Here is a 72,089-nt window from a genome sequence, read left to right as displayed (position 1 = left end):
CTGGAAGGCTTCACAGATGTAGCCCTATAGCACTCAGGACTTGAAACCCATCCTCCAAGCTTTACAAAGCCAGACATTACAGTAAATCTCGCTAGCTGTGTGGCCTCATCTTTGGCCAAGAGACTGGAGAAGATCTAGGTGGTGAATGTGTTGCCAGTGAGATAGTTGTGTTGTTTTGGTAGAAAACTCTAGAAGAGGATCTGCAGCCAGAAAACCCTACTGCTGAGACTTCAGCCTCCAAAGATCCCCCAAGCTCTTTGAAAATCAGGCCAGTCTCACAGCCTTTCCTGAACCCAGTGATGAAGAACAAGTCTGAAGAATCGGAGACATGGATCAAAAGGTTCAGGAAGCTAGAAGATGCCCTATACTTGTGTGATCTGAATAATGCAGGTGAAGTGCAAAGCTTAAAGCTAATATACTTCTGTTTGTGTTTTAGTCTGAAAGTGGAGATCTCATTTTCTTTCACTTGTTAACAAATACAATTTGTATATAACCCACGTGCCTGGCACTGTGCTGGGCACAGTCAGGGAATACAAAGATGGATCAGATGTGTAACCTCCACCAGGTTGCTTAAAGTTTCTCTGTGTCTCTGGAGGAATCCACTTCACCACCTGGGTCTAACCCACAGTCCAATCTTGCAATTCCCTTGATTGACATTTTCAGCATGCTTGTTAACAGACTGAACTCCAACCTTCTTAGCAAAGCAAAACCTGATCCTTGTCTACCTGACCAGTGTCTTCTCCTTCAGTTGCTATTCTCTCAGCATACCCTATCCTGTCAGAGTCAACAACGTGCCTTCCTCAAATGTGATTTCTCCTGTGGCCATGCCCTCCATCTGAGCTGTCTGCCTCCTTTACCTACCTCACCCCCTCCCAACTCCCCGTCTTGTCCAACTGGCTAATTAATGCCTAAACATATTTTACGTTGGAACTCCACTCCACTCCTCTGAGACTCCACAGACAGATCTAGGCCAACCTTTATCTGATCACTTAGAGTTCATTAACATCCAGTATCATATTTAATATATTGTATTTTTTCAATCGAGGGCTTGTTACTATCTCACCAGTAGCCTATATTCCCTTTTTATCCCCAGCATCTTGTGCAATTCTGTTCAACACTTTTTTTGAGGCAATAAGTAAATAAATAAATGTACATAATGACAAATAAAAATGGCAAGCATTAGGATATATTGGAGTATATGAGGAAGCCATTTGGTATAAACCTAATTCGGCCTGACTTTTTTTTCTTTCAAAAGGGCCTGACTGTGGCTATTGAGCACGCATTGCATATCTACTTAGACATTTCCTATGGCCAGAACAAAGGCCCTTGAGATAAAGGTGCAACTTTCCCCCACATTAGCATTTCCTTAGGGATAAGCATTTTTCCTTAGGCTGGGAACTGATTGCTGCACTCACCTTTGACCACCCAGCTCACCTGTGACCACCCAGCTGGAGACAACAGACTGCCACCCTGCTGTGTTCACCAAGACAGCAGACCTACCTGCTATTTCCATCAATCGCTGTGCCGACAGAGCAGTCTCGCGACTATTGTAAAAGGGACAATTCAATCCTATGTGAAACATCCTCTTTGAGGGTATATAACCACACTTATACCCCGACTTCTTTGGAGTGCTCTGTTCCTTTGTGGAAAGACTCTCCCGGGTTATAATCCTCAGCTTTAAGCTCAGAATAAACTCACCCAAATTTTCATTTATAGATTGGTTATGGATTATTTTCGTCGACAATAAATAACTAAATCCAAGATGGGAGGTGATAAATGCCATTAGGGTGTGCTACGTGAGCATTCAGAGGAAGGAGGTTCCTTCCCATAAGGTGATCAGGAAGTCTCTGGTAATATGGGACTGATCATTAGAGATCAAGCGCAGTTTGTATACCAAGGGATGAAATAGAGCGCCCTCTCTGGCAAAGGTGCAGGTTAGCCAAGCAAAGTGTTATGTATGAAGCTCAAGGCAAGGAGTTTGCTTTGTATAAAATGTAAGGACTATTAAGAAGAATATCAAACGATAGAAGATGGGACCAGATCCAGGAGGATCTTAGATGCCAGACCTGGAGATGAAGATTTCATTCAAAGATAGTGAGTAGTAGTGAGGGTTTCTAAGCAGGGGAGTGGTATGATCAAGTTGTACTCCAGAAAGTTGGTGTTTCTGTGCAGAATGAAGGAGAAATTGAAAGCAGGAAAAGGAGGAAGGAGGCTATCGGAGTGTCCAACTGAGAAAGAATGTAATCCAGAACCAGGTCAGAGGCCTGCAGAAGGGAAGAGCACATACAAAAGCACATGGGCTGAAATTGTTGTACTTAATCACACGCTGTGGTTCGTGAAGACTTAGTGTCCCCTATGTGGCTCTGGAAACACGAAACTTGTAGAAACAGAGATAAGAGTGGTGGTTTTCAGGGGACAGGGGGAGATGTTTAAAGGGTACAAACTTTCAGTTTTCAGATGAATAAGTTCTGACGATCTAGTGTACAGCATGGTGAGGCTAGTTAATATAGGGGAGGAAGACATTTCCTCTTCCCAAATGCGGGTTCGTCTGGCCGGAGAACGAATTAAATTCACCTGAGACAGAATAGCAAGAGAAAATTAAACAAAGCTTTATGAGGAGCCATGGCCCGGGGCCTTTCTTCCCGAAGGAAGAAAGGGCACCGAAGAAGTGGGGTGCACAGAGTGGTTATATATCCCCAAACAGGGTGTTTCACGTATGATTGAAATGTCCCTTTTACAACAGTCACGAGCCTACTCTGTCAGCACAGCCCTTGATGGAGGCAGATATTTCTGCTGTCTCAGTGAACGCCGCGGCGTGGCAGGTGTGTTGCCTCAGGCTGGGGGATCACAGATGAGCGCAGTAATCAGTTCCTTGCCTACAGAGAGGGAGGCACCTTTACAGCTAGAGATTTACCTTACAGATATAAATGTGTCCTAACAAAGGTCAAATTCCATTCCTCAGAGCCTCCTTCCTTGTCCCACTTTATCAAAAGCAATCAGCCTCAAATAATCCTGATGCCAAAGAGATATATCTGGGGGTGATGCGGGGTCGGTGAGCCGAGGAGTCGAAAGAAAGATTTCTTAGACTCTCAAGATCTGGCAGTAGTGCTCTTTTATTTAGAGAATAGTGTGGAATAGCATGGGGACAGGACCCATGGGCAGTCGGAGCTTCTGCTGCTGCCGCTGCTTCTGCTCCCGCTGGCATGGGGACAGAGCCCATGGGCAGGCAGAGCCGCTGCTGCTGCCCCCGCTGGCATGGGGACAGGACCCATGGGCAGGCAGAGCTGGTGCGTGGGGACAGGACCCACGGGCAGTCAGAGCTCCTGCTGCTGCTGCCCCGAACTGAGGGTTAGGGCCAAATTTAAGTCATAGGTATGTGAGTTATCTCTTTATTAGTGCCCGTTTGGTCTGGCCATTTGGCGGTCCCACAACTTTTAGATAAGAATCAAACCGGATTGAGCAAATGGCAGAAGTCACCGCTCAAATATTATCCTCGGCTAAAGACAAAGGAGGATTTTGGGGTGGGGGGTCAGTTACATGAGGTTTCCAAACAGTCTTCAAAGATAAGGCCATCCCCCCTTCCTCCTGGCTCAGAGAGGGAGGCATCTTCACAGATAGAGGTTTCCCTGAGAAATGTAAATGTTTTCCCAACAAGGGGCAAACAAATTCCAGAGAGGGAGGCATGAAGATTTCCTTTACAAATGCAATTGTCTCTGATCAAAGGGCAAACAAATTCCACTCCTTGGAGCCTGCTTCTTATCTGTAGTTTGAAAAGTAACCAGCCTAAAAATCCTCATCATAAACTGTTTTAAAATTAAGCAGCCTAAAAATCCCCATCAGGGGTGGCCAATTTCAGGTCCCTACAGTCCCGCCTTTGAAACTAAAAGTTTCACAATCCAGAAGCTGAGTGGTAGATTGTTTCATCTCACTGAACACATTTCTTAGTCCTGGTAATAGATCAGTCCAGTTAAATTCATTTTAGAAGGTGGCAACGCAGGTGGGCTCCCAAAGTTAGGCCTTTATTTTGGAAGCAAGCAATCAGGTGTTTAAGAAGTATTTCTATGGAAATAAAAAGAAAAACAAGGTTAATGGTTGGAGCAAATTATAAACTAGTTCCTGAGTCCAGGAAGCAGCCACTCAAGAAGACTTCTAGATGTCAGAGTGAAGCATCTTTAGCAGCTTGAAATGTCTCTGATGATGTCATCAGGCATTCAGATATCTTTCTGCGTGGCTTACAGCTTACACAGCAGCAGACAGGAATCTCTCAAGTTTTTATCAAGTCGTTCAGCTTTAGTTTGCAAGGCTTCAGGAAAAAGAGTAGGTTCAATTCTCAATGATTCCAAATGAAAATGAGGAAAAGATTGGAAACATTAGTTTGGAGATTTGTAACCAGATATTTCAGCAGAAGAATTCAGGATCCAGTCCAGTTCACAGGTGGAAAAAAACCCTCAAAGACAGTTAACAAAACTAGGATCTAACATCCACAAATGAGTCTTAAATTTTTTCACTGAAACGTAGTTCTTCTCTGTAAAATCACCCTCATTTTACCAAAGATATCCAAATTAAGACTAATTGGTTTGCAAAATAAGTTTAGTTTAAAGAAACTTGGCCCAATTATTTACATAAGTGCAGCAAGAATAGCAGTTGATCACATAGGCTCTTAAATCTGGTTTGCTGAAATTTTTTCTGAGGAATCTCAGATTGAACTTTAAAGACCTCTCAAGGCCAGGAAAGCCACGCCAAGGATTTGTGCCATCAGGCCTTGCTTGTGTGGGGACCTGGGATTGGCCACCCCAAGATATGTCTCTTTGGCATCAGGATTATTTGAGGCTGATTGCTTTTGATAAACTGGGACAGGGAAGGAGGCTCTGAGGAATGGAACTTGCCCTTCCTTAGGACACATTTACATTTGTAAGGTAAATCTCTATCTGTAAAAGCTGCCTCCCTCTCTGTACCAGGAAGAAGAAAGGAGATGACCTTCTCTCTAAAAACTCTTAATCAATACCAAAGGCAATGACTTAAAATCTGCATTTTATTGTGCTAGTCTGGTAACCTCCTGTAACTGACTTCCCTCCCCCTCCCAACTTTGGCATTCCTTAAGGATTAAGCATCTTTCCTTAGGCTAGGAACCAATTGCTGCTGCACTCACCTGTGACCGCCCAGCTCCAGACATAGACTTGCCTCCTGCTACGCCCACCGAGATAGCAGACCATTACCTGCTATGTCCATCAAGCACTGTGCCAACAGGGCAATCTTGTGACTATTGTGGGAGGGACATTTCAATCACATGTGAAACACCCTGTTTGGGGCTATATAACCACTCTGTGCACCCCACTTCTTCGGTGCCCTTTCTTCCTTCGGGAAGAAAGGCCCCGGGCCATGGTTCCTCATAAAGCTTTGTTTAATTTTCTCTTGCTATTCTGTCTCATGTGAATTTAATTCGTTCTCCAGCTAGACGAACCCCCATTTGGGGAGAGGAAATGTCCTCCTCCCCTACACTTGCAAAACCTTAGATTTGGGTGGATTTCTCTCCTTTCTTGAGTTCCCCCCAAAAGATTCTGAGGTTCCTTGCACCTGCCAGATAAGCAAGCTTCCTTACTTACCAGGTAAGATTGCCAGAATCTCTGTAAACAAGGTACCAGGCCCATATTTCCAGGTGGCTTTATTTCCAGAAAGTCAACCCTCTTCCTCAAAGGCAGTATTGTCATATCTGAGTCTGTATGTTTCTCTCAAATATGACATTCCAGTCAAAGCTTTGGTAAGAGAACAAACGTGTCCTGTTATAAGGAGAACAGATTCTTATTGAACTTATGCAAATAACAATATTGCCATGAAACAACCATACTCACTCACTTACTAGGTTTCCAAATTCTGGAGGGATCAGGAAGGGAGAAAAAGATAAATGTTTCAGTTTTGCTCATAAAGGTCTACTATCACTAAATTGCTGTAAGTCATAGTCAGCATAAGAGAAAAGATTTCCTTAAATCTGAGGAAACAAAACAAAACAAAACATCAAAAGAATCAACAATATTTCAAATAAAAGTCATAAAGAGTCATAATCATCCTCATCAGTTCACACAGTCCTGTATAATTGATTACTGAGCTTAAGCTCCTGTTAGCAGACCTATGTGGTTATCCGTTTCTCCATTAGATTTCTGTAATTTCTTACCCAGTCCACTTCTGTGATCCGAAAGTTTATCAGAAAACTGTAATCCAGAGTAAGTCTCAGAGTCTTTTCCATGAATGTCTCTGAAGATGAGAAGTGATGAGGATTTTTAGGCTGCTTAATTTTAAAATGGCTTATGATGAGGATTTTTAGGCTGGTTAGTTTTAAAACTACAGATGAGATTCAGGCTCCAAGGAGTGGAATTTGTTTGCCCCTTTGTTGGGATATTTACATTTCTAAGGGAAACCTCTATCTGTGAAGATGCCTCCCTCTCTGTGCCAGGAAGAAGGGGGGATGGTCTTATCTCTAGAGGCTCTTAATCAATGCCAGAGGCAAGAACTTAAGTTGGTTACTGTCTGGAAACCTCATGTAACTGATCCCCCCCCCCCCCACAAATCCTCCTTTGTCTTTAGCCGAGGATAAAATTCAAGCGGTGACTTCTGCCATTTACTCAATCCGGTTTGATTCTTATCTAAAGTTGTGGGACCGCCAAATGGCCAGACCATGCGGCCACTGATACCATTTTAACTTTTTTACATATTCTTTGTCTTGTAAAGAGATAACTCACATACCTATGCCTTAAGTTTAGCCCTAACCCTCAACTCGGGGCAGCAGCAGGAGCTCTGACCGCCCGTGGGTCCTGTCCCCACACACCAGCTCTGCCTGCCCATGGGTCCTGTCCCCATGCCAGCGGGGGCAGCAGCAGCGGCTCTGCCTGCCCATGGGCTCTGTCCCCGTGCTGGGGGGGGTAGCAGAAGCGGCAGCAGCAGGAGCTCTGACTGCCCATGGGTCCTGTCCCCATGCTATTCCACACTATTCTCTAAATAAAAGAGCACTACTGCCAGATCTTGAGAGTCTAAGAAATCTTTCTTTCGACTCCTCGGCTCACCGACCCCGCATCAAGATGTATTTGCAAAAGCAAAAAGCATCAGAGTAAAACAACCGACTGTAGACAACAAAAGACTTAAAAATGACAATTGACAGAGAAACGTATTATTTCTGATATACAACACCTTAAAATAATAGTTAGAATTATGGCTGATAGCCAGGACAGATCAGAATTTTAGGAATGTCATCTAATTTTCAAAACACTTATATCAGTAATATTTACCCACATAATACCACTTAGGAAAGATTATCATCGCTTATCTGATAATGCTTCCAATGTAAATTAACCTACCAAGGAAGCCTAATTAGTTTAGAATCTTCCACCTTACAGGAAGGGCGAGCAAATGTCTCTCTGAAGTCCCAGGGGCCGTCTGAAAATCCCCAGAGAAATCCTCCCCCTTCTACCAGGTTAAAAGACAGCCTTCATTCGGGACTTGAATATTCTTGAGGGAGAAGCTTGTCAAAAATATCAAAAGATTTGAAAACACTTGTTCAAACAACGCTCGCTGTCAGACAATGCTCAGGTATCCATTTAAAGTGACAACAGGAACAATCAAAAGTCTTAAGAGTGACCTCAGTCATTATACTAACAAAACGGATTTGTCTTTTAGGTAGACTTACTCAAAGGAACACCTTTTATAACCTCTTTATCAAGAGCAGACCAAAAGTTCAAGACAATTGTCCTTTGAGAGAAAACCAAATTTTAATTTCTGTACCACTTTACTTTTTCATATTAAAACCCATTTACTTAATTAGATTCATTTCAATCTTAGCCAACTTCACCAGGCATAAAACTCCTTTCAGAATTTCTCCTTCACAAACCTTCTACAACTTTCTATTTGCCTTCAGAATTTGTCCCAAAGTCTTTCTTTTTTTTTCCACCTAGTACTTTAGCACAAGTTTATCTTTTCTTAACCCATCAAACAAAAATATTCCATTCTTTATACCCTCTTGACTAAAAATTTACACCTTACTTTCCTCAACTACAGAGCTGTTTTTCTTATTAATTTCCAGCAGCTTTAATCACATATATTAGAACTCTTTCACCTTTAACAAACCGTAGGAAACACGAAAATGGTAAGCAATTATGAATTGTCTTTTATATCAGCATTCTAAACACTTTTCATAATTTCTAGCAACACGCCACACTTTCCATTTGATGCCTGCTACAATAGGCCACTTAAGACTCGAATCTCAGCACAGCTGTTCTCTCCATGCTTCATAGTGCTTTATTTTTTCCCCTAGATATCTGCGTATCTAGCAGGTGGGACAGTCGCCAGGGCAGGCGGCTCATGGTCAGGGGCAGGCCTGCACTCAGGGTCGGATCGAGTTAGGGTCAGAGTCAGGATCGAGTTGGGGTCAGGGTCAGGCTCGAGTTAGGGCTGGGGTAGTGAGGACGGCTGGGTCTAGGGCGCGCATCTGCAGAGCTGGCGCGAGGGCTGGAGGGGAGGGCCTGAGGGAGGCCGCCGCCGGGAGGGAGCGGGGACGGAGCGGGGACAGTCGGGCCCGGGCGGGGCCTACCGCGCCCCGAGGGACACAGGGAGGGGACGGCGCGGCTGCCCTCACGCGCCCCATCTCACGGCCCACCCGCTCAGGCTTTCCCCGTGGGCCTCCGCCTGCCCTGGCGACGGGCACTCAGGACCCGGGCCGCCCTCCCCCCCAGCGAGGGACTGTGGGGCCAGGGGCCTAGCCAGGGCCGGAAGTGCTTGGGCTCCGTCCCCACGCCCTGCGCGTCAGCGCGTGCTCCTGAGGGAAGCCGGTGGCGCCCTGGGGACAACCCGCGCCCACCATCCCCCTGATGAGGATTTTTAGGCTGCTTAATTTTAAAATGGCTTATGATGAGGATTTTTAGGCTGGTTAGTTTTAAAACTACAGATGAGATTCAGGCTCCAAGGAATGGAATTTGTTTGCACCTTTGTTGGGAAACATTTACATTTCTAAGGGAAACCTCTATCTGTGAAGATGCCTCCCTCTCTGTGCCAGGAAGAAGGGGGGATGGTCTTATCTCTAGAGGCTCTTAATCAATGCCAGAGGCAAGAACTTAAGTTGGTTACTGCCTGGCAACGTGGTGTAACTGACCCCCACCCCACCCCCCCCACCCCCCCACAAATCCTCCTTTGTCGTTAGCCGAGGATAAAATTCAAGCGGTGACTTCTGCCATTTACTCAATCCGGTTTGATTCTTATCTAAAAGTTGTGGGATCGCCAAGTGGCCAGACCATAAGGGCACTGATACCATTTTAACTTTTTTACATATTCTTTGTCTTGTAAAGAGATAACTCACATACCTATGCCTTAAATTTAGCCTTACTCTCCACCCAACTTTGCAGCAGCAGCAGCAGCAGAAGCTCTGACTGCCCATGGGTCCTGTCCCCACGCACCAGCTCTGCCTGCCCATGGGTCCTGTCCCCATGCCAGCGGGGGCAGCAGCAGCGGCTCTGCCTGCCCATGGGCTCTGTCCCCATGCCAGCGGGGGCAGCAGAAGCGGCAGCAGCAGAAGCTCTGACTGCCCATGGGTCCTGTCCCCATGCTACACTATTCTCTAAATAAAAGAGCACTACTGCCAGATCTTGAGAGTCTAAGAAATCTTTCTTTCGACTCCTCGGCTCACCCACCCCGCATCACCCCCACCCTGGGTGACAGCAGCGCCCCCTCGGGGGCCCACGACCCGCAGGAAGCATCGGCGTTTCCGGCGTTTCTGGAAGGAAAACCTTCTCCCCCTAAACTCAGCACTGAGTGCCGACCTGGCCGCCTGAGACCTCTGACCCGCTGTGTTCACTGACCTGCGATGTCAGCAAAGCCTCTGGTGACAAGTGAAGGGACATCCCTGTCATATGTGGCGGATGCCATTTGTTCCAAGACCCTATGTAGCCGCTCTGTGACCCCCTTCTTTTGTGCCCTTTCTACCTTGGGAAGAAAGGCCCCGGGCTGGTCCCCACAGCTGCCTTGTAGTAACTCACCCAGTTTTCAGTGGCAGATTAATTATGGAGTATGTGCAGCTAAAGGGTTAGGGTTAGGGCTGGCGTCAGGGATGTGGTTAGGGAAGGGGTTGAGGTCGGGGTCAGGGTCAGGGTTTAGGGTTTAGGCAAAGGTTTAGGGTTTAAGATGGGCTCTGGAATTAGAGGCAAGGGGTGAGAAGAGCGGGGTGAGGGTGAGAGTAAGGGTGAAGGCTGACAAATAAAAATGGCAAGCAATAGGATATATTGGAGTATATGAGGAAGCCATTTGGTAGAAACCTAATGAGGCCTGACTTTTTTTTTCAAACGGGCCTGACTGTGGCTATTGAGCATGCATTGCATATCTGCTTAGACACTTCCTAGGGCCAGAACAAAGGCCCTTGAGATAAAGGTGTAACTTCCCCCCACATTAGCATTTCCTTAGGGATAAGCATTTTTCCTTAGGCTAGGAACTGATTGCTGCACTCACCTTTGACCACCCAGCTCACCTGTCACCACTCAGCTGGAGACAACAGACTGCCACCCTGCTGCTTTCACTGAGACATAAGGCCTACCTGCTGTTTCCATCAATCGCTGTGCCCACAGAGCAGTCTTGTGACTATTGTGGGAGGGACAATTCAATCATATGTGAAACACCCTCTTTGAGGGTGTAGAACCACCCTTATACCCCCACTTCTTGGGACAGGCCCCAAAGCGTCTGGCTTCCAGCTCTCTGGGAAGCTAAGAAACAACTCGCTCTACACAGTGCTCTTACAGCCTACCGGGAACATGTCTTACAAAGGCCTGTGAAACGCAGTTTCTTCCCAGCCCTTATCTCGCTGAAGTAGAACTTCTGCTCTGCCGTGTCCTACATTGCCATAGAGCTGCAAGGCACAAAGTCCTGCCTTGTCTCCTCAAGGGCAGACAGGCCCCAAAGCGTCTGGCTTCCAGCTCTCTGGGAAGCTAAGAGACAACTTGCTCTCCACAGTGCTCTTCCACCCTACCGGGAACATGTCTTACAAAGGCCTGTGAAATGCAGTTTCACCCAGCCCCGATCTCGCAGAAATAGAACTTCAGCTCTTCCGTTTCCTACATTGCCCTAAAGCAGCTAAACACAAAGTCCTGCCTTGTCTCCTCACGGGCAGACAGGCCCCAAAGCTGTGTTGGTATGGTAGGTGCTCCTGCAGGCTAGGAAAGCATTTGTGCATGCATGCAGGACTACTGTCACCTTTTCTTATAGTTGTGCTAAGGTGTGTTTCCACTGGCAGGGCCACAGCATCATTGTGTGTGCTCCCATGGGCCAGGATAGCATTAGCCCACATTCTGGGCTCACCCTGCCTACTCTTAGAGTAGTATCAGTCACTGTGAGAGGACCCATGACCTGGATCACTGTTGCTGGGGAAGGATAGGGGAGCAGTCACATATCTCTACTCCTTCCTCGGGACCCAGTCCATCCATCGTTAGATGTATAACTGTGTGGGTCTCTCAGGTGTCCTGTTGTGCTGTGTGGGTATCCTGCTTTAATCAATGAATGTCTGTTTAATTCCACTTTGGAGGAGAAGGGACAAAGAGAATAGTTCACTCCGCCATGTTGCTGATGTTACTAGACCAAGCGTAGTGGGGTTTTTGTTTGTTTGTTTGTTTTAGATTCCACATATAAATGACATGACAGAGTATTTGCTGTTCTCTGTCTGGCTTATTTCACTTAGCATAATGTTCTCACAGTCCATCCCTGTTTTCACAAATGGGAAGATTTCATTCTTTTTTATGGCTGAATAATATTCCATTGTATATATATATATATATATATATATATATATATATATATATATATATATATATATACTTTCTCTATCCATTCATCCATTGATTGACACTTAGGTTGTCTCCGTATCTTGGTTATTGTAAATAATGCTATAAAGAACACCAGAGTGCATATATATTTTTGTTAGTGTTTTTGTTTTCTTTGGATAAATACCCAGAAGTGGAATTGCTGGACCATATGGTAGTTCTATTTTTAAATTTTTGAGGAAACTGTATACTGTTTTCCATAGTGATTATATTATTTTAACATTCACTCCAACAATTTAGAAGAGTTCCAATTTCTCCACATCCTTACTGATACCTGGTATGTATTTTTTTCTTTTTTGATAATAGCCACTCTAACTAGTATGAGATGATATATTGCTCTGGTTTTTATTTGCATTTCCCTGATGATTAGTGATGTTGAGCACCTTTTCATATACCTGTTGGCCAATTGCATGTCTTCTTTGAAGAAATGCCTATTCAAGTCATTTGCCCATTTTTAATTTAAGTTATTTGGTTTCTTGCTATTGAGTTGTAGGTAGGCCTTATATATTTTGGATATTAACTGTTTATGAGATATATGATTTGTAAATATTTTCTCTCATCTCTTTTTGTTCTATTAATTGTTTTCTTTGCTATTCAGAAGGCTTTTAATTTGATTTAGTTTCACTTGTTTATCTTTGCTTTTGTTCCTTGTGCTTTTCGTGTCAAGCACCATAATTTGGTGTCATATCCAATAAGCCATTACCAAGAGCAATATCAAGTTTTTCCATTATGTTTCTTTCAGGAGTTTTATAGTTTCAGGTCTTACGTTTAAGTCTTTAATCCATTTTGAGTTTATTTTTATGTATGGTGTAAGATAGGGGCCCAGTTTTATTCTTTTGCCTGTGGATATCGAGTTATCCTAGCACCATTTGTTGGAAAGACTATCCTTTCCACACTGTGTATTTTTGGCATCCTTGTCAAAGATCAATTGACTGTATATGTGTGGGTAATTTTGGGATCTCTTTTCTTTTCCATTGGTCTATACATCTGTCTTTATGTGGGTATTATATTGTTTTAATTACTGTAGCTTTGTTATATATTTTGAAATCAGGAAGTATTATGTCTTCAGTTTGGTTCTTCTTTCTGAAGATTGCCTTGGCTATTTGAGGTCTTTTGTGGTTCCTTATAAGTTTAGGATTTTTTTTTTCTATTTAGGTGAAAAATGTCATTGAGGTTTTGATGGAGATAGAACCAAGTCTGTAGATCGCTTTGAGTAAAATAAACATTTTAACAGTACTTAGTCTTCCAATCCATGAACATGTACGTTTTTCCACTTATTTGTGTTCTTAATTAATCTCATCACTGTTTTGTAGCTATGCCTCCTTTTATGTTGTTATTGTCACATATTTCATCTTTATACATTGTGTATCCATTAAAATATGCTTATAATTATTGTTTTATGCATTTGTTTTTTAAATCATAAAAGAAAAAAAGAGGTGTTACAATCCAAAAATAGAACAATTCTGGCTTTTATATTTATCCACTTGATTCCCTTTACTTGTCATTTATTCCTTCACATGGCTTCAAGTACTGTCTGTTGTTCTTTCATTTTAGCCTGAAAGACTCTCTTTAGCATTTGTTGTCGGGCAGCTCTACTTGAGACAAACTCCTTCAGCTTATGTTTATCGGAAAATATTTTTCATTTCTGAAAAATAGTGTTGCTGAGTATAAACTATTTCTGTCAGAAGTTTTCTCCATCAACACTCCTATGGCCTCCACGCTTTCTGAAGAGAAATTGGTTATTAATCTTATTGAGAATCCCTTTTATGTGATGAGTCAGTTCTCTCTTGCTGCTTTCAAGATTCTCTCTTTGTCTTTGAATTTTGACTCATTATATATTGTCTAGGTGTGTATCTCTTTGCTCTTATTCTACATGGACTCGTTTGAATTTTTGGCTGTGTAGATAAATGGAAATTTTTATTAGATTTGGGAAGTTTTCAGCCAATATATTTTAAAATATTTTCTCTCTCTTCTCTCCTTCTGGGAATTCATATACTTGTATGTTTCTATCGTTGATGGTGTTCTTCCAGTATCTCAAGGTCTGTTTTTCTTCATCCTTTTCTCTCTCTATTCTTCAGCCTGGATAATCTCAATTAACATATGTTCAATGTAACTGACTCTTCTGCCTGCTCAAATCTGCTGGTGAGCCTTTTTAGTGAGTTTTTCATTTCAGTTATTTTACTTTTTAACTTTAGAATTTCTATTTTTTAAAAAATAATTTCTCTCATTTTGTTGGTATTCTCTTTTTGGTGAAACAGCATTCTCATGTTTTCCTTTAATTCTTTAAAAATGGCTTTCTTTAGTTCTTTGAACATATTAAAAATAGCCAAGTTAAAGTCTTTGTGTAGTGAGTCTAAATTATGAGCTTTCTCAGAGAAAGTTTCTATTGATTGAATTTTTTGTGTGTGTGTGAGGAAGATTGGCCCATCTGTTTCCAATCTTCCTCTTTTTGCTTGAGGGAGATTGTTGCTGAGTTAACATCTGTGCCAATCTTCTTCTATTTTGTATGTGGGACACCACCACAGCATGGCTTGATGAGTGGTGTGTAGGTCTATGCCTGGGATCTGAAATCGAGAACCATGATTCACGGCTGCTGAAGTAGAGCATGTGAACTTAACCACTATGCCACTGGACTGGCCCTTGATTGGATTTTTATCCTGTGTATGAGCCATGTTTTCTTCTTTCATTGCAAGTTTCACAATTTTTTTTGAAAACTGAACCTTTTAAAAAAATATAATTTGGCAACTCTGAAGATCAGATTTTCCGTCTCCCCTGCATTTGATATTGTTGCTGTTTGCTGTTCTTGATAATATTATTTTGTTTAGTGACTTTTCTAAATGAATCCTTAAAGGAGTGTATCCGTTTTCATGTGTCATCACTGAAGTCTCTGCTCAGTTAGTTCAGTGGTTAGCTAATAACTAGAGTAAAATTATTTAAATGTCTGGAATGAATAAGTTTCCCAGTCTTTGCCAAGAAACATTGGATTCATATTGGAGTATGCCTTCAATTCTCAATAAAGGTAGTTTATAACTCCAGCTCAGTCTTCAGATTTATTTTCCCAATGTGTAGTATATTTTTCATTTTCTTAATGGTGTGTTTAGAACTGGAAGTTTTAAATTTTGGTAAAGTAAATATATGTTTTTTTCCTTTTATGGTTTGTGTTTTTGGTTTCTTCTCTAAGACATTTTTGAAATGCTAAGGTGATGGAAATTTTCTTCTATCTTTTCCCTTAGAATTTTTAGTTTTAGCATTTACATTTTTATGTAATATACATAAAGTATGTCATTCTTTTCAAGTTAATTATTGTGTATGGTGTGAGATAAAGATTACAATTTATTCATTTTTTTCTCTATGGCTATACAGTTGTACAACACCATTTTTTTGAAAATGCAATAATTTCTTCATGGAGTTGGCTTATTCCTTTTGTTGAAAATCAACTTGCCACATATTTGTTGATCTATTTCTTAATTCTAAGGTCAATATATCTATCCTTATGTTATTAAAAGACTGGTTTCTTTAGTATATCTTTAAGTTAATCTTGAAAACAGGTAGTATAGGTCCTCCAACTTTGGTCTTCGTTTTTAAAAATATTTGGATATCCTAGGATTTTTGCCTTTATGAATAAGTTTTCTAGTTAGCTTATCTATCTCTACAGAAAACTTGGCATTTTGAGTGAGATTTCATTGAAAGTATTGATCAATCCTGTGAGAATTGGCATTTTAACAATATTAGGTTTTCCAATTCTTCAACCTGATATATCTTTCCACTTATGTAGGACTTCTTAATTTTCTCAGGAATGTTTATTTTCATCTTACAGATATTATACATATTTTGTTAAATTTAATACTAAGTATTTCATACTATTGGATGCTATTGTAAGTGGTATTTTAAACAAATTTATTTCCACTTTTTGCTAGTGTATACAAATAAGACAGATTTTTCTTCTATTATATTTTAGTTTGCTGTTTTTCTATTTGGTTTAATGATTTAGGTATACTAATTTTTGTCTAGCTACACTATTGACTTCTGTTGTTTATAATGGTTAATTCTCCTGGGATACACAGAAAAAAATCATGTCCTCTTCAAATAATAATTATTACTCCTTTTTATTTCTTTTTATTGATTTCTATGGCCTAAGTGCTTTGATCAGTAGCTTCAGAGTAATTTTAAGAAGAATTTTGAGCAAGGCCATTTTAATTTGTTCTCAATTTTAAATGGAATGCCCTCAGGATTTTCCTGTAAATGTGATCAAGTCTGTGAGTTGGGATATTTTTAGCTCTCATTTAAATACTGGGATTAAGAATAAATGTTTAATCTTAGCAAATATTTTTCAGCATCTAAGGAGATGATTTCATGATTTAACTCAAAATCATTTAATAAACTGTATATATTAGTAGATTTTCTATTGTACTATTCCATGCTCCTATAATAAGACTAACTTATTTTGGTATATTATTCTTTAACATGCTGCTGAGGTCTTTTTTTTTTTTTACTGGAAGTTTTATTATAGATTTTTGTATTAAAAATTATATTTTTGGGCCTGGCCTCTTGGCTGAGTGGTTAAAGTTCCACACACTCTTCTTCAGTGGCCTGGGTTCACAGGTTCTAGTCCTGGGTGTGGAATGACTCCACTCACTAGCCATGCTGTAGAGGTGTCCTACATACAAAAAATAGAGGAAGATTGGCACAGATCTTGATTCAGGGCTAATCTTCCGCAAGGCAAAAAAAAAATATATTTTGTATTTGAGGGTGGTCTTGGAGTATAATGTTTGAGCTGTATTTGATAGTCTACTTCACAAACATTACTTTGAAACATTCCTTCTTTTCCTATGTTCTCAAACAGTTCCAGCACCATTGATACTCCCTAGTCCTTAATAATTATTTAGAACTCCAAGGCTTGATGCTTTGGAAAGGAGAAGTTTGAAGTTTTACTACTTTGTTCCTTCAACGTATATTGCTGTTTAATCTCTTCTGTATTAACTTTCGGCGATCAATATTCCCTTTGAAAAACCATCCATTCTATAAGGTTCTCGAATTCATTTGCATATATGAGAGTAAGTATTCTGCTCTCATTTTTAAATATTTTCTTTGTCCTCCAATACATTTTTTTTTTGAGGAAGATTAACCCTGAGCTAACATCTACTGCCAATCCTCCTCTTTTTGCTGAGGAAGGCTGGCCCTAAGCTAACATTCATGCCCATCTTCCTCTACTTTATATGTGGGACGTCTACCACAGCATGGCTTGCCAAGTGGTGCCATGGCTGCACCCAGGATCCAAAGAACCAGCGAGCCCCAGGGTGCCAAAGTGGAATGTGCAAACTTAATCACTGCACCACTGGGCTGGCCCCTCTCCAATACATTTTTATTGATAAATTAGCAAATGATTTGCCTATTTTGCTGTTATGTTTAACATCAGCAAATGTGTTCTTGGATTTACTATTTCTGTCATTTAAGAAGTTTTCTTTTTCTCTGCCTTATCTCCCCAAATGCCCCCAGAACATAGTTGTATATCTTAGTTGCAGGTCCTTCTAGTTGTGGCACATGGGAAACTGCCTCAATATGGCCTGACGAGCAGTGCCATGTCTGCCCCCAGGATCTGAACTGGCAAAACCCTTGGCCACCACAGTGGAGTGTGCAAACTTAACCACTCGGCCACAGGGCTGGCCCCTAAGAGGTTTTTAATATTAATTAAAAATTATTACTCTCTTCTCCTTTCCTTAATATTATTTTCTTGTGCCTTGAAATATTTGCTTACTTAATTTATTATTGTTATTTCTTATTTAACATTAGTATTTATAGCATGTAAATTTTATTCAAAAACCATTTGTAGTGGCTAGGTATTTATGTAAAAGTGATTTTATAGATATTTGGCAATTTTATTATTTCATCTTTAATCAAAAGTTTGTTTAAATGAGAATTTTCATTTTAATTGTTAGAATTTTAGTTGTTGTTACCTTCAAACTTTATTACTAATTTCTAATTCTAGTTCATTGCATCAGAGAATATTTTATAATTTTTCTAATTTATGGAATTTATTGTATTTTTTATAATTCTCCATGGGCACATAAACAGGAAGAAAGGAAGTAGGAAGGAAAGAAAGAAGAAAGAAACAAGAGAGAAACAATAGAGAAAGAGAGAGAGAAAGAAGTAGAGGAAAAAAGAATATTTTCATGCTGTCAGGTTATTATGAAGATGAAAATCAGCTCTGCCAATAAATCAGACTGCAACGTATCTAACACAATGTCACTGGTCACAGAAAGCCAACAAGAAACAGTGTTTCTAACTGGACTACCCAAGTCCACAAGACAACTGTGCAAAGACAAACAACTCCATCTTCCAATGACTACTACGTTCTCACCAATGATGTGACTATTCCTACTTTCTTCCTTCCACCTCTTGAGCAATGCTTCCTGAGGCATCTAGTTGCTGATCTGCCCCAGCTTTTTGACACTATCCAAATCTAGAGAGAGTGCCCTCTTCCTTAATCCATAGTTGGATTCATTCAGCAAAACCCATATACTATAAAAATGCCTCCCTTATGCTCTTACTGAGATGCCCACTGCTTCTTTGGAGTGAGTGTTGCAGAAGCAAAATAAACTAAAATTTTGACTCCAGATGTGTTTGATTGGTAGGCTTTAACAACATAGAGAGTTTGTATATAAATTTGTTCTTATTAATTTTGTCAAATAGTTCTTCTTTAACTTTATTTTTAATTTTTTTTCTCAACTTGCTTTGTCATGGATTGGAAAAGCTAGATTAACCTTTATCATTACTTTTATGTTTCTTTTGTCTCTGTATTTCCTGTTTTATTCACTTTATGAATAAAAAGCAATATTATTTAATACACAGATTTTCCATGAATATTTCTGTATAGAATAATTTATCTGTCCCAGGCATTTACAGCCATTATGTTTAAGAATGTCTGTATAAGGAGACATATCAGGATAGTAAAACCTAGAGACATCTCCCTCTCCAGAGACATTCAGGGTAGTAAAGAAAAAGACCTCTCCTTTCCTTTCTGGGGAGAATTTGCTTGCATTCCAGTGCAAATAAATGAGTGAATAAATGAGTGAAAATAAAGTTTCTCTTTACAGAGAGAAATACAGGCAGATCACCAGCAACCCCAAGTAAGATCAAAGTTGCCTAATTTGGGGATTCCTTTCTTGTAATGCACCCTGCTGCTTGGGCTGGTATCATCTGTTTTGTCTTGGTATTGTTTGGGCTATTCTTGGCTCATGTAGGGGCAGTAGCTTCCATGCCCTATCTCAACCATGTGTCCTTCTGGCCCTCTTCTAGACAGGACACCAACCATCCAGTATTGTAACTGTTTCTCTCAATGAACATGATGTTCTGAGGGAACATAGAGCCCTTCCATGTGAGCTACTGATCCTTGGAATATGGCCATGCACAGACAGTCCCTCTTGGCAAGTGGGTAGCCTTTTGTTCATGCCTCTAAAAACAACTCCCTCCCTCTTCATGGTAGCAGATACAGGCACATAACTCTGTCCAGCAAGTTGTCACTGGACACTCCGTATAAGTAAGACCCAAGAAACCCTTATGTCTTGTACACCATCTCTGGGTCTTTTCTTTGGTCTCTCCACCACCTATTCCTCACTGTTCATGTAACTGTGTGTGTGGCAAGACAATTGGTGAGCCACCCAGGAGGCCAAGGAAACCCCATGAGTACTGAGAATATGGGCAATGGGAAGGGGAAGACCATGGAGGAAATCCCAGATTGACTGGTGTCTTTGATATGGGGGCCGGTCACCACCAGGTTGGTGTCCTTGATATGGGGGCAGGCCACCAACATAGGGGAAGTCCTAGGTACAATAGATGTAGTAAAGAAGACATCAGAAGCCCAGGCAGTGGCTACTGCCATAGGGTGGCCCCTCCTCACTGCGGGACGGCTTGCAACAGAAGCTGAGATGGAAGCAACAGAAAAGTAAGGCAGTTGCAGGAGGAAGTACTCACACCTGGAGAAGCATAAGATGAGCTGCTGACACAGCATAGGACAGTACATCTCACATGCTCAGGGTCCAAGAGCACTGAATGACTGCCCTGATTGGTAAGCCTCCCATGGAGGCTTTTGCATCTCTGGCATACTGGGGTGGAAGTCATTTTGTCGTCAGTGGTGGGGATGAGCAAAGATCGAGTGGTCTCCTTCTTGAATTGGTAAATGGCCACCTATAAGGGGTTGTGGCCTAATGAGGGAGGCATACCTATGCCTGCTCCCCCACCTCCCCAGTGACAGACCGTGGAAAACTTACAGGATTTGTTAAGGGAACTAGGCATGAAACATGTGGTTTATGCTGAACGTTACTGAGTGCCTGACAATGAACTAGTTACTGCAGAAATGAAGGATATAATTTTATAGACAGCAGTGAGCCAATGGTATGGGTTTTAGTCTCTATCCTAAGCTCCTTAGTAGGTCAACTGGTGTCCTGGGTGGCTCAAGTCCCCGCTGACCTGGGACAGATAAGGTCAGACGGAGGGAAGTAAAGCCTACCCAGCCTTGTGGAGAAAGAGGCAGAAAAGGAGCCAAAACCACCAGTGGCCCTGTCAGAGTAACAGGTAGACCGATGTAGCATGGCCTGGTGACACCCCTCTGGAAAAAAGTGAAAAGCAACAAAATACTGTTCTGTTGGCTTTGTGGCAGCAGCTGGGGCAAAAATAAAGATTCACAAGGCCATCCACAAACTACGCCAAACCAACAGTGCCCCTGGCTACAGCCTGAGAACACTCCGACCGCCTCAGTTAGGGGGAAGACCAAGGAACCCAAACCCACTCCTGTGATGCCATGCAGGTGGCTTGGGTATTGGGGGACTGAGGCCACATGTAGAACTAACAGTGTTTAGCATTAGTAGCTACAGAAGCAGAATGCACTCTGATGCATGGAAATCCATCCCATTTTCATGGCCCTATTTCTATCATAGACAATTACAGTGGGGGCACACTGAAGGTGAAACTGGTGTTGCTGGTGCTGCAGACATAGCATCTCTGAGCTGCCAATGTCTTGGGTTGGAGAGCACTGCAAGACTGGAGGAACATCTCCCACTTTCCCATTCCTACTCTGCTCCTGTTGAGTAACCTTGATTATGTCTTTCAGCTTTATGTGAGCAAGTAAACACAACCCAAAAGGCAGGACACTCTGTTTTTTATGGCATAGGGTAGATAACTGCTGTATCAATAGAATTAAGTTTCCCTTCCCTGGTGTGTTGCACATCACAATAACTCCACACCACCAAAGGAAAGAATTCCAAAAAATGTGGGGGGACACAACCTCCTAATGCTTTTTGTTTCATTACATCGATGAGGTCTTTCCCATACCTCCAGGAAGACTCCCACTCCCTGTCACCTACTTATGCCAATGAGGATGGGTAGTGATGACAACAAAGTACAAAGGCCTGCGTTATTGGTCAAATACTTGGGTGTTGTCTGTTTGGGTAAGACAAAAGTGGTTCTTGCTGCTATTATAGATAAGATACAGGCTTCTCATTTAGCCCAACTACTCAACACTCTTTATAAGTCAGTGCAAAAGTGTGTTATTTGGAATTGGGCGACCACCAAACAGGAGACCTTCACCCAAGCCAACATAGAAGTAAAACAAAGTCAGTCTTGGTTTTTTAACACAAGGACAACCATGTGAATTGGTCATTTCCAGTTACTCAGAGGGGTCTGGATAGGGTCTGTGGCAAAGGCAAGGCAATAAATGAGTGCCTCTTGGATTTTTCTGGAATAAAGTTGAAAGACAATATAGTCTCCTGGAGCAACAATTATATGCTGCTTACTTAGCCCTCCAACAAGTAGAGCCAATAGCCCATTGTCTGTGGGTCACAGTCTTTAATCACCTACCCATTGTGGGGTGGCTGTGGGACGCTTTCCAAAAACCCCACTTGGGAACAGCCCAAACATACATTGGCACTATGGCATGCATACTTACAACAATGAAGGACTCTTACTAGTAGTCCTCTGAGTGCAGAATTCCATGCCATCCTAGGGCCAGTAACAGATAGTGCAGAACAAACAACCTCATTGCTTGAAGTGCCTATGCCTGAAACCCTGTCAAATGTATAGGAGGGAGAAGGCCTAATCCTGGCAGAGGCCTGGTACACAGATGGCTCTCCAAGGGGCAACACTTCCTAGTGGACAGTAGTGGCCATTCAGCCTTTGACTGAGAGCAAGTGGTTGGATTCTGGCTCTGGGTACAGTAGTCAACAAGCACAAGAAAAGTGGGTCACCAATGTTCAGCCACTGTGGGGGGCAGTGCTCTGGGATGACATCTGGAAGAAAGTCCGGGGATAACAATAACAGTATATCATGTATCCACATCTCAGGTGATGCTGCTGCTAGGAAACCAAAAGCAGACAAATTAGCCTGGATTTGTCTCCTAGAGGAAGTACCAGCCAAGAGAGTGGCAGAATGGCTGCACAAGAAGACTGGATGTAAAAGACAGAACAAAGGACTCCAGCCTGCTTGACCGGATTCCTGACAACTGCCAAACATCAACTGAATGAACATGAAAGGTGTACTTGACTCAGTGCATATCAGAGGTTAATGCCAGGACCTGACACACAAGAGGCACTGTAGGTGGACTCTGAACTCTCCTCCTACCACGAACACAATCAGTTACATTATTCTTGGAACAATTACCTCTAAGAGAGAACTGAAAACTGGATAAAAAGAACCCCTGCAAAAAGGGACAGTCCTGATTGAGGCAGAAGAGGCAGAAATTCTTTTATGGAGAGAAAAAAGCCACCTTCACAAGCTGTGGTACTTCACAGTCAGCCAGGAGCAATCCAAAGGATTGCAGCATTCCCTGGAAGAGCAGGGGACCTGAGCAGGGGAAGGTTACCACTATAAGCATCCTTCAGACTCATAACAACTGAGATAAATGTCATATTATCAGGTTTTTCTGGCTATTAACTACAACAGGAAATACCCCTAGAAAACCTATCAGGCATAAGCACAAAAAAGCCACCTCTTAAAGGGCTGACACAAATTCACCCATTTCAGAAAGCAACCTAAAATCACCAGAAAGAAAGGTGCACAGTCCTTTGGGGAAAAGAGACTCACCTGATAGTCTATGAGTGCATCTTGGTGAGAGATCAGACCGCTACAGGGACTGAGACATTGGCAGCAGCCATTATTGTGACCCAGTACAGGTGTGCTGACACAGACACTGGCAGACACCATTGGAGCTCTTCCCCTGGCCTGTTAGCCCAGGGTCTGCCCCACCCACTAGAGCACTAATTTAATCCAGCTCAGCTAGCACAGGCAGCCTACTGTAGTGACTGGTCCTACCCAACAGCAAGCCCTTTGGCAACTTTTCTGTCTGCATAGACTGGGTGCCTATAACCTCTGCAGGCAGGCAAGTGGGTCTGCCTCTGCAGGGCAGGGTGTGCATGAGGAGTGGGTAGGGCATTGGTGGAGTGTATGGGGGCCTCTGCAGTGGGGCGACTGGGTACACTCCAGGGGGAAGGGACGTGTGCATGGGCCAGGACTGTGTTGACAATGTGTGTGGACCTGTGGGCAATGAGGCTTATCAGAAGGAGAAGACCTGTGTTTCTCAAACAGCCACATAGGGGATTGGCCCCACCTTCAAAGCCTGAAACATTTGGGTGCTCCCATGCCTGGGGCCAGCCCCACTCAGCTGCAAACCTAGAGAGCTAACAACAGCCTTGTAGGCAGGAGACCTACAGCAATTGTAAGCCCCCAAGCCTAGCAACCAGCCACACTTGGAGCTTACTCACCTAACAGAAAAACTGCAACAGGAATGTGCTATTAGACTTTGCATCCAAGTATATTGGGGCTCTCCACACCCAATGAGTGACTGAAAGTTCCATAGTAGCCACATGCAGCTGAATATTACAACCAGCTAGCCAGAGGGACAGCTTAGACTCCCTTGGCACATGCAGAATGAGAAACCCTGCCACAATAGAAGGACACATGTAACCCACACAGGGGTCACTCCTGAAATATTTGGAACTGGAGATGAGAGGGAAGCAAACTGCTGGGCCTCAAAAGGTGTCTCTTAAATAAGTCCAGTTATCTAAGATCAGGAGACATAGCTGACCCACCTAATACATAGATATAAGCACAGAGAAAGAGGCAAAAAGAGGAAGCAAAGGAATACATTCCAAGCAAGGGAACAGGACAAAACCCCATAAAAAGAACTAAATGAAATGGAAATAAACAATCTACCTGACAAAGAGTTCAAACAAAAAGTCATAAGGATGCTCACTGATCTTTGGAGAAAAATGGATGAACATAGTGAGAATGTCAACAAAGAATTGGAAAATATAAAAAAGAAAAATTCAAAAATGAAGACTATAATACTGGAAATGAAAAATTCACTAGAGGGACTCAGTAGCATAATAGATGATACGGAAGAATAGATCAGTGAGCTGGACAAAAGACTAGAGGAAATTACCCAAGCTGAACAGATAAAAGAAAAAAGAATTAAAAAGAACAAGAACAGTCTAAGGGAACTCTGGAACAACACAAAGTGCATTAACATTAGTATTATAGGTGTCCAAGAAGGAGAAGAGAAAGACAAAGGGGCAGAGAATCTATTTGAAAATAATAGCTGAAAACTTTTCTAACCTAAGGATGTAAACAGATATCCAAGTACAAGACGCATGGAGAGCACCAAGCACGATAAAACCAAAAAGGCCCACACCAAGACACATTATAATTAAAATGTCAAAAATTAAAGATAAAGAGAGAATCCTAAAAGCCACAAGAGAAAGGCAACAAGTTACATACAAAGGAAACCCCATAAGGCTATCAGCTGACATCTCAGCCAAAACCTTACAAGCTAGAAGGGAGTGGCACAATATATTTAAAGTGCTGAGAGGAAAAAACTTATGGCCAAGAATACTTTACCTGGCAAGGTTGTCATTCAGAATAGAAAGAGAGATAAAGAATTTTCTAGACAAGCAAAAATTAAAGGAATTTATCACCAAGAAACAAGTTTTACAAGAAATGCTAAAGGGACTTACTCACTTATTCAAGTGGGAAAGAGAAGACCACAAATAGGAATAAGACAATTTTCAAAAAGAAAGGCAAATATAATCACTGGTAAAGGCAAATATAGAGTAAAGGTAGCAGATCAACCACCTATGCAGATAATATGGAGGTCAAAAGACAAAAGTACTAAAGTTAGCGATTTCCATGATAAAAGGGTAATGGATACACACACAAAATAAGAGGTTAGATATGATATCTAAGACATAAAACGTGGGAAGAGGGAAACAAAAGAGTAGAGCTTTTAGCAAAAGGTCAAACTAAAAACACCCTCGACTCAATATCGATTTTTTTATATGTAGCTTATTATGTATTAACCTCATGGTAATCATAAACAAGAAACATATAATAAATGCACAAATAATTAAGAGAAAGGAGCCCAAACATAATGCTAAAGAAAGCCATCAAACCACAATGTAAGGGAGAAAGAAAAGGACAAAGGAAGAAAGAAGACTGCTGAAAGACCCAGAAAAATAGTAGCAAAACGACAATAAGTACATATTTATCAATAGCTACTTTAAATGTCAATAGACTAAATGCTCAAATCAAAAGGCACAGCGTGGCTGATTGGATAAAATACAAGATCCATATACATGCTGCATACAAGACACATACTTCAGACTTAAAGACACTTACAAACTGACAGTGAAAGGATGGAAAAAGATAGTCCATGCAAATGTCAAAGAAAAGAAAGCTGGGGTAGCAATATTTATATCAGACAAAATAGAATTTAAAACAAAAACCGTAACAAGAGACAAAGAAGGGCACTACATAATTGTAAAGGGAACAATCCAACAAGAGGATATAACGCTTGTAAACATCTATGCACCATACACAGGAGCAGCTAAACATATAAGCAACTATTAACAGATATAAAAGGAGAAATAGACAGCTATGCAATAATAGTAGGAGACTTTAACACTCCACTTACACCAATAGATTGACCATCCAAACAGAAGATCAATAAGGAAATATTGGCCTTAAATTACACATTAGACCAGATGGACTTAGTAGATATGCATAGAACATTCCCTCCAAAAACCACAGAATACACATTCTTTTAAAATATACATGGAACATTCTCTAGCATTGATCACATGTTAGGCCACAAAACAAGTCTCCATAAATTTAAGAAGATTGAAATAATACCAAGTATCTTTTCTGACCACAAAGGTGTGAAACTAGAAATCAACTGCAGGAAGAAAATAAGAAAAGCCACAAAAATGTGGAGATTAAACAAAGTGCTACTGATATATGATTGAGTCAATGAAGAAATCAAAGCACATGGAGAAAAATTAAAATGGAAATACAATGTGGCAAAATCTATTCGATACAGCAAAAGCGGTTCTACAATGGAAGTTTATAGCAATTCAAATCTACTTCAAAAAACAAGAAAAATCCCAAATAAGCAACCTAACAGTGGACCTAAAAGAACTGGAAAAAGAAGAATGAACAAAGCCCAAAATAAGTAGAAGGGAGAAAATAATAAAAATCAGAGTAGAAATACATGAAATAGAGGCTAAAAAAATAGAAAAGATCAATGAAACCAAGAGGTGGTTCTTTGAAAAGATAAACAAAATTGACAAACCTTTAGCTAGACTCACCATAAAAAAAGAGAGAAGACTCAAATAAATAAAACCGGAAATGAAAGAGGAGAAATTACAATGCACACCTCAGAAATACAAAAAGACTATAAGAGAATACTATGAAAAGCTAAACACCAATCAATTGGATAATCTAGAAAAAAGTGGACAAATTCTTGTAATCATACAGCCATCCAAAGAAAAAAGAAAGAAGAAGAAATAGAGAATTTGAATAAACCAATCACCAGTAAGGAGATTTAAAAGTAATTGAAAACATCCCCCAAAATAAAAGCCCAGGCCTAGATAGCTTACTTGGTGAAGTCTAGAAAACATTCAAAGAAGACTTACTACTTATCCTTTTCAAATTCTCTCAAAAAATTGAAGGGGAGGGGAAGCTTCCTAACTCATTGTAGGAAGCCAATATTAACCTGATACCAAAACCAGACAAGGACAACACAAAAAAAAGAAAATTATAGGCCAACATCACTGATGAACCTCAATAAGAAAATCTTCAACAAAATACTAGCAAATCAAATATAATACATTAAAAAGATCATACAATGTGATCAAGTTGGATATATTCCAGGGATGCAGGGATGGTTCAATATCCTCAAATCAATCAATGTGATACACTACATTAACATAATGAAGAATAAAAATCATATGATCATCTCAATAGATGAAGAGAAATCATTTGACAAGATACAGTATCCATTTATGATAAAAACTCTGAATTAAATATAGAAGGAAAGTACCTCAACATAATAAAGACCATATATGACAAACCCACAGCTAATATCATTCTCAATAGAGAAAAATTGACAGCTATCCCTCTAAGAACAGGAACCTGAGAAGGATGCCCACTGTCACCACTCTTACTTAACATAGTATTGGAAGTCTTAGCCAGCACAGTCAGGCAAGAAAAAGAAATAAAAGGCATCCAAATTGGAAAGGAAGAAGCGAAACTGTCATTATTTACAGACGACATGATTTTATATTTAGAAAACCCTAAAGAATCCACTAGAAAACTTTTAGAAATAATAAACAAATACAGTAAAGGTGTAGAATACAAATAAGAATACAAAAATCAGTTGCGTTTCTATATACTAACAATGAAGTAGCAGAAAGAGAATTTAAGAATACAATCCCGTTTACAATTGCAACAAAAAGAATAAATTATCTAAGAATAAGCTTAACCAAAAAGGTGAAAGACCCATACACTGAAAACTATAAAACTTTATTGAAAGAAATGATGAAGACACAAGGAAATGGAAAGATATCCTGTGCACTTGGGTTGGAAGAATTAACATAGTTAACATGTCCATACTTTCTAAAGCTATCCGTAGATTCAACGCAATCCCTATCAAAGTTCCAATGACGTTTTTCACAGAAATAGAACAAAGAACCCTAAAATTCATATGGAACAACAAAAGACCCCAAAGAGCCACAGAAATTCTGAGAAAAAAGAACAAAGCTAGAGGAATCACACTCCCTGACTTCAAAATAAACTACAAAGCTATAGGAACCAAAAAAGCATGGTAGTGGCACAAACACAGACACAGAGATCAATGGAACAAAACTGAAAGCCCAGAAATACACCCCCATATCTATGGACAACTAATTTTCGATAAGGGAGCCAAGAACATACAATGGAAAAAGAAAAGTCTCTCCAATAAATGGTGTTGGGAAAACTGGACAGCCACATGCAAAAGAAAGAAAGTAGACCACTATCTTATACCATGCACAAAAATTAACCCCAAATTGGTTAAAGACTTGGATGTAAGACCGGGAATCATGAAAGTTCTAGAAGAAAGCATAGGCAGTATGCTCTTCGACATCGGTTTTAGCAGGATATTTTCAAGTACCATGTCTGACGAGGCAAGGGAAACAATAGAAAAAATAAGCAAATTGGAGTACATCAAACTAAAAAGCTTCTGCAGAGTAAGGGAAACCATCAACAAGATGAAAAGACAATCTAACAACTTGGAAAAGATATTTTCAAACGATGTGTCTGTTATGGGGTTAATATCCAAAATGTACAAAGAACTCATACATCTCAACCACAAAAAAACTAACTGAATTAAAAAATGGGCAAAAGATCTGAACAGACATTTCTCCAAAGAAGATACACAGATGGCCAACAGGCACATGAAAACATGTTCAACATCATTAACTATTGGGGAAACACAAATCAAAACTACAATGAGATACCACCTCATGCCCCTCAGAATGGCTATAATTAACAAGACAGGGAACAATAAGTGTTGGAGAGGATGTGGAGGAAGGAAAACCTCATACATAACTGTTGGGAGTGGAAACTGGTGCAGCCACTATGGAAAACTGTATGGAGATTCCTCAAGAAATTAAGAATAGATCTAACATATGATCCAGCTACTCAACTGCTGAGTATTTATCCAAATAACATGAATGCATAAATATACGTGCACCCTTATGTTCATTGCAGCAGTATTCACAATAGCCAATACTTGGAAGCAACGTAGGTGCCCATCAAGGGACGAATGGATAAAATAGATGTGGTATATATACACAATGGAATGCTACTCAGCCATAAGAAATTATGAAATCCAGCCATTTGTGACAACATGGATGGACCTTAAGAACATTATGCTAAGTGAAATAAGTCAAAGGGAGAAGGTCAAATACCATATGATCTCATTGATAAGTAGAATATAAAAACAACAACAAACAAACACATAGAAAGAGAGATTGGATGGTGGATACAAGTTGGGAAGGAGGGAGGTGGTTGGATGAAAGCTGTGATTAGGCACATGTGTGTGGTGATGGATTATAATTAGTCTTTGGGTGGTGATCATGATTCAATCTACACAGACATCAAAATATATAACGATGTACAGCTGAGACTTCTATAATGTTATAAACTAATTTTACCACAATAGTAAAAAAGAAAAAAAAGACCTGATACAACATTATGCCTACCAATAAGAGCTAATCAAAGAGAGAAACTACAACCACAGTTGAGCACTCAGAACAACTTACTTTTGCCTCTGCTACAAGAGCTCCCCACTGGGACCCATGTGGTCACTTGGCTCTGAGACTGTCAGGTGGAGCCCTGCTTCCTGTGGTCTCTTAGCCCTGTGGAGGAAAGGCTCAGAACAAGATATCACAGAAACACCCTATATTGTGGGAAGACCACTCAAAATTTCCAAACTTACTAGTCCAGGGTCTCCAGTTCTTCAAGGTACTTTCATCGTTTCCCTCTGGTGTCTTGCCATCTTGGTCTAAAACCACAGGCTGGTACCATACTAACCCAAGACAGTGCAACTGTGTGTGTCTTGTTGGACTGTCATGATCTTCTTATTATGGGTCCCTCTAAACATCTTGCTTTCATCCTTAGGACCACAAATGCCAACCTTTGCCGATCAGGCACATAAAATCGGTGCCTTACAAAATTGCTCCAACTGCCGGGGATGCAGTGAACATGGGGTTACCATGGTGGAAAGTGTTCTTTGGCATTCTTTCCTTTTTGTTGTTGCTGTGATTGTCTTGCTGTGCTCTCTATTGCTATTGTGGTATATGGTTATAATGCTCCTCTATGTGTCTGGCCCAAGGGACTCCACAGAAGAATGGCGCGATAAGATTGTGAGGGTAATCCAGATGCATGGAGGGTGGAGTGTAAGGGCTAGCCTCCATGCCCTATCTCAACCATGTGCCCTTCAGGCTCTCTTCTGGCAGGATGCCAACCATCAGGTATTGTAACTTTTTCTGTCAATGAACATTAAGATCTGAAGGAACAGAGACCTTCCATGTGAGCTACTGATCCTTGGATATCAGCCATGCAAGGACAATCCCTCCTAGCAAGCACTTAACCTTTGGTTCCCCTGCTTAGATAAGCAACCCCTTCCCTGTTCATGGTAGTGGGTGCAGGTGCACAGCTCTGTCCTGCTGGTCACCACTGCACACTTCCCAACAGTGAGACATAATAAACTCTTATGTCTCACATGCCGTCTCTGGGTCTTTTCTTTGATCTCTCTGCAACCTATCCCACGCTGCTCATGCAACTGGATGTGTGGCCAGATGGCTCCATATCCCAGTGTTCCTGCCTCAGCCCATAGGGTAGCAACTTCTGGATGTGTTCAGAAAGGGAGTGAACTCCTATCCTGTCAATCCTTTCACTTGCAACTTCCAATGGTTTAACTGATTAATGTGATTGAGAAAAGAAATATAACATGTGACCTCAGCCTTTTCGTTAACACTGCCTGTCCATAGGATGGATGCATGCTTGATTCTTTTTTTTTCCAAGTGGATGCAACACTCATGTCCTGACCCAGGTATTACTTCTAGTGTTTAATCTGGATTCCTCCATCTTTCCCCACTCTTGGAGGTTGAGGAAAATAAAGCATCAATTCTTGGCAAATGAGTTTGCTCTGTAATATCGAACTCAGCACTGGATTTTGTTTTCCTAATGTGTCCAGCTGCAAATGGGTATAGTTGGAGGTTCCAGTTATATTTAAAATACAAGTTTATCAAGAAAAAATTGATATGCTTTATATTTTCCATATTCCTGTGTCAACTTTCTAGTTGGTTAGAGACCCTATATGGAAAGGAAGGATATTTACCCATAATGTCTGAATATGTATGAGGATTAATTCAATTGTTCTTTCTTTTCTCTTTCTTTTCTGTATATTTTCTCCCAAGAAATTGCCCTTTTAATTATTCTTTACAATGCTAAAATAGCTTAGCTACAGAGTAAAAACAAGAGCAACAGTACCTTTCAAGGGAAGATCAGAAAAGATTTTTGTCTTGGTGAGTCTTTATATTATAGTTGTTGGGGTCAGTTAACAACATTGATTATATACTTCCCTTTTCTTTTCTCTTTTTTAAAGGCAGTTATTTGAAAAAAGGGCTCTTCAAAATGTACAGAAGCAATATAAAGATCTTCTTTTCAGATGCTTGCTCTTTCAGAAACATAGGAAGTAGAAGTTTATTTAATATTTAAGATGTTTTTCAATATCTTTCAGTGTTATTGACACAATTAAGGAATGCCTTTGTATTTCACAAACATTTGCTACATCTTCTGCTGTTGAAAAATATGAGAGAACTGTTAGTTTGCTTGTTGAACCATGTTGAGTTAGAAATCAAGGTTCAAACTAGAAATCCTTCTTTCCAAAACCTTTTAAGGCTTATTTCACATCTAGCTTTGTCAGGCTGTAGATGAGGAGGTTTAACATGGGAATAATAGTACCATAAAACACAGAAGTAATCTTTTCTTGCACTTGACACTCTGTGCTATGATGGTGCAGATACATATAAGAGAGAGTCCCATAGAAAATGGTGACTGTTTTCTGATGGGAGGCATATGTGGAGAAAGCTTTTTTCCTCCCTGCAGCAGTAGACATCTTCAGGATGGCAACCAGGGTACATATATAGGAAAAGATGACAACCAACACAGTGAATGCCAAGCTAAACTCCACAAAGACTGTTAGTAGCAAGACATTGAAGTAAATATTGGAGCATGAGAGGGCAAGAATTGGGGGTTCATCACAGAAAAAGTGGTTAATTTTTTTGGATTTGAAAAGTTCAATGAGAAAGTAAAACTTGTGTTTGCAGAAGCATTTAGAAAACCCATGAAGTATGAACCAATTACGAGCTGCATACGGACTCTCTGAGTCATGAGTATTCGATAGTAGAGAGGGTTACAGATGGCCATATAATGGTCCACCGCCATAGCAGCCAGGATATAGCAATCACTTGTTGCAAAAGCACCATAGACTAGTAATTGGATCATATATCTTATGAATGAAATGGATTGTTCTGTCCCAACAAAGTTTTGTGACATCTTGGGAGTGATAGCAGAGATCAACAAAAGCCAAATGTTGGAGTAAAAAGTACACAGGGGTATGAAGGAAAGAATCAATCTTGATGAGTAAGATCATGCCAATATTTCCCATTAGGGTGGCCACATAGATCAGTAGAAATGCTATGAAGAGGATATGCCAAAACTTGTGTTGGCCAGCAAATCTCAGGAGAATGAATTCGGTCACTTCAGTGTCATTGTTTTGTTCTATGGCTAGGAAATATTAAACATCAGCTGAAAAAGGGCAAAGAAAAAACAGCAAAGAAGTATAATATATATATTTATAAAATATATATTATAAATTGTGTATTTATTATATATAGGAATTATATACAAGTATATTAGCATATATATATACACACATATATATATACAAATATAAAAAAATATATATATAAATTGCTGAGGAAGCTTTGCCTTGAGCTAACATCTGAGCTAACATTTGCCCTGAGCTAAGATCTGTGGATCTGTCCCAATCTTCCACTCTTTTGTATGTGGGTCACTGCCACAGCATGGTTGCTGCCAATGAGTGGTATAAGTCTGTTCCTGGGAACTGAACCTGGGCTGCTGAAGCAGAGCATGCCAAACTTAATCACTAGGCCAGGCGGCTGACCCTCTAATATTGTTTAGCCAGCAAAATTTGTAGAAAGTAATATCTCATTTTTATTTGTTTTTTTCCCCTTTAATTACATGTAAATGTGATCATTGTCTCATGTTCTTCTTAGAATATTGTGATTCTATTATTTTATAAATTGCCTGTTTATATTTTTATCAATGAGTTGCTTTTAGATGTTCTTTGTTTATCCAAGACTTGAATCTCTTGTCAGTTGTTGACCTGACAAAGATTTTCTCACATATCATCCATTAAGTGTGTCTATGATGTCCTTCGTAGAGCAGAAATTCTTAAATGTGAAATAATAATTCATCATTTTTTTTGCCTTATGACTTGTTTTGAAAAAATAATTGGATAAAGTCCATTTTTTCCCCTAGTTCATTTTCCTAGGAGAGTAAAAACAATAATGATTTTTTTCCCCATTTACACTAGGTTGCCAACACATGGTATTTGTTGCACCATGACATTTAAAATTGTGCATATAATTTGATAAATGTTATTTGCATATTCTCAATATTTATTTTTGCAAAAAGAAATCAAGGCTGAGTATAGTGCATGATAGTGGTCAGTGTGTGTGTGTGTCTCTATGTGTGAGTGTGAATGTAAAATATTTAAATATTTTTAATCAATTAAGTGATTTGACTTATTTAAAAATTTACTCCGACAGACACTAGACTCAATTATGTTACAGGAAAGTTCTACCAAACATTATGGAACAACTAATTCTAATATTATGCAATCTTTTCCTATAAGTCATGAAAGAAAACATTCTCCAACACATTTCATGAGACTAATGTAACCTTGACACCCAAGTAAGTACAGTTTGAGAAAAGAAAATTAGAACAAATCTCACTTACTGATGCAAACAGCTTTAAAAAACACACGTACATTAATCAAATCCATCCATATATTAAGCAAACAAATGCTGAGTTCTCAAAGGAGGATCCTGTGAATAGGTATGCTCTTCTTTTTCCAGGAGTTGAAAAAGTTGAGAAATAAAATATAGTGTATATATGGAAATCATAATATCACATTTAGACACTGGGGGAAGACTTTATTAGTCAAGTTACTTGTTTCAAATGAACATCATAAGCAGACAGGCATATCTACCCAGTCTTAGTGTCAGTGCCTGAGGCATGCCTATTGCATGTTGTGGGGAAGTAGCTCTCTAATGCAGGAGAACGAGGGCTTCAGGAGGCTGGCTGCTCCTGAGTATAAGGGCAGAGGATGGCATGCTGGTTGTTCTCAAGCTTAGCAATCAGAAATTCACTCTACCTTTCTAGGATGTGGGTGAATAAAATGGGGGAGAGAAAGGCCGTGATTAACAAACTAAGTTCTCTTTGCAGGAAAGAAACTTCAGAAGCAGGGAAAAAGTATTTTCCATCAGCAATCAAGACCAAGTTGTATAAACATTGTATTTTTTCTCCATATGAATGTATAAATTCAATGTAATTCCAATGTGGAGAGAACTTTATGTGCATATTTACAGACATATAACTTATATGGAAAAGAGCTAAAAATAGCTAAGAGAATTTTAAAGGATAACAAAGTGGGAACTTGTCCTACCAGATATCAGAACTTATTATAAAGTGATAATAATAAAGTGGTACTAGTGTAAGAGTAGACAAACAGATCAACGGAACTGAGAAAAGCATGTCAGAAACAGGCTCACAGGCAATGGAAGCTAGATGTATGAAAACAGTTCATGTACACCAATGAACAATGGCCCTATAAACTGTGGTCCTATAAATGCTTATACACACAAAAAAATTTGTCTTCTTACTTTATATTTTACAAACATTAATTCCAAAGGAATAAAGATTTAAATTGTAAAACTTTGAGAGAAAACATAACAGAATATCTACAATTTAGGTATGCAGAAAAAAATTTAAACAAGATATGAATGCACAAAATACGAAACAGTAAAAATCTAACTAAATATAAATTAAAAATATCAATATTATTAAAAAAAAGAGTAGATACTGACTGGAAACTTACTCAGATAAATTTGTTTGCAACACATATAAATGCCAAGGAATTAGTATCCAGTATAAACAAATAATTTCTATAAATTATCCCAAGGTAAAAATTCACAAAAGATATAATCAGGGTAATTATAGAAAGAAAAACAAATATGTCAATAGAAATATGGAAATATACACAACCCACTAGTAATCAGATAATTGTATATTAACACTGCATTGAAATATAATTTTACACTTATTAGTCTAACATGCACAGTTTAGGTGATAATGTGGAGACACATTTCTGGTGGGAAAACAAATTAGCACAGTCATGTTGGAGACAAACTTGGAATAATTAGTAAAATTAAACATATGCCTCTCTGTGTTCCAGGATTTCCATTGGCACATATTCTAGACAGCTTTTTGACCATACAAACAGGGATAAACACACACATACACATACGTGTAAGTATATGTATGAATATGTGTACATATACATATACTTATAAAAGCAAAAGAATGTATCTGCATTGCTGATCATAGAAAAAAATAAACTATTAAATCAGTGAAGAATTCAGTAAACTGGTGCTACAAAACTACTTGGATAAATTTCTGAACTGAAATGCTGAGTAAGAAAAAGCAAGTTGCAAAAGTTAGATGGTGGCTACATGAATGGTTGTTACAAAATTTAAACCTATTTTCAAACACCTTAAATATTGTGCATAATGGGAATTCCTCACAAAAGGAAAACCATTTCCCTAATACATCAGTAGAGGGTTCCTTTACGCTGATTATCAGTAATGCCAGGCACAGCCCGAGTTCCCTAGATGACACAGTCAGTTTTAGATAAGAATGTGCCTTTGATGATGGGGAATACAGCAATGAAACTTGTTGTTGATATTTCTTGGGCAATCTGGTTCTTTCAAATATCTTGAGAAATAAACAGAGTGGGATAATTCTGTAGTGATGCAACAAGAAACAATTCTCTTCAATGAAACATTTAGTGAGTGCTAAGGGACAATAAGTTTGTATCAGTTGCCTTCTTAGGTAAGTTTTCTGTAAAACAGATTAAATGCAGCACTTTCAAGGAGGTTTCCATTCAATGAGTAAAGGCATTTGTGAGAGGAAGTTAGAATTGGTCACTGTCCACTTAAACTAGAATTGTGATAGGGCAGTGGTATTTACCTTACCAATTTAATCATTTTGAATTCAAATAAAATGCATGACATATTAGAGAACATTTTTCAAGGGCTTTGGAAAACCAGTATAAGGGACACAATACACACACACACACACACCAAGTACCCAAATATTTTGAATATGCTTAATCTATTCTGAACCCTTCTGATTCTGAAGCTTCATTTATATTCAGCATTTTGTAGTAGAAAGAAGACAGGCTGACCTGGGTTTGTATTCCACTCCTATGAATTCATAGAAACAAGGGAGTAACTCCCTTCAACCTCCGTTCTATCTTTTACAAAAGAGGTATCACAGAATTACTTAGGAGATAATGGTGTTCATTGTAACACTGCTTATAATAGCAAAAATTTGGAAATAAAATTAATCAGAGTAGATTCATATTATGGACCAATGCTTAGTCTGAAAAGAATGAAATAAACATATACTCTACGGAAATGTGCTCATGTCATATTGTCAAATGAGCAAGCAAGTTTCAGAACAATACATAAAGTGTGGACACTAAAAAATAGAACTTTCTTTCACTCCCACTCTCTCTTTTTGTCATTTTCTCTATTTATCCTTGAAAAAACTCAGGAATGTTTCACACCAAATTTTTAACGGTTATCCTTGAACATGGGAGTGGGGAGAGAAACTCCTTAAACTCATAAACTTCTTCCTTTTTCTTTTAAAAATAGCTTTAATTGTTTTCAAAAGAAAGAGGAAGAGAAAGAAGTAAAGTCTCTTTTGTAATGATGTGACTTAAACTGAGGTGATTTATGTAGAATTCCAAGCAGAGGGCCAGGCATTGAATGGTCATAATAATACGGGCAAATAATACACTACTGGCAATAATTCCCATTCATATATTCATTTAACCTTTCAATCAGTGTTCATTCATGCCCTCCCAAGGCAATGCTCAGCCAAATTCAGTTCTTTCACCCATTTCCTTTGGGTCACCAGGGATGAAGTGATTATTCCTGGTCTTGGGGTGAAATATCTAAGAACTGTGATTCTGGTCCTTTTGATGTGGATTAAGGCTGCCCCAGCTAGAGAAGCCCAAGGTGACCTGGCCTACATGCCAAACTATATGACCCAGTGGACTTTTTTTATGGTATGAATTAGGACTGCCCCAGAGAGAGAAGCCCGGGGCATCCTCACCTGCATGCCGATCTATATGGCCAGATTCGTATCTAAAGTTATATGACCGCACAATAACCAGACCCCATCTGCACTGAAATCATTCAATGACTTTTTACATCATCTTTTTCTTTTTCTTTTTTTCCAGTAAAAATAAATCACGTACCCATGCCTTATAAAATTAGCCCTAACCCTCAACTCGGGGCAGCAGCAGGAGCTCTGACTGCCCGTGGGTCCTGTCCCCACGCACCAGCTCTGCCTGCCCATGGGTCCTGTCCCCATGCCAGTGGGGGCAGCAGCAGCTGCTCTGCCTGCCCATGGGCCCTGTCCCCATGCCAGCGGGGGCAGCAGAAGCGGCAGCAGCAGGAGCTCTGCCTGCCCATGGGTCCTGTCCCCATGCCAGCGGGGGCAGCAGCAGGAGCTCTGCCTGCCCATGGGTCCTGTCCCCATGCTATTCCACACTATTCTCTAAATAAAAGAGCACTACTGCCAGATCTTGAGAGTCTAAGAAATCTTTCTTTCGACTCCTCGGCTCACCGACCCCGCATCACTTTTGTTACACCATTTCCAGCACACCCTGGGATGACACATGACTGATGTTGAAAAGTGGGATTTGCTTTGTTTTACTCACACCAGAGCAGCCTCCAGATTCTCTTTCTGCAACTGGTGCAGGCTGATTGCCCACCAGGTCTCTCTGTGTGGTTCCTTCTAATTGGGGAGTTTATAGCTGGAGCCTAAGGGATCCATACTTACTCCCTTGAGAATCTGAGGTTTCAGGGGCTGAGATGGAATTTGAATAAACAATGTTCAGTAGTTGTTTTCTGCTGAAGAACATTTAAGTTTTCTAGAGAAGATACATTTAATTCATGTACTGTTATTAGGGAGTTTTTCCCCTGTGTGGGTTGCCTTGTTATAGAACGACACTTTTAAAAATATTTTCTTGTTATGAATCAGATTGGGCATCATTTCATTCATCTAAGAATCTGTGTTTAGGTCTAGAAAATTGACCTTGTCATTATAATCAGCAAAAAACATGGCTATCTGAAAAAAGAAACCCAAAGCTAATCTAAATTTCAGGGCACGTGGTCCCTAGTGTGACAAATAGAGTGACTATCATTTGGAGGTATTTTATATTATCACTTGACTATTGTTTATTTAAAGAAAAAATTTATCTTGATTCCTCTTTTTTTTTCTTTTTCTGAAAGTGTATACATTTTAAAAATCAGCTCTGCATAAAGTCACCTTTTCTTCCAGTTGCACTTTACACTATCAGAATATTTCAGATAATTTGTGGAGTAAGAGGCTTTGAGTTGTGTTGCTTATAAAGCTGCTAGGACTAGACCTTTAATTTAAACAGTGAAAGGAGAAGCTAGATTCAACAAGTCTGTAGCTTTTTGATTAAGATGCATACCTGTGAAGGGGAGTTATTGTGAAAAGGCTGGCAAATTGACATTCAACATTACGTAGTGCACAACCAGTGTCTCAGTTAGGAATGTGCTCAACTGCTAGTAGAAGAAAACCCAACTTCCTTTTGTTTAAAAATAGGGACTCATTTTTCCTTCCTAACAATAGTTTGGAAGCTAAGACTCGCACTTTTGTGATTTGCTTAGTCTTTCCCATATGCTGGTTGCCTAACAGTCTAACATGTCTCCTAGAGCTCTAGACATCACCTTCCCTTTCAAAGCAGGAAAAAGGATGCAGGAGGCAGTGGGACAAGCACATATATACTCTTGATCAGGAAACCAAAAGCTTTCCTCAAATCCAGCAGACTTCTACTTACATCTCTTTTGGCCGTGTGACTTGTTATGGCCAATGTGATATTAGCAAATGCAGGAGAGCACTCGCCACCTGGACACATCTGGCATTCTTTGTTAGTAATTTATGCCCAAGCAAGAAGGACTTAGTCCTTATTGATTGAAGAGCTTCTTTTACTTCTTTATTTCATAGGCACTAGATAAAGAGGTTTAACACGAGAATCATAATGCCATAAAATATGGATACTGCTTTTTCCTGCTCTTGAGACTTAGTAGATCCAGGCTGTAAGTACATGTAAGAGAGAACCCCAGAGAAAATGGTGAGAGCTGTCAAGTGGAAGACATCTGTGGCAGAAAGCCTTTTCCTTCCCCTATAGTATAGGGCAACCCAGGATGCTGGATAATATATGTGTATGAGAAGATGATGATTAACATAGTGCATATGAGGTTAAGCACAGAGTAGATTAACAAACATTTTCAATAAATGTATTTTCAATAGAATTTTCATTGAGGTTATTTTCAATTATTTTTATGAAATAATTGAAAGAGATCCCTTGTGCACTTTGCCTAGTTTCCTCCTGTGATAGCCAGAGTAACAATTTCCCAAGGATTTTGTTATCCTAATACCTGGATCTGTGAATATATTAGGTTACATGGCAAAGAGGAAGTAAGATTGCACATGGAATTAAAGCTGCTAATCAGCCGACCTTGGAAATCCTGGATTTTCCAAGAGTTCTTAAAATTGGAAGAAGGAGGTGGAAGAGTGAGAGTCAGAGAGAAATTTGAAGATACTCGGATGCTCTTTTCGAAGATGGGGAAAATAAGCTATAAACCAAGGAACAGAGGTGGCTTCTAGAGGATGAAGAAATCAAGGAAATTGATTCTGCCCTAGAATTCCCAAAAACAATACAGCCCTGCTGACTCCTTGATGTAGAGATACATTTTGGACTGCTTAACTAGAACATAAATTCGTACTGTTTTAAAGCATGAAATTTGTAGTAATTTGTTACAGCAGCAATAGAAAATGAATACACTCCCAGTGGTAACTTTTTGTAAGATGAAAGTATAATACCACAACCAAGATATTGACACTGTTGCAATCCACTGATCTTATTCAGATTTCCCCAATTCTACTCATTGCTGTGTGTTTTTGTATTAAGTTCTATAAAATTTTATCACCTCTGAAGGTTCTTGTACTCACCACCACAGTCAGAATACTGAACAGGTCCCAAACCACAAGGATCCCTTATATTTTTCTTTTATAACCACCCCTACCCCATCCTTTCTCTCCTCCTCTCCCCATGTACCTCACTGCATCCCTAACCCCAGGCAATCACTGATCTCTTATGTAAATGGAACCATACAGTATATAACCTTTGGGACAGGCTTTTTTCACTCAGTATAATTCTCTGGTGATTCTTCTAAGTTGTGTGTATCAACAGCTCATTCATTTTTATTCTTAAGTGCTTTAACTTTTTAAGATGGTTTCTGCTTAACGGTTGAGCTTTGGGCTTCTGCTTCACGGATATTTGCTTAGTATTCATCTTATCTTGGCCTCTAGCTACCCTTCCAGTTGGTTCTCTCAGGCTTCTGGGGTGCTATTCTAGGCTGTGAATGAGTGCTACATTTCTATCCCTCCATTTCCTTGGGAAACAGGATCTTTTTGAAAACCTTGTTTTTTTCTTTTTATTAATGTTATGATAGATTACAATCTTGTGAGATTTCAGTTGTACATTTTTGTTAGTCATGTTGTGGGTACACCACTTCCCCCTCTGTGCCCTCCCCCCACCCCCCCTTTTCCCTGGTAGCCACCGATCAGATCTCCTTATCAATATACTAATTACTAATTTCCACCTATGAGTGGAGTCATATAGAGTTCGTCTTTCTCTGACTGGCTTATTTCGCTTAACATAATACCCTCGAGGTCCATCCACGTTGCTGTGAATGGGCCAATTTTGTCTTTTTTTATGACTGAGTAGTATTCCATTGTGTATATATACCACATCTTTATCCAATCATCAGTTTCTGGGCATGTAGGCTGGTTCCACGTCTTGGCTATTGTAAATAATGCTGCGATGAACATAGGGGTGCAATGGACTCTTGAGATTTCTGATATCAGGTTCTTAGGATAGATACCCAGTAATGGGATGGCTGGGTCATAGGGTATTTCTATTTTTAACTTTTTGAGAAATTTCCATACTGTTTTCCATAGTGGCTGTACCAGTTTGCATTCCCACCAACAGTGTATGAGGGTTCCTTTTTCTCCACAACCTCTCCAACATTTGTCGCTCTTGGTTTTGGATGTTTTTGCCAATCTAACGGGTGTAAGGTGATATCTTAGTGTAGTTTTGATTTGCATTTCCCTGATGATTAGCGATGATGAACATCTTTTCATGTGTCTATTGGCCATATTCATATCTTCTTTTGAGAAATGTCTGTTCATGTCTTCTGCCCATTTTTTGATTGGGTTGTTTGTTTTTTTGTTGTTAAGCAGTGTGAGTGCTTTGTATATTATGGAGATTAACCCTTTGTCAGATAAGTGGCTTGTAAATATTTTTTCCCAATTAGTGAGCTGTTTTTTTGTTTCAATCCTGTTTTCCCTTGCCTTGAAGAAGCTCTTTAGTCTGATGAAGTCCCATTTGTTTATTCTTTCTATTGTTTCCCTCAACTGAGGAGTTACAGTGTCCGAAAAGATTCTTTTGAAACTGATGTCAAAGAGTGTACTGCCTATATTCTCTTCCAAAAGACTTATTGTCTCAGGCCTAATCTTTAGGTCTTTGATCCATTTTGAGTTTTTTTGGTGTGTGGTGAAAAAGACTGGTCAATTTTCAATCTTTTGCATATGGCTGTCCAGTTTTCCCAGCACCATTTGTTGAAGAGACTTTCTTTTCTCCATTGTAGGCCCTCTGCTCCTTTGTCGAAGATTAGTTGTCCATAGATGTGTGGTTTTATCTCTGGGCTTTCAATTCTGTTCCATTGATCTGTGGACCTGTTTTTGTACCAGTACCATGCTGTTTTGATCACTGTAGCTTTGCAGTATGTTTTGAAATCGGGGATTGTGATTCTGCCGGCTTTGTTTTCCTTGCTCAGGATTGCTTTAGCAATTCGCGGTCTTTTGTTGCCCCATATGAATTTTAGGATTGTTTGTTCAATTTTTGTGAAGAATGTTCTTGGGATTCTGATTGGGATAGCATTGAATCTGTAGATTGCTTTAGGTAGTATGGACATTTTAACTATGTTTATTCTTCTAATCCATGTGCATGGAATGTCTTTCCATCTCTTTATGTCATCGTCAATTTCTTTCAAGAAAGTCTTGTAGTTTTCATTGTATAGATCCTTCACTTCCTTGGTTAAGTTTATCCCAAGGTATTTTATTCTTTTCGTTGCGATTGTGAATGGGATTGAGTTCTTGAGTTCTTTTTCTGTTAGTTCATTGTTAGTGTATAGAAATGCTACTGATTTATGCATGTTAATTTTATACCCTGCTACTTTGCTGTAGTTGTTGATTATTTCTAATAGTTTTTCTCTGGATTCTTTGGGGTTTTCTATATATAAGATCATGTCATCTGCAAACAGCGAGAGTTTTACTTCTTCGTTACCTATTTGGATTCCTTTTATTTCTTTTTCCTGCCGAATTGCTCTGGCCAGCACCTCCAGTACTATGTTGAATAGGAGTGGTGAAAGTGGGCACCCTTGTCTTGTTCCTGTCCTCAGAGGGATGGCTTTCAGTTTTTGTCCATTGAGTATGATGTTGGCTGTGGGTCTGTCATATATGGCCTTTATTATGTTGAGGTACTTTCCTTCTATACCCATTTTACTGAGGGTTTTCATCATAAATGGGTGTTGGATCTTGTCGAATGCTTTCTCTGCATCTATTGAGATGATCATGTGGTTTTTGTTTTTCATTTTGTTGATGTAGTGTATCACGTTGATTGACTTGTGGATGTTGAACCATCCCTGTGTCCCTGGTATAAATCCCACTTGATCATGGTGTATAATCTTTTTGATGTATTGCTGTAATCGGTTTGTCAAAATTTTGTTGAGGATTTTTGCATCTATGTTCATCAGTGATATCGGCCTGTAGTTCTCCTTCTTTGTGTTGTCCTTGTCAGGTTTGGGGATCAGAGTGATGTTGGCTTCATAGAATGTGTTAGGGAGTTCTCCATCTTTCTCAATTTTCTGGAACAGTTTGAGGAGAATAGGTATTAAGTCTTCTTTGAATGTTTGGTAGAATTCTCCAGAGAAGCCGTCTGGTCCTGGACTCTTATTTTTGGGGAGGTTTTTGATTACCGTTTCTATTTCCTTACTTGTGATTGGCCTATTCAGATTCTCCATTTCTTCCTGATTCAGTTTGAGGAGATTGTAGGAGTCTAGGAATTTGTCCATTTCTTCCAGGTTGTTCAATTTGTTGGCATATAGTTTTTCATAGTATTCTCTTATGATGTCTTGTATTTCATTGGTATCTGTTGTGATTTCTCCTCTCTCATTCCTAATTTTATTAATTTGCGATTTCTCTCTTCTTTTCTTGGTGAGTCTGGCTAGGGGTTTGTCAATTTTGTTAATTCTTTTGAAGAACCAACTCTTTGTTTCATTGATCCTTTCTATTGTCTTTTTTGTTTCAATATCGTTTATTTCTGCCCTCATTTTTATTATTTCCCTCCTTCTACTGACTCTGGGCTTTGTTTGTTCTTCTTTTTCTAGTTCTGTTAGGTGTCGTTTGAGGTTGCTTATGTGAGCTTTTTCTTGTTTAGTCAGGTGAGCCTGTACTGTGATGAATTTCCCTCTTAGGACTGCTTTTGCTGCATCCCAAATGATTTGGTATGTTGTGTTCTCATTTTCATTTGTCTCCAGATAATATTTGATTTCTTCTTTAATTTCTTCAATGATCCATTGTTTGTTGAGAAGCGTGTTGTTTAGTCTCCACATTTTTGTACCTTTCTCTGCTTTTTTCTTGTAGTTGATTTCTAACTTAATATCATTATGATCAGAAAAGATGCTTGATATTATTTCAACTCTCTTGTATTTATTGATGTTTGCTTTGGTTCCCAAAATATGGTCAATCCTTGAGAATGTTCCATGTGCACTTGAGAAGAATGTGTAACCTGCTGTTTTTGGATGAAGTGTTCTATATATATCTATTAAGTCCATCTGGTCTAATTTTTTATTTAATTCTATTTCCTTGTTGATTTTCTGTCTGGATGTTCTGTCCATTGGTGTTAATGGTGTGTTGAGGTCCCCTACTATTATTGTATTGTTGTTGATGTCTTCTTTTAGTTCTATTAAGAGTTGCTTTACAAATTTTGGTGCTCCTGTGTTGGGTGCATATATATTTATAAGTGTTATGTCTTCTTGGTGGAGAGCCTCTTTTATCATTATGTACTGTCCCTCTTTATCTTTCTTTATCTGTTTTGCTTTGAAATCTACCTTGTCTGATATTAGTATAGTGACACCTGCTTTCTTTTGTTCATTATTAGCTTGGAGTATTGTTCTCCGTCCCTTCGCTCTGAGTCTGTGTTTGTCTTTGGGGCTGAGGTGTGTTTCCTGGAGGCAGCATATTGTTGGCTCTTGTTCTTTGATCCATCCTGCCACTCTGTGTCTTTTGATTGGGGAGTTTAATCCATTTACATTTAGAGTGATTATTGAGATGTGGGGGACTACCACTACCATTTTGTGTCTCGTTTTCCAGTTTTCTTCAGTTTCCTTTGTTTCTCGTCCCATGGTTTAATCTGTTCTGATGAAGAGCTGCTACTCTCTGTTGTTGTCCTTCTACTTATCTCCTCTGCTCTTGGTTTTGTAGCCCCTTTCCTTTTTTGGATTTTTCAGGAATGATGGTTTTCCTGAGGATTTCCTGAAGAGGAGGTTTTGCGGCAATGAACTCCCTTAATTTTTGTCTATCTGCGAAAGTTTTTATTTCTCCATCATATTTGAAGGATATTTTCACTGGGTAGAGAATTCTCGGCTGTAGATTTTTGTCCTTCAGATTTTTGAATATATCATTCCACTCTCTTCTAGCCTGTAAAGTTTCTGCTGAGAAATCTGCTGATAGCCTGATGGGGGTTCCTTTGTAGGTTAGTTTCTTTTGCCTGGCTCCTTAGTATTTTCTCCTTGTCGTTGACTTTTGCTAGCTTCACTACTATATGGCCTGGAGTTGGTCTTTTTGCATTGATAAAGTTTGGAGATCTATTGGCTTCTGTCACCTGAAGATCCATCTCCCTCACCAGATTTGGGAAGTTCTCAGCCATTATTTCTTTGAATAGGCTTTCTGCCCCTTTCTCCTTCTCTTCTCCCTGTGGTATATCTATAATCCTTACGTTGCATCTCCTAATTGTGTCTGATAATTCTCGGAGAGTTTCTTCATTTCTTTTTAGTCTTGCTTCTCTCTCCTCCTCTGCCTGCAGCAATTCTATATTGCCATCTTCCAAATTGCTAATTCTTTCCTCCGTATTATCGGCCCTACTGTTCAGAGCATCTAGATTTTTCTTAATCTCCTCTATTGTGTTCTTCATTTCCAATATTTCTGTTTGGTTCTTCTTTATCGTATCAAACTCTTTTGTGACATAGCTCCTGAACTTGTTGAGTTGTCAGTCAGAATTCTCTCTTAACTCATTGAGAATTTTAATGATGGCTGTTTTGAAGTCATCATCATTTAGGTTATATATCTCATTTTCTTTGGGATTGTTTTCTGTGTATTTGTTACTTTCTTTCTGTTCTGGAGATTTAATGTATTTTTTCATATTGCTTGATGTTGTTGATTTGTGCCTCCACATGGAGATAGAGTTTAGTTGCTCCTTTCACTTGTTTCAGCTGCTGCGGTGGGGGAGCAGCTGTTTATACTGCACCAACCAGGAACCCTGTCCACAGTTGCTAACTGGGCCTGGGCCCCTCCTTGTAGCCACAGTGGCCCTTTGGATTCCCTCCTCTGCCGTGGGGGCCGTCACAGGGGGGCTTCAGGCTGCTGGTGCCTACTGTTGCAGCCCACCTAGATGTGCTCTCTCCTTGGGGTCTGCAACGGTGTTATGGGCTTTTCCAGCGGCCAGGGGTGGGATCACTTATATTTGTCGCTCCGTTGCTGTCAGCACCCACAAAATCTCACTTGTTCTCTATGGCTCGCAGGAGAGCTATTGGCATCTTCTACAGTCTGTGGTTAGTTCACCTAGCTATGCTGCTTTTGCCCTGGGGTCTTCCAGCCTTGTGGCTGGCGGCTGGGTGCCTTCTACTGGTGCTGTGCAGAGGCTTTCCCTAAGGCTGCTGTGAGCCTGTAGGGTTTCCCCCTAGGCTACGAAGCTGGGTCTCTGGAACTCCTCCCAGCCCCAGTCCTCTCCAAGATCTCCGGCTATCCCTAGTCCCATGGGGTGGGCAACGGCAGCTGGGGGTCACCCCGCCCTCTGGGATTCTCTCCGGGCCTCTCCCAGAGCCGTGAATGCTCGGCGTGGCCCCTCTGCTAATGGCAGACAGAGAGTTTTGTCTGCTGCCCGGGCGGAACTCTCGAGCTTCCCCTCCAGGTCACAGAGCCGGCCTTTGAAACCTCCCCCAGCTCCAGTCCTCTCCGAGATCTCCGGCAATCCCTAGTCCCACAGGGCGGGCAACGGCAGCTGGGGGTCACCCCGCCCTCTGGGATTCTCTCCGGGCCTCTCCTGGAGCTGTGAATGCTCGGCATGGCCCCTCTGCTAATGGCAGACAGAGAGCTTTGTCTGCTGCCCGGGCAGAACTCCGAGGCTTCCCCTCCGGGTCGCAGAGCCGGCCTTTGAAAGTTCCCCCAGCCCCGGTCCTCTCCGAGATCTCCAGCAATCCCTACTCCCACAGGGTGGGCAACGGCAGCTGGGAGACCTCCATACCCTCAGCGACTCTCTCTGGGACCCTCCGGGCACCACGAACACCAGGCAGGGTCTCCCTGCCAATGGCGGGGAGAGACACTCCCTGCGGGCTCAGGTGTGCAACTCCAAAGTTTCCCTCTGCGTTTAGGAGTAATTGCGGGGGATTTAGGTAGGGTTCTGGTCACCTGTTTCCACCATCGCTCCTCTGTTATGTGCTCGCTCCTGCCCTAGATGTGTGTAGATCCTCTGGGGGCGTCCGTTGGAAGAAAGCCGCTTGCGGGTACTAGGCTGCTTGTTGGGGTCGGAGAGTTTTCACCTATTTCCACATCCTCCCGGAGGAAAGTCCGTCCACCTTCTGATGTATAGTCGTGTGGGTATCTCAGACGTCCTGAGATGCTGTCTGGATATCCTTTGTCAAGTGATAAGTGTCCAAATAATTGTAGACTCGAAGGGGGAGAGACAAAGAGGACTACTCACGGCGCCATCTTCCCACTAACTTCCTTAAGACTTTTTTCCAATGGTAAATTTATTTTTCAAAACCAACACTAAGATGGTAAGAAACAGACCTTAGCTTCGCGCTCTCGTTCCTCGGCGGTCGGAGTCCTCTTCATGCTGCCGCTTCAGCCACCTCCGCCCTTGAAAACATTTTTTGAGTGACTCAGGTGCTTCCTAAATCTGTTACTAGAGATGGAATTTGATTAAGTTATGGGTTCCCAGAGATTTTGTACTAGGTCCTGAGTAAATGTTTGAAATTTCAAATAAATAAATGGTTGCACAAAGTACTGATTCAGTCAAGATTGGCGTCTGTATTTTCTGTTCTCCTCAGTCTAGGCTGAGCCCAAACAGTCCAAAGTGTAGCAGATGATTTATGAAATAATGTATGGTTATGCCACATCAGATCATCACTACTTTATCATGTCAGGTCGGAAGATTCCTCTTGCATAAGTGCCAACAATTACTAATCATCCCTGGGCCAGAACCCGAAACAATTCTTTCCTCCTTCACGTAAGCCTCAGGGATTTCACCGCTTTTGTTGATTTGTCACAGAGTTCATTTCCTTTTGAGATTTATTTCACACAAGTATTGAATGCAGGGTACTATGTGACTTTCCATTTTGTGCCCTATTTCTTATTTGGCCACTTAGGCTTTCCAACATGTATTAAGTTTTTCTTTTTTTATCATCTTTTCTCCCCTAGGTTTATTGAGGTACAACGACCTAATTTGTATATATTTAAGGTGTACAACTTGATATTTTGATATTGATATACATTGCAAAATGACTGCCACAACCAAGCTCATTAACATACCTATCACCTCACATAGTTACCATTTTCATTCTTTTTTTTGTGAGGACAATGCTTAAGGTATACTTGAAATCTCAGCAAATTTCAAGTACATGGTACAGTATTTTAACTATAGTCACCATGCTGTACATTAGTCTCCAACTTTCCCCTCCAGGGCCTCAGGACATCCTCTGTCTACATTGCTAATGACTCTCCAGCAACTGCTCCTGGTCCTGGTCTTTCAAGATACTGGAACTTTCCCTGGATAGAAGATCTCTTCCTTCATGATATAAGACAAAGTCTTTGCTGAGGAGATTCTGGTCATCCTACATTGACTTCCGGTTAATTTTTTCTCTTCTCTTAGAATTTATGCAAGACATCATATTTGAAAAGTATATCTCCTTCTCTTGCCCAAATTTCCTTGTAGCTTCTTTTACTTCTTTATTTCTCAAACTATAGATCAGGGGGTTCAACATGGGAATCACAATGCCATAAAATATGGAGGCCACTTTCGTATTCTCCTGGGAATTATTAGAATGAGGCTGTAAGTACATATATGACAGGGTTCCATAGAAAATCATGACTGCTGTCAGGTGGGACGCACACATGGAGAAGGCTTTTTTCTTCCCTGTCGTAGAAGGCATCTTTAGGATGGCGACCATGATATATACATAGGAAAATGTGATGATCAACACCGTGAACATCAGGTTAAATCCCACAAAGACAACAAGTAGCATGATGTTGATGTCAATGTTGGAGCATGAAAGGGTGAGAATTGGGGGAACATCACAGAAAAAGTGATTGATGGTATTGGACTTGCAGAAGGACAGTGAAAATGTAAAACCTGTGTGTACAGAAGCATTTATTGAGCCCATGACATATGAACCAGCTACCAAATGGATGCAGGTTCTTCGAGACATAAGTGTGGGATAGTGAAGTGGGTTACTGATGGCTACATACCGGTCCACTGCCATGGCAGCCAGGAGGTAACAGTCACTGGTTGCAAATGTTGCATAAACCAATAATTGTATGACACAACCCCTGAATGACATTGATTTATTTTCTTCTATGAAGTTTTGCAGCATCTTGGGAGCGATAGCAGAGGTATAACAGATATCAACAAAAGCCAAATGTTGTAGGAAAAAGTACATGGGTGTTTGCAGTCTGGAATCTGTCTTGATGAGTAGGATCATTCCAACATTACCCACCATGGAGGTCATATAGATCACTAGAAATACAATGAAGAGGACGTACTGCAACTTGGATTGGGCACCAAATCCGAGAAGAAAGAATTCAGTCACTTCGGTGCTATTTCCTTGTGTCATGACCACCAAAGTCTAGAAAGGACCAGGAAAAGAAGGGAAATATTGATGTCTTGTTGAAAGGAAAAAGGCTCCAACATTTTCTTTTTTTTTTTTTTTTGAGGAAGATTAGCCCTGAGCTCACATCTGCTGCCAATCTTCCTCTTTTTGCTGAGGAAGCCTGACCCTGAGCTAACGGTCGTGCCCATCTTCCTCTACTTTATATGTGGGACGCCTGCCACAGCATGGCTTGCCAAGCAGTGCCATGTCCGCACCCGGGATCCGAACCGGCAAACCCCGGGCTGCCGAAGCAGAACGTGTACACTTAACCATTGCATCACCAGGCCGGCCTGGCTCCGAAATTTTATGTCACTTTTTTTCAGTTGGATTTTCACAGCAAACATTCACAATAGGGTTTATCGCTTTCCAAATATTCCTTCCATTTTCTTGATAAATAATCACCACATGAAAAAGTGATATGTGGGGCCGGCTCCACGGCCGGGTGGTGAAGTTCGCATACTCTGCTTTGGCGGCCCAGGGTTTCACCAGTTCAGATCCTGGGCTCAGACCTAGCACCACGCATCAATCAACGGCGAGCCGATGTCCCACATAGCACAACCAGAAGAACTGACAACCAGAATATACAACTATGTATTGGGGGGCTTTGGGAAGAAGAAGAAATAAAAAAGAAGATTGGTGACAGATGTTATCTCAGGTGCCAATCTTTTGAGGAAAAATAAAGTGATGTGTGAGCCATGGATTCATTTTTAAAATAAAGATGGTTACAAAGAAGACTCAATTCTAATAGATGTGATTCTAAGAAATATAGAGTAAATCATGCTTCCACTGTATTAAACAGGTATCCATATTTGCTTAAAGCAATATAGCAATATGATTTAGACCTGTTAAACAGCCTATAGTTTTTCTAAGCAATTTATCATTTTAATCCTGGTTAAAACTCCTGAAATCTGTAGCATTCGCTTGAGAAGTTTGCTGAGATATGTTCATGGTCCACATATGTTTGAAGACTTCAGAATGTCTTTGTGCTACTGTCCTTAGTGTGCAACTGCCATCTACATAACTTTCTTAGCAAGCCACATAATCCTCTCATTTTGTGTATACATGTATACATACATATGGATGTCTGTGATATAGGATTGCATTTCCCATTGCAAAATACAATTGAGCCTCTTGTATTTATATTTGCTAAGTCTGGCAACTTTATCTCTGTTCCTTATTGCAGCCTCCTCCAAGCTGTGTTCTCAACAGTCCATGTGCAGCAGAGCCCTCTGCCAGCATCTGCTTTCCTCCACTGCATTTTATATGATTGAGAACTTCTATTATGATAAGTCACTGAGATTTTGGGATTTATTTATTACAACATTTTTATTTTTACCAATGTCATTTCAGTTACATCTCACAATAAGGATTTTTCCAAAGGCACACACATATGAAGATATAAAAATAGTACAAGTTTTCAACCTGGAAAGTGGTTTGATGAGTGAAATAATTTATCAGACCCAAGAAGACCAAATCCTGAACCAGAAATGGGAGAGGCTGAGAATCACTCGATTTATACCTCAGAATCCTCAAAAGGCACAGGAAATGATAGCAGCATGTACACTGGAAGAGGGCTGAAAGATGTGTTGAAAGAATGAGTACTGGTTAAGAGCCTCTAAGAAGCAAGTTGTAGAGAAACACATCATTAGTAGCTCACATAAGATATCAAAGCCTCCTTCACTCATCAGTAACAAACAAACAAACATGGCTTACCCGATAACTGAAGAAAAAGAAAAAAAAAGAAAAAGGCCACTTTGAGAAAGCAGAAACTACAAATAGAGAAGGGACTTTTTTTTTTGAAACTCACAAGCAACCTTTCTTCTATTCACACATGCACACACACAGACATATATACATGAGATTAATACACATAAATTGTAGGATAATTGTAACTTTCATGGAAGATAATTGGGTATGTAATTATTGAAGGATACATAAGGGGACTAAAAAATGTTGGCCACTATTTGCATTCTGAATTGTATTGTGGCTAATAATGTGGTTGTTGTATTATTATTCATATAATTTTGTGCATTTATACATGTGAAATACTATGTAATAAAATAAATCGATCATTGTGGAAAAATCCACATCCCCACTGCGTCATTAGAGGGTTCCTTTACCCTGATGTCAGTAACTCTAAGCAGAGCTATGTACCTCTATAGATGAGATGGTCAGTAAGAGTGTGCCTTTAGGGGTAGGAATGTAGCAAACTAAGCCTGTTCTTGATAGGTGCTTCTCTGGTTATTCAAATGTTTTGAGAAATAAGCAGAGTGGGTTAACGTTATAGGTAACAGAAGAAGAAACGATTCTCTTCAATTCAACATTTAGTGAGGTCAGAGGAGAAATGAGTTACTGTAAGCTCCTTCCCCAGGTTAATTTGCTGTAAAATACCTGGAATTCAGCCCTTTCAAAGAGGCATGCATCCATTGAGTATAAGCACTTATCTGAGGAAGCCAGACGAGATCAGCGGTCCACTTAATCTAGAATCTCGAGAGGGTAATTATAATTACATTTACCATATCAATTTGAGTTTAATCATTCTGATTCAATAATACGTCATAATGATATGACATGGGGACTCTTTTTAAGAGCTAATGAAACCACAAGAAGCACCAATACCCACCTCCACAGACAAAAATCTGTACGTTAAAGATGAGTTGGCTCAGTACAAAATTCTTTTTCTCATCTGTGATGAAGGTATTTGCTAATCAATAGAGAGCTATGAAGGAAATCACCAACTACATGAGTATTTTGAATGTGCTTAACCCACACTGAGTCTCAGTGCTTCAGAAGCTTCATGCATATTCAGCACTGGGCAGTGGAAAGGAAACCAGCAGACCTGGGTTTGAATTCTTGTCGCACAAATTAAAAGAGACTAAGGATGTAACTAACTTCAGTCTCAGTTCCTTCCTCTGTAATAGAGATCCCAGAATTTACTTAGAAGTCAATGATGTCCTATGAAACACTGTTTATATTAACAAAAATTTGGAAATAGGGTTAAATAGATCACTGTAGATTCATAGTAAGGATCAATATACAGTCCAAAATGGATGAAATATACACTCCTACAAAAAGGTGTCCATGTCATCTTATCAAAGGAGAAAAGTAAGTTGTATAATAATAGGTAGAGTGGGTATCTTTTAAAAATTAAGCTCTTTCTCTCACTCTCACTCCCTCTTACTTTCGTTCTCTTTATTTCTACATGGAAAAAGGTCAGGTTGGATATATGCCGAACTCTTAAGTAATATCTATTTCTTAAGTAACCAAACTCTTAAATTATCCTTAGGTATGGAATTGAGTGAAAGAGAAGCTACTTTTTAAACTTATAAATTTCTGCATTTTTACTGTCATTTAGAAATGGGAATTCATGACTTTTATCATTTTAAAAATGAGGAAGACCATTTACATTTTATGAAATCATTGATATGTTAAGGCTTAAGTCTGCCATTTTATTTTTGTTTTAGTTTTTTTTCTTCTGTATTTCTTTTCCTTGCCCTTATGTGAGTCACTTGAACTTCTTTTAGAAAACATTTTGATTTGTCCATAGTGTTTTTTTTTACTGCATATCTTTGTATGGCTTTTATATATATACACGTGTGTGGGATGTGTGTGTGTAAATATATATGCTATATAATTTTATAATATAATGTTAATTCTCTTTAAATTGATCCATAGACTCAATGCGGTCCTTATCAAAATTCCTGGAAGATGTTTTTTAGATATGGACACAATTATTCTAAAATTCATATGGAAGGGCAAAGTGGTTAGAATAACTAAAACAACTTTGAAAAAGAAATACAGTGGGATGAATTACTTCACCTGATATGAAGATTTATTACATAGTTATAGTAATTAACAATAAAATTTGCAGAGGGATAAACACAAAGATGGAGCAGAATAGAGAACACACAGGTACAGCCAACAGATTTTTGATAAAGGTGCAAAAGCAATTCAATAAAGGAAAGATAGTCTTTCAAATAAATAGTGCCAGAACAATTGGCAAAAAAATGAATGAATGAGTCTCAATGCAAATGTTACATCGTACACAATAATTAACTCAAATGATCAATAGATTTAAATTGAAAATATAAAGCTATAAGACCTTTAGAAGATAATATAGAAGAACCTTCATGACCCAGGGCTTACTGAAGAGTTTTTACACATGACACTGAAAACACAATCCATAAAAGAAAAACAGATCAATAAATTGGACTCCATGAACATGAAACATGAAAACTTTTGCTCTGTTAAAGATCTGGTCAGGAAGATGAGAAGGCATGCTACAGACTTGGAGAAAATATTTTCAAACCACCTTTTGACAAAGGACTCATACCTAGAATATATAAAGAACTTTCAAACTCAACATTAAAAAAACAATCCAATGAGAAAATGGATGAAAGTCACTAGCAGACAATTCACCAAAGAGGGCTATCTGGATGGTAAATAAACGCATGAAAAGATGTCCAACATAATTAGGCATTAGGCAAATGCAAATTAAGAACACGATGAGATATCAAAATCACTACACATCTATCAGAAGGGCTAAATAAAAAAACAGTGACAACACCAAATGCTGGTGAATATGTAAAGTAGCTGGATCTTTCATCCATTGCTGGTGAGAAAGTAAAATGGTGCAGTCACTCTGGAAAATATTTTGACAGTTCCTTAAAAACCTGAGTATACATTTAGCATACCACGAGTACTCACAGTCCTGGGCAATTTTGTTTGCCCAAAACTACATCCACACGAAAGCCTATAGACAAATTTTCATAACAGCTTCATTTGTGATAGCCGAAAACTGTAAACAATGAAAATGTCCTCTAATAGGTGACTGGTTAAGGAAACTTTGGCACATTCATACTGTGGAATATTACTGAGCAAAACAGAGGAAAATAGCTATTGATACACACAACAACTTGGATGAATCTCAAGGATTATTATGCTGGTGAAAAACTGTCAATCCCAAAAGGTCATATAGTGTATTATTCCTTTCATCTAACATCTCCAAATGACAATATTATGCAGTTGAGAACAGATAAGTGATTTGCAGGGGTCAGGGTGGTAGGAGGAGAGTGGTGTGACTATAAGGGGTAGCAAGAAGCAGCCCTGTATGGAATCTGACATCTGTGATAGCATGGGTCTGTAAATTCATTGTAGTGGTGGTTGCATGAATCTACATGTGTGATAAAATGAGGTAGAGCTACACGCACACATCGTCACACACACCATTATCAAAATTCTGGTTTGATAGTATAGTATAATTATATAAGATGTAACCATTAAGAGAAAACTGGGTGAAGGATACAAGGACCTCTGTACAATTTTTGCAACTTCCTGTGAATGTACAATTATCCAAAATAAGCAGTTAAAAAAATGAAGAAATAGAGGCGAAAGTAAAAACTGCTTGCAGTGGTGTGGTGAGTGGTTCAAGTGGGCAAATTTCTGTAGTGTTGCCACCACAAGGCCAGGTATTGAATCAGTGCTCATCAAATGGCCATAATACATACAAATAATACATTAAGGGCATACAATATTAATCGATTGATTGATTCATTCAATTATTTGTTCATTCCTATCCTTTCCCAAGCCACACTCAGCCCAAACTGATTTCCCTCGCTCCATTTCCATTGCATCACCAGTGATGAAGGGATGCTTCCTGGTCTTGGGGCAAAGTTGGTGGAGCTATGGCTGTGACTCTTTCACTCTGCCGTTTCTTGCACACACTGTAATGATACATAGCTCATGTTAAAATATGAGATTTGCTTTGTTTTACTTACACAAATGTTGCCTCTAGATTCTCTTTCTGCAACTGGTGCAGTCTGATTGCCCTCTGAGGTCTCTCTGTGTGGTTCCTTTTAATTAGGGAGTTTATAGCTGGGGCCTAAGAGATTAACACCTGCTCCCTTAAGAAAATGAGGTTCTGGGCCGAGATGGAATTGGAAAAAACAACATTCATTAGCTGTTAGCTATTCTCTGCTGAATAAAACTTCCTATTTCCAGAGGGGATGAAATTTATTTTTGTATTCCTGCCTTTAGAGACTTCTGCTTTTGTTTGTGAGAACTGCCCTGCTATGGACAAATTATCTTCCTTCCCTCCTTTCCTTCTTTCTTGTCTCCCTTCCTTCCTGTCTCCTTGCTTTCCATTGTGTGTGTGTGTGTGTGTGTGTAACAAATAATCCACATGGCTAAAAATTCAGAAGTGTGAAAGTGTACAGAGTAAAAACCAATTCCCCCCTCTATACCTTGATTCCCAGTCTCTGCTTTCTCTCCTTGGAGATCACCACTGTTATAAGCTTCTGTCTTCTTCCAGATATAAGCCTTGCATCGTATTTGCAAACATACTAATACTTCTCTTCTTCCTTCCTCGCCCATACAAATGGCAGCGTATTATTGACAGTTTTCTGCAGGTTACATTTCACTTAATAATTCTGTGTGATCTGTCTATGTCAGTACAGAAAGAGAAGTCTCACTCTTTTTAATTACTTGCATTATATTTTGTTGACCAGCTGCATTGCTTAATATGTTTACTCAAATTCTCTTCCCTGTTGGTAGATACTTAGATGGTTTCCAATCTTTTACTATAATAAATAATGTTGCCATAAATATTAATGTGCATAAGTGTGAATATATCTCTAGGATTAAAAGATATTTATGGGAGGAGTCTCCAAGTCAAAGGGTGTGAACACTGTAAGTTTTTATATGTATTGCTCAACTGTTCTTCAGCACAAGGCTCTCTCAATTTAAACCACTTCTAGCAAATTTAGAGTGACTATTTCTGCAAAACCCCTCTAACACAATGCTAAGAATCTTTTATTAAATGTTGTCATTATGATAGGCAGAAAACAGCATATTTTTGCTTTATTTGTTTTTGTCTCCTAAAAATGAGATTGAGCATCTTTTAATATGTCCAAGAACCATTAGTATTTTCTTTTTCTGTGAATCGTCTGTTTAAATATATTGCTGTCTTTAAAAAAAAAGTATTTTTTTTGCTTTTATATTGATATTTTGAGTCAGAAATTCTTCCTTATAGAAATTGAAAATATTTATTCCTCAATATTAATGATTTTACATTGCTAATTGTCTATTTTGCCATGCAAAAACTTTATTTTTATGCCAGAAGTTTATTTTGTATTTTGTGTCATGTTTAAAAAGGACTTCTTCACTTCAAAGATTTTAAAACATTTAACATTTATCTATTACCTGTAAGGTTTAGTTTTTACTTATTTATTTGTTTTACAATCTACAGTTATATTATTTTAGTCATTAGCCTTAAATATGTAACATGTGTATTTTAACCAAAACTGAATTTATTCGTCTCTTTAGTCTAGTCCTGAATAAGACAACTTTCTGACAGATTTTTAATTCTATCTGAAAAGCTCATTCATAAATTCCAAGGTATTTTGCCTAGAATTTTAATTATAACTGCATTTAAATATACATACAATTACTGTTATCTTATGACAATCATAGTTTTTAGGTTGGCCAAAATGTCCTATTGATTTTTTTTATTGAGGCATAGTGATATATAATATTATATTAGTTTCATGTATACAATATAATGGTTGGATACTAGTCTATATTGCAAAATGATCACCATAATATTAAGTCTAATCAACATCTGTCATCGTAATACTTACAAAATTTTTTTCATGTAATGAAAACTTTTCAGATTTATTCTCAAGAACTTTCAAATATGCAATCCCGCATTATTAATTATAGTCACCATTCTGTACATTATATTACCATTATTTATTTTATAACTGTAAATTTGTACCTTTTGACCCTTTTACCCATTTTGCCTACACTCCACACATCACCTCTGGCAACCAACAATCTTTGTCATCTGTGAGCTTAGTGTATTTTTATTTTTTATTTTTTTAGATTCCACATATAAGTAGATCATGCAGTATTTGTATTTCTCTGTCTGATGTAGTTCACTTAGCAGAGTCACCTTAAGGTCCATCCATGTTGTCACAAATGGAAAGATTTCATTATTTTTTATGGCTGAATAATATTCCATTATGTATATATATAATGGATTTTCTTTACCCACTCATCCATCAATAGACACTTAGGTGTTTTCCCTTCTTGGCTATTGTAAATAAGCTATGATGAACATGTGGCTGCATATATATTTTTTAGTTAGTGTTTTCATTTTCTTCAGATAAATACCAAGAAGTGATATTGCTGGATCATATGGTAATTCTATTTTTAATTTTTTGAGGAACTTCTATATTGTTTTCCATAGTTGATATACCATTTTTAAATTCCCACCAAAAATGCAGAAAGATTCCAATTTCTCCACATCCTAGCCAATATTTATCTTTTTTTCTGATTATAGCCATCATAACAGGTATGAGGTAATATATTAATGTGATTTTGATTTGCATTTCCCTGATGATTACTGATGTTGAGTACCTTTTCACGTACCTGTTGGCCAATTGTCTGTCCTCTTTGGAGAAATGCCTGTGTAAGTCATTTGTTCAACTTTAATTGGAGTTATTTTTGTTTTGTTTTGTTTTGCTGTGAGTTAGAGGAGTTCCTCATATATTTTGGATTTTAATCATTTATGAGATATATGCTTTGTAAACATTTTCTCCCATTTCTTTTCATTTTGTTGATTGTTTTCTTTGCTGTGCAGAAGGCTTTTAGTTTGCTGTAGTACTACTGGTGTATCTTTGCTTTTGCTGCTTGTGGTTTTGGTGTCATATTCAATAAATCATTCCCAAGACCATTCTCAAGAAGGTTGCCCCTATGTGTCTTCAAGGAGTTTAATAGTTTCAGGTCTTATGTTTAAATCTTTAATCCATTTTGAGTTTATTTTTATCTATGGCATAAGATAGAGGCCCAGTTTTATTCTTTTGCCTGTGGATATCCAGTTGTCCCACCACCATTTGTTGGAAAGACTATCCTTTGACACTGTGTATTTTTGGCATCCTTGTCAAAGATCAATTGACTGTATTTGTGTGGATTTAATTCTGGAATCTCTGTTCTGTTCCATTGGTCTATACATCTATATTTATGTGAGTACTATATTGTTTTAATTACTGTAGCTTTGTAATATATTTTGAAATCAGGAATTATGATGTCTCTAGCTTTGTTCGCCTTCTCAAGATTGCTTTGGCTATTTGGGATCTTTTGTGGTTCCTTACAAGTTTAAGATTGTTTTTCCTATTTATGTAAAAAACATCATTGAAGTTTTGATGGAGATAGTACCAAATCTGTAGATTGCCTTGGGTAGCCTGAAAAGATTATAAGTATTTAGTCTTCCAAACCATGAACATGGATGTCTTTCCATTTATTTGTGTTTTTAATATCTCTCATCAATATCTTGTACCTCTGCCTTTTTTTATGTTGTTATTGTGATATATTACATCTTTACACATTGTGTGCCCATTAGTGTCTGTTTATAATTATTGTTTTATGTGTTTGTCTTTTAAATCTTTTAAGAAAAAATGAGGAGTTACAAACCAAATATAGAACAATACTGGCTTTTATATTTATCCACTTGATTACCTTGACTTGTCCTTTATTCCTTCATATGGCTTCAAGTACTGTCTGTTCTTTCATTTTAGCCCGGATGACTCTCTTTAGCATTTCTTGTAGGGCAGGTCTACTTGTGACAAACTCCTTCAGCTTTTGTTTATCTGAAAATATGTTCATTTCCCTTTCATTTCTGAAAAATAGTGTTGCTGTATATAGACTATTGCTGTTGGCAGTTTTTTTCTGTCAACAGTTAAAGTATGTCACCTCTATGGCCTCCACGCTTTCTGAAGAGAAACTGGCTGTTAATCTTATTGAGAATCCCTTTTGTGTGATGAGTCGGTTCTCTCGCTGCTTTCAAGATTCTCTCTTTGTCTTTGAATTTTGACACATTATATATTGTCTAGGTGTGTATCTCTTTGCTGTTGTTCTACATGGAGTCCTTTGAACTTCTCAGCTGTGTAGATAAATGTTTTTCTTCATATTTGAGAAGTCTCTAGCCAACATGTTTAAAAGTATTTTCTCTATATCTTTCTCTCTGTCCTCTCCTTCTGGGATTCTGTTTATGCATATGTTGTTATGCTTTTTGGTGTTCTTCCAGTGTCTCCATACTTTTTTCTTTCTATTCTTCAGCCTGGATAATCTCAATTAACCTATATTCAAGGTAACTGACTCTTTCTTCTGCCTCTTCAAATCTGCTGGTGAGCCTTTTTAGTGAGTTTTCCTTTTTTGTTTTTTGAGGAAGATTGGCCCTGATCTAACATCAGTGCCATCTTCCTCTGTTTTATATGTGGGACGCCTGCCACAGCATGGATTGATAAGCAGTGTGTAGGTCCACACCTGGGATCCGAACTGGCAAACCCTGGGCTGATAAAGTGGAACGTACAAACTTAACAGCTGCGCCACCAGGCTGACCCCTTTAGTGAGTTTTTCATTTCAGCTGTTTTACTTTTTAACTTCAGAATTTCTATTTTTAAAAAATAATTTCTACCATTTTACTGATAATCTCTTTTTGGTGAAACATCATTCTTATATTTTCCTTTAGTTCTTTGAAAATAGTTTCTTTAGTTCTTTGAACTTATTAAAAATAGTCAATTTAAAGTCTTTGTCTAGTAAGTTTAAAGTGTGCACTTTCTCAGGGAAAGCTTCTATTAATTAGCTTTTCCCCCTGTGCATGAGCCATATTTCTTTCTCTTTTTGCATGTCTCATGACTTTTTTGAAAATTGAACATTTTAAATAATATAAGGTGGCAACTCTGGAAATCAGATTACCCTTTGCCCCTGCATTTGTTATTGCTGCTGTTTGTTTTTCTTGTTAATGTTTTTTTAGTGACTTTTCTAATTGAATCCTGTAAAGAGTGTTTATTCTCATGTGTCATCACTGAATTCTCTGCTCTGTCAGTTTAGTGGTTAGCTAATAATTAGAATAAAGTTATTTAAATGCCTGCAACCAATATATCTCCCAGCCTTTGTCAAGGAGTTGAGTGCATGTTGGGAGTATGCCTTCAACCCTCAGTAATGCCAGTTTATAACTCCAGCTTAGCCTTTACTTCCTCCATAGATTCATTATTTTCCCAATCTGTGTTATATCTTTTCATTTCCTTAATGGTGTCTTTATAATCAAAAGCTTTAAATTTGGTAAAGTGAATATATATACTTTTTCTCTTGTGGTTTGTGCTTTTGGTTTCCTAAGACATTTTTGCTATCCTAAGGTCATGGAGATTTTCTTCTATCTTTTCTCTTAGAATTTTTAGTTTTAGCATTTCCATTTGTATGTAGTACACATTAGGTATATAATCCTTTTCAAATTAAATATTGTGTATAGTGTGAGAATAAAGTCAGAATTTATTCATTTTTTGCTCTATGGCTATATAGTTGTTCGAACATCATTTTCTTTGAAAAGACAATAATTTCATCATGGAATCGGCTTAGTACTTTTGTTGAAAATCAACTTACTATATATTTGTTGATCTATTTTTTCACTCTTTACTTTTTTCATTGGTTGCTGTATCTATCCTTATGTTATTACAAGACTGGCTTATTTACAATATCTTTAAGTTAGTCTTAAACACAGGTAGCATAGGGGCTGGCCCCATGGCTGAGTTCTGTGCCAGGCATTTACAACCATTACATGTAAGAATGTCTGTATAAGAATACATATCAGCATAGTAAAACTTAGAGATGTCTGCCTTTCTAGAGAAAGTTCAGGAGTAGTAAAGATAAAGACCTCTCCTCTCTCTGTGAAGGATTTGACTACACTGCAGAGTGAAAGTAAAGTTGCTGGTCAGGTCACCGGCAACCCTAAATGAGATCAATGTTTCCTAATTTTGGAGTTCCTGTCCTGTAATGCACTCTGCTGCATGGGTTGGCACCATCTGGTTTCTCTTGGTATGGTTTGGGTTATGCTTGGCTGCACATTCCAGTGTTCCTGCTTCAACCCATAGATTTGGAACTTCTTGAAATGTTCAGAAAGGCAGTGAACTCCCATCCTGTCTCTCTTCCCACTCACGACTTCCTATAGTTTAACTGATTAATGAGATTGAAAGAAGAAATATAACATGTAATCTCAGTCTCTTTGTTAACAGTGCCTGTCCATAGGATGAATGTGTACTTAATTTCTTTTCCCCAAGAGTATAGAACACTCAGGTCCAAGCCCAGGTATGAATTCTATTGTTTAACTTGGATTCCTCCATTTCTCCTCACTTTTGGAGACTGAGGGAAATAGAACACAAATTCTGGGTAAATGAGTCTGCCCTCTAGTACCAAACTCTGCACTGAATTTTGTTTTCCTAATGGGTATCCTTGCAAGCAAGTGGATATAGCTAAAGGTTCAAGTTATATTTAAAATGCAACTTTACTGGGGTGGGCCAGTGGCTTAGTGGTTAAGTTCACGGGCTCTGCTTTGGTGGCCCAAGGTTCGCAGGTTTGAGTCCCAGGTGTGGACCTAGCATCTCTCATCAAGCCACCCCATGGTAGCATCCCACATCAAAAAGAGGAAGATTGACACAGATATTAGCTCAGGGCCAATCTCCCTCACCAAAATAATAATAATAATAATACGAGTTTACCAATAATAAATTGATCTGCTTTATATTTATCTGATTCCTTTGTCAATTTCCTAGTTGATTTGAGACCCTATATGGAAAGGATATTGATCCATAATGTCCATATATGTATGAGTATTCATTCAACTGTTCTTTCTTTCGTCTTTCTTTTCTTCTCATTTTCTCCAAAGAAATTCCCCTTTGAATTATTCTTTACAATACTAAAAGAGCTAAGTTACAGAGTAACAGCAAGAGTAACTGTACCTTTCAAGGGAAGACCAGAAAAGATTTTGTCCTGGTGAATCTTTATGTTATAGTTGTTCGTGTCACTTAACAACATTGATTATACACTTCCCTTTCCTTTTGTTTTTCAAATAGTTTTTTTAAATTATTAAAAAAGGAGGCTATTTGAAAAAAGGGCTCCTCAAAATGTACAAAAGCATTATCAAATATCTTCTTTTCAGATTCTTTCTCTTTCAGAAACACAGGAATTTGAAGCTTACTTATTTAACGTTTAGGATGTTTTCCAATATCCTTCAGATGTTATTGACATAATTAAGGAATGCCTTTGTATCTCATAAACGTTTGCTACATTTTTGTTGTTGAAAAATAGTAGAGAACTGTTGGTTTGCTTGTTGAACCATGTTGAGTTAGAAATCAAGGTTCAAACTAGAAATGCTTCTTTCCAAGACCTTTTAGGGCTTCTTTCACATCTTGGTTTCTCAGGCTGTAGATGAGGGGGTTTAACATGGGAAAATTAATGCCATAAAATACAGAAGCCACTTTTTCTTGCTCTTAAGATTCTGAGTTATGATGGTGTAGATATATGTAAGAGAGAATCCTTTAGAAAATGGTTACTGCTGTCAGATGGGAGGCACATAGAGAAGGCTTTCTTCCTCCCTGAAGCAGAAGATTTCTTTAGGATGACAGCCAGGACATATATATAGGAAAAGCTAACAACCAACAGAGTGAACATCAAGTTAAACCACACAAAATCAGTTAGTAATATAACACTGCAGTAAATATTGGAGCATGAGAGGACAAGACTTAGGGGTTCATCACAGAAAAAGTGGTTAATTTTATTGGATTTGCAAAAGTTCAAGAGAAGGTAAAATTTGTGTTTACAGAGGCATTTAGAAAACCCATGAGATATGAAGCAATTGCAAGCTGAGTGAAGATTCTCTGAGTCATGAGTATTCGATAGGAGATGGCCACATAACGGTCCACTGCCATAGCAGCCAGGATGTAGCAATCACTTGTTACAAAAGCACCATAGACTAGTAATTGCACCATACATTCTATGAATGGAATGGACTGCTTTGTCCCTATAAGGTTTTGCAACCTCTTGGGAGTGATAGCAGAGGTGTACCAGAGATCAACGAAAGCCAAGTGTTGGAGGTAAAGTACATAGGGAAGTGAAGGCAATAATCAGTCTTGATGAGTAGGGTCATGCCAATATTTCTCACTAGGGTGGCCACATGGATCACAAGAAATAGTATGAAGAGGATATGGCAAGACTTGTGCTGGCCAGAAAATCCCAGGAGAATGAATTCAGTCACTTCAATGCCATTGTCTTGTTCCATGCCTAAATATCAGCTGGAAAAGTGCAAAGAAAGAAGAGCAGAGAAAACTAAGACCGTTGTGATCCTTTAACTAACTCTGGAATTGGAAATTGTATAATATTTGATTTCATAGTGGAGTCAGAGCATGTTTTCTATGAGATTGTTGACTAGGCATTTAAAAGCCGAACGTTGATACCTGACTTAGATACTTTCATTTTAGTTTAGGGAAATTGTCATGGACCAATAGCTGTGTTCTCGGGGTGCAAAGTCATTTGCTTTTCATAAATATATCAATTAGGGAACATAGAAGAACATACTTTTATTTAATTATGCTTTCTTTTATGTTCTCTATGTTTTATTTAGAAACCCTGATTTTCTTAGATATTATTATATCTGAAATCATGACTTACCCATAGAGTACTATATGGTCTTGCTCCCACTTATCTCTGCATTTTCATTTTATTCTTTTCCCTTCCTTAGTCTCTTCTCTGGCATGATGGACTCATGGACATGGAGAGTCCTTTATAGAAGTGTTTAACAAAAATTATGCTATGGTAAAGGATATTTTTCTCTGTAAAATTGCAAATAAAGTGGCTCAATATTTTTGTAAAAAGCAATAAAAAATTCTCAATGTTATCCAAATTCTGTAATAGTTTAAATGCTCACTCTCACTTTCAGTAGCTGTTTCGTTGTAGAGTGGAAGCAGAGAGTTCAAGGAGTGGTGTATGCCTTGGACCACACATTGAGTGGCATGCTCTATGGTATCCATCCGTCAAAATTTACCTAAGTGCTTTCCCAGTGATTTCCTAACAGATTGCCTACAACTTGTCTTACTAGAAATAACTCAGTGCGAAATTTTTGTTTGGTATATTCCTAGGGACAAAATTTTTGAGTCTGAGGGTATGCACACATTTAACTTGACCAAGTTTTTCCAGATCATTTTCCATACTGGATGAACCAGTGTACAATTTCACTTTTTTAATTTAATTGTGGATGTGATAGTGAACCTCTTAATCTCAAATTCATGTGCCCGATATGCAGTTGGCCAAACACTGAGACATTGGTGCTTGTAGATGGAGAAAAGTTTATTCAAATTGGGCAAAACAAGAAGGAAAGAGCTTGGTTTCACTCAAATCTGCCTTAATAAGAGAAGAAAGCAGGCCATTTTATAGAGCTAGTGGGTGTGGCAGGACGAATTTTGGAGAAACAAAAGGGTAATTCCTGTTTGTTTCTTTCACTCCCAGCAAGTCCCTGGGCAATTTGACTTCTGCAAGTCAACAGTAGCTGGGGGCTGGTTATCTGACGATCCTTGAAGCATTCTCTTTCTTCCATAAAACAAGTTCATAAATTCTTGTGACTCTTGAGTTACCCCTCAGGTTAAACAGGAAAATAGCAAATTGACAAGATTAACTTCTTTTGATAACGAGGTCAACATATTTATTGAATATTTACAGGAACCTTCAGGTATCTGGATTCAATTCTCACTGTATTTTTTCCCTTCCTCAATCTTGTAGGAAGCAGGGTGTCAATGGTTCTAGATACTTCCTGCTGAAAGGGGGCAAAGATGGGGAAAGTGAGGAATGAAACTTTTCAAGCTGAGATTGAAAATACTCTTAGGTACTGGGTTATATTTTGCAATTTAAATTATTATAATTTTTGAGAAATTCTAATAATCCAAGTGTTCTTCCAGGCTTAGGGGTCATATCCTGTTTTTCTCAATTAAGTTTCCTCAAATATGACAATCCAGTCAAAGTCTTGGTAATATAACCAATGTTTCTAATCATGTAGAACAGACTGTTATTGAACTTATACAAATAATTATATTTCCATAAAAATAAGAATATTTACTCACTAAGAGTTTCCAAATTCTGGAGGGATTTAGGTAGGGAGAAAAGATAAATGTTTCGATTCTGTTTACAAAGGTATAATTTACCAAATTGCTATAGGTCATAGTTAGCTTAAGAGAAAAGAGAAAAAGTTCTCCTTAAATCTGGAAAAAGTAAAATATTAAAAATCAGCAATATCTCAAAAGTCATAAAAATTATAATCATCCTCATCAGTTCATTTAGTCCCATGTAATCAATTTTTTATCTTCGTTAGCAGTTTCATAAAGTTATCAGTTTGTCTTTTAAGAGTTCTGTAATTTCTTACCCAGTTCAATTTTATGATCTGAAAGTTTATTGGATATCTGTATTCTATAGTAAATGTCAGGGTCCTTTCCATGAATCTCTCTGAAGATGAAACATATTTGCAAAAGCAGAACTAGTACTATGACTGACAACCAGGACAGATAAAACAGTCATATCAATAATATTTACCCATACAATATCATGGATCCCTACGAAATAATGCTTAGTTATCCATTTAGCCATGGTGGCAATTAAAGATTTCCAGGCAAATGCAGAAAATTAAATAGGCATCCTGTAATTAAAGACCTGATAAAGACAATACATGAAATTAATTTTGATAAGGCATAAAGTCCATACCATTCTGTTAGACTACTCAAAGAAAAATCTTTCAAAGAAAAATCTTTCAGAATCTGTTATCAAGAGCAGACTAGGGACTGACCCAGTGGTGTAGCAGTTAAGTTCGTGCACTCTGCTCCAGTGGCCCTGGTTTCACCAGTTCAGATTCTGGGTGTGGACCTAGTACCACTTATCAAGCCATGCTGTGTCAGGTGGCCCACATATAAAATAGAGGAAGATGGGCATGAAGGTTAGCTGAGGGCTTATCTTCCTCTGCAAAAAATGGGGAGGATTGGTCATGGATATTAGCTCAGGGCTAATCTTCATCCAAAAAAAAGCAGACTAAAAGTTTAAGAAAATTATCCTTAAGTAAAAACCAAATTCTAATTTCGCACCATCTTACTTTTGATATAAAAATTCCTTCAGTTAATTGAATCCATTTTAATCTTAGCCAACTTGACCATGTACAAAACTTTTGTCTCTGCGCTTTTCTTCCATAAAACTTCTATAACCATTTTTTAACCAAAAAAATCTTTATTTCTTATACCTTCTTTACTGAAAACACACATCTTATTTTCCTAGAATACAAAGATGTTCCCCCTATTAATTTTAGTAGTTTTAATCACATATACAAATTATAATTTTTCACATTTAGGAACTTTAATTTTTGGTGAAAATTAAAAAGTAATCAATTATAAAATGTCCTTTATATTAGCATTCTGTGGCTTGGCAAATTTATAAATACTTTTTATAATTTCTAGAAACATGTGCTTCATAGTACAATCTTTTTAATAAAACACAAGACATGTTTGCTAATAGACCCAAATATCTTTTGGTTTCTCTGTAGTACACCAAAAATAGAGAAACTTATATTTAGTAAGTAATGTGTAATATTTTATTTGGAAATGATTTAGATATTCAATAAATTTTCAATCATTTAGTTTAACCTAGCAAAACTTCAAAGTTTCAAGTTACCAAAAGATTTTGAAGTTAAATTTGTATACCATAACACAGTTAATGTTAAAAAGTTCACCACAAAACTTTTATCTTACTTACATATTTGGTTTACTTGTGTCCAATAATTATGCTTAGACTCCACACAAAAATCTCATGAGACATTAAACAAAAATAGCTTGTCATTTTAAGTCATTATTTTGTTGACAAATTTATAACAGTGAAAACATGAGCTTACTTGACTAGTACACCCAGGCTGCATGTCTCCAACATATTCAGTGCTGATAACTTTGAGGACATGCCTATTTCAATCAAACTGACAAACAAACAAGCTTTCATTTACCAAACTTTGTTTCATATCATGTTAACTTGATAGACATTTGGGTTAATTTCCATTACATTACATTTAGAAATAATTTATATAAGCACTTACTTTAAGCCAATCAAATAGATCTTTTAATCTTGGCCATACCATCTGGAGGTAGAAAAATATCTCACACTGTATGGGCTCAGGCAACCCTATTGACTTCCTTTAGCATATTTAATTAACATTGTCTGAAGAGCAGATTTATATGCTGTTTTACAATATCGATACTAGGGGAACATTTCCCCAGTGAGACACAGTGTCTATCCCCACAATACAACTTATGGTGCAATCAAGCAAATGAGACGTAATCACTTAATTCCATCAACTCCTGTATGCCTAATCATAGCTTTCCTTAGGACTTCATCAAAAAGTCTTGGTCATTTAAAAGAATGGCTCTCAGGTCTTAGAGAAGATGGCCGCAGAAAATCTACATCAGAAAGACAGAGAGAATGCATTCAACTTTTCTCCAAAATGAGTTTCTGGGGCATATTTGCCTCATCAGTCCCAGTATCTATAAGCATTTTGAAAGGAACGGAGGAGGCTTTGGGATTGCCAAAATCCAAATGCTTCTTTATATCAGGGAGATTTTTAACAGAAGTGAATCAAAAGGTTTTCCTGTTCTAAAACTTCAGGACAATGTATTGTATCTTTGAAAATTCTTCACAAAGTGTTCAATAAAGGCTCTTTTTCCATGTGCACAATTCAACCCCAGACTAATTTATCTTGGGTGTGGGGGAGCTTTCATTAGGATCTACAAGACCATGAGAAGAAGCTGAGACCCCAAATCTGATTACGTTCTTAAGATTAATCATTATAAGAGCTCTTTAAAAATTTTCCCCATTTAGAAGTTTTTCTAATGTAGGGATCCATAAAGAATATTGTGGCCATGTGGTGTTATAAAACAATATCTTTTTCCTTTTTCATGGGCTCGCAGTCACACAATTTTGGAGACTGTAGCCCAGGGGACTACAAGTGGGGATAAAATTAGTGTTCCCCATTGCTGACTCATACACAAGACAAACACATCCACAAAAAGACAAAATCTGACTCCTGCAGGACAAAAACAGAAGGTGAACTCCAACAATCTCCTGGATCTCTCCCAAACAAGGATCTTTCCTTTCCAATCACCCAAAATGCAAAAGGAGAGACACAGAACTGATGACTGTGTGTGTTATAGTGACTCACCTAGCAAACAAAAAACTGAAAGTATGCACATATAAGACGAATGTATCCACACAAGGACAAAAAGTAGACCAAGGTCCAATGAGTTTCTCCATTCCAAGTGAGCATTGTGCCAAGGGTAGCCAATACCAGCAGAAAGAGGGGAGTGGCAGGGGAAATCACCTAGGCAAAGACACCTGGGCAGCTACTGGGAAGCACAAGCTGCTTGAACACTCACAGGGGCCATCCAGCCATGGGTACAAGACTCCTGGCTGGCTTGCCAAAACTGACACCAAACTTAATCTTAAGTTCATGTGCGCAATGCCCAGTAAGTCAAACACTGAGACATCAGTGCTTAGAGATGGAGAAAGGTTTGTTCAAATTAGCCAAAGTGAGAAGGCAGGAGCATGGGTTCATTCAAATCTATCTAAACAAGAGAAGAAAGAAGGTGGTTTTATAGATTTAAAGGATGTGGCTGAGGGAGTTTTGGAGAAACAAAGGAGTAATCTATGTTTCTTTCACTCCTGATAAGTCCTTGGGCAATCTGACTTCTGGGCATCAATGGCAGCAGGGGGCTGGCTATCTGGTGATGCTTGAAGGCACTGTTTTTATTCTGTAAAATAAGCTCATAAATCCTTGTGACCCTTGAGATAACTCTCAGGTTAAACAGGAAAACAAAACTAACAAGGATAACTTCTTTTCATAACAAGGTCGAAAGGTAGTCTTATTGAGTAGTTATAGAAATCCTCAGGTACCTAGCCTCAGATAAGGATTTGCATAGCCTCAGTTCCTTGTGAACAGTGGTATTCTCCTAATATTTTTTAGCCAGGAAAATAGTTGGAAAGCGATATTCATTTTTATTTGTTTTTTTTCCTTTAATTACAAGTAAATAGGATCATTGTCTCATGTTCTTCTTAGAATTTTGAGATTCTATTGTATTTATTTATTTATTTATATTAAGCTAACATTGGTTACATGAATTTCATGTGTATATTATTATATTTTGGTTTCTGTGTAGACTACATCACGTTCACTTCCCAAAGACTAATTACCCTCCATCTCTGTACTCATGTGCCAATCACCCCTTTTACCCTCCCCACTCCCTGCTTCCCCTCGGATAACCACCAATCTAATCTCTTTATCTGTGTATTTGTTTGTTGTTGTTGTTTTTATCTTCTACTTTGAGTGAGCATACAGAATTTGACTTTCTCTTTCTGACACTTCACTGAACATAACACCCTCAAAGTCCATCCGTATTGTTGCAAATGGCAAGATTTCATTAATATTCCATTGTGTATATATACCACATCTTATTTATACCTTTATCCCTTGATGGGAACTTATGTTGTTTCCAAGTCTTGGCTATTGTGAATAATGCTGCAATGAACATAGGGTGCGTGTATCTTTACACATTTGTGTTTTTGTGTTCTTGGATAAATACCCAGCAGTGGAACAGTTGGATCATATAGTTGTTCCATTCCTAATTTTTTGAGGAGGACCCTGATATCAAACCCAGACAAGGGTAACACAAAAAACAAAAATTACAGGCTAATATCACTGATGAACATTGATGCAAAAATCCTCAACAACATACTAGCAAATCGAATACAACAATACATTAAAAAGATCACACACTCTTATCAATGGGATTTATTCCAGGATAAAGGGATGGTTCAACATCTACAAATCAATCAATTTGATATATCACATTAACAAAATGAAGAATAAAAATTGCCTGATCATCTCAATAGATGTATAGAAAGTATTCAACAATAAACAGAATTCATTTTATGATAAAAACGCTGAATAAAATAAGTACAGAAGGAAAGTACCTCAACATAATAAACACTGTATATGACAAACCCACGGCTAATATCATACTCAATGGAGAAAAATGGAAATCTATCTCTTGAAGAACAAGAACCAGACAAGGATGTCCCCTTTCACCACTTTTATTTAACATAGAATTGGAAGTCCTAGACAGAGCAATCAGTGAAGAAAAAGAAATAAAAGGAAATCAAATTGGAAAGCAAGAAGTAAAACTGTCACTATTTTGCAGACAACATGATTTTATATATAGAAAACCCTAAAAAATCCACCAAAAGCTATTAGAAGTAATAAATGAATACAGTAAAGTTGCAGGACACAAAATCAACATACAAAAACCAGTTATGTTTCTGTACACTAGCGATGAAGTAGCAGAAAGAGAAATTAAGAGTACAATCCCATTTATAATTAAAATAATAAGAGTAAAGTACCTAGGAATTAATTTTACCAAAGCGGTGAAAGACCTGTACTGAAAGCTATAAAATGTTGTAAGAAATTGAAGAAGATATAAAAAAGTGGAAAGATATTCTGTGCTCTTAGATTGGAAGAATTAACATAGATAAAATGTCCATACTTCCTGGGCCTGGTCTGGTGGCATAGTGGGGAAGTTTGCATGCTCCAACTCGGCAGCCTAGGGTTCACTGGTTCGGATCCTGGGTGTGGACCTTCACATTGCTTATGAAGCAATGCTGTGGCAGGCGTTCCACATATAAAGTAGAGGAAGATGGGCATAGATGTTAGCTCAGGGCCAGTCTACCTCAGCAAAAAGAGGATTGCCTTGTGGATGTTTGCCCAGGGCTAATCTTCCTCAAAAAATAATAAATAGATAAAAATAAAAAATATCCATACTTCCTAAAGCAATCTACAGATTCAATGCAATCCCTAGCAAAGTTCCAATGACATTTTTCATAGAAAAAGAACAAAGTATCCTAGAATTTGTATATAACAACAAAAGACTCTGAATAGCCAAAGGAATCCTGAGAAAAAAGAAAAAAGCTGGGAGGTATCACACTCCCTGACTTAAAAATATATTACAAAGCTATAGTAATCAAAATAGCATGGTACCAGCAGAAGAGACCTTGAAACCCGTAAGACTTTTAGAGTAAAATATAGGCAGTACACTGTTTGACATGGATGCTGGCAGCATATATTCAAATACCGTTCATGACCAGGTAAGGAAAACAAGAGAAAAAATAAACAAATGAGATTACATCAAACTAAAAAGTCTCTGCATAGCTAAGGAAATGATCAACAGAAGGAAAAGACAACCTAACAATTGGGAGAAGATATTTGCAAATCATATATGTGACAAGGGGTTATTATCAAAAATATATAAAGAACTCATACATCTAAACAACAAAGGACCAAACAACCCAATTAAAAAATCGGGAAAAGATCTCAACAGACATTTTTCCAAACAAAGTATGCAGATGACCTATAAGCACCTGAAAAGATGTTCAGCATCACTAATTATTAGGGAAATGCAAATCAAAACTACAATATCACCTCATGTCTGTCAGAGAGGCCAGAACTAACAAGATGAGAAATAACAAGTGTTGGAGAGGATGTGGAGAGAAGGGACTCTCACACACTGCTGGTGGGAATGTGAGCTGGTGTAGCGTCTAAGGGATTCTATTGTTTTTAAATTTCCTGTTCATATTTTTAATGTTACTATTGCATTGATTTTAGATGTTCTTTGTTTATCCAAGATTTGAATCTCTTGTCAGTTGTTGAATTGACAAAGAGTTTCTTATATTCTATCCTCTATTAATTTTTGTCTAGGATATCCTTTATAGAGAACAAATTCTTAAATTTGAAATAATAATTCATCATTAT

The 72,089-nt window shown here is 38.6% G+C and overlaps 1 protein-coding gene and 1 pseudogene across 1 annotated transcript; both read right to left on the bottom strand.

Annotated features, from left to right (window-relative positions):
- Positions 1–31,578: 31,578 nt before the first annotated feature.
- Positions 31,579–47,357, bottom strand: LOC139040630 (putative olfactory receptor 5AK3; annotated as a pseudogene).
- Positions 47,358–48,355: 998 nt separating this feature from the next.
- Positions 48,356–49,354, bottom strand: LOC139040629 (putative olfactory receptor 5AK3). Its single transcript, XM_070487370.1, has one exon. The coding sequence runs from the start codon at positions 49,352–49,354 to the stop codon at positions 48,356–48,358; it is 999 nt and encodes a 332-aa protein (XP_070343471.1).
- Between the last annotated feature and the right edge of the window lie 22,735 nt (positions 49,355–72,089).

This window comes from Equus asinus, chromosome 17 (assembly GCF_041296235.1).
Source record: "Equus asinus isolate D_3611 breed Donkey chromosome 17, EquAss-T2T_v2, whole genome shotgun sequence".
Taxonomy (NCBI): Eukaryota; Metazoa; Chordata; class Mammalia; order Perissodactyla; family Equidae; genus Equus; species Equus asinus.
This window is presented reverse-complemented; position numbering and strand designations above follow the sequence as displayed.

Bases quoted from the DNA above. Each gene is read 5' to 3' on its own strand.
- LOC139040629 (XM_070487370.1), bottom strand. From the start codon at position 49,354: ATGACACAAGGAAATAGCACCGAAGTGACTGAATTCTTTCTTCTCGGA.